The 72,089-nt window shown below is 41.2% G+C and overlaps 2 pseudogenes; both read left to right on the top strand.

Annotated features, from left to right (window-relative positions):
* The first annotated feature begins 13,435 nt into the window (after nucleotides 1–13,435).
* LOC106000538 lies at nucleotides 13,436–32,028 on the top strand (annotated as a pseudogene).
* A 33,757-nt stretch (nucleotides 32,029–65,785) lies between these two features.
* On the top strand, nucleotides 65,786–70,348 carry LOC106000537 (annotated as a pseudogene).
* The last annotated feature ends 1,741 nt before the right edge of the window (nucleotides 70,349–72,089 follow it).

Below are 72,089 nucleotides of genomic sequence, written 5' to 3'. Positions count from 1 at the left end.
AAAAATTCTCAGATATCTATATCTAGAGGGATGAATACTTAAACTAGCCAAATACTTCAACTAGTTGAATTTATTGCTTAAGATGATGGACATTCTGTGCTTAAATTGAGAAGTGGGTGCTGGAAATTAAACCTAGGACCATATCTGGGCCTAGTAATGTTTTAGAAGATATATTTATTTACAAATTATTCTTGTTTAGACTTTTTTGCTTGGACATTTTTCTTTCTTGCACAATTTTTTCCTCATAATCAATAAGTAACAGAGCCTTGATTCAAATGGGTTTTATGCATCTAAACCAGGCTTATACCAGCAGATAAACTTAATTTTTTAACTTAATATTAATATTTTGAGGCTTTCTAGAGGTATATTGTACAGACTCAGCCCAGATATAATTGGATACCTCTTCTGTATAAATTCAATGTTCTCAAAAGGCAAAACTCCACATCCAAGATATTTTAATAAACTAGAGTTTCGCTAAAATCATAAGTTTCTTCTTTTTGATAATCAACTTGAGGCTAAAAAAATCAAAGTCTTAATGAGAGTAGACGAGGGAAAACAGGAGGCATGTCCTGGCTTTTTATAAATCTCTTCTCAGTGTCATACTTTACTTCCATGAATATCTCTAGAAATCCTCTTCAACTTCACAACTCCTGTAAAATATTTGTATTCCAGATATGGCAGATCAAAGAACTGTTTTTCTAAAAGGAATCATATTTTCAAAGAATTGCATGGTAAGTTAACTTTTAGTCTGAGTTACTTCAATGATTTGAGCCTCCTCATTGTTGGAAGAAAGCAGTTTCAAAAGGTCTATAAATGGAGAAATTATGTTATTTATCTCATTTACTACTTTTCCCCAAGAAAGAAAGTGTAAGTCTGGCATGCTGAATTTTAGTGGAATCTACATGGCCAGAGCAGATAAAGGGAGTGTCTCCTTGGGTGCTTATACATCAGCAAAAGGTGCACATGGAGATATAATGGGACTAACAACAACAGGGATGAGAAATTCATCCTAAATGAGTTGTAGAAATAGAAAGACTGATGAAAGGCACACAGATTGTTAGTCTCATTTCTTCCAAGATGCTGATGTAAACCTTGAGTATAAAAGAGCAATGGCATCTCTTCTTAGCCTTTGGCTAAGATCAAGTGTAAAAGATTGTTAGTCTCATTTCTTCCAAGATGCTGATGTAAACCTTGCGTATAAAAGAGCAATGGCATCTCTTCTTAGCCTTTGGCTAAGATCAAGTGTAAAAGAATAGTGGCTTAGCTGGAATCTGGCTTATATGTTAGCTAGAATCCTTCCTTATACCTTTGAGCAGCTAACATAAAATTCTCAAGCTCTGTCTGTCTAGAAGGATGAATACTTCCTATAATGTTTCAGAACCTACCAGTTGGAGTATCATTACTCATTGTATTCAAAGAGCCAAGGAGCCAAGGGAAACCAAGTCAAGGCATAGGCTTATCCCTCAACTTAGCAGTCATTTCCCCTTTTCTTCCGTAGAATTCTTTTCCCAACTAACTATGCTGAAAACCTAAAACTCAAAACAAACACCAACAAGAAAAGCAAGAATGAAGGTAAGGTATTGAGTGTAAAATCATAGGAAGACAAGAAAAGATAATGCAGAAGATAATAATAATAATAAAAAAGATAATAATGGAGAAAAGCATAGGCAGGTATAGTATATTCTTTTGGATGACTTCACCATTCTCTCCACATGATGAACAGTGAACAGGTTACTACAGCGCATGAGCTGAAAAGATATGGAACCTACTCATTAACCCTCCAGCTCTGTGCTACAGTGCATGAGCTGAGAAGATATGGCACCTACTCATTAATCCTCCAGCTCTGTACTGGGAAGGGCTAAGGCTTCCCAAGTGTGCTTGGGAGAATCTCTTGATGTATATTCAGTACATACAGAAAATAGTTGTTAAAGATTCTCCCTTGAGTTTATCCATTTCCCACTAGGATACATTATACACTTACCTTGATTTCAACAATTTGTCCCCAGGGTCAAGTTACCAGGTTTTAGGGAGCTGAAATGATCTTCATAGACCTGGCATAGCAATAAGTTTTAGGAGAAGAAAGGGAAGAAATATTTGGCTAGAGAAGGACCTACTGGTGATGATTTGGATCAAAGACCTTTATGACATGATTTGTAGTAGACACACTAGATTGACTTCTTTCAAGCCAATTACAACAGTATTTATCAGCCTTCCTTGCAGGGTGGGATGACAACTGAATGTAAATGTATTCTCAGAAAACTGTTTTCCTAGAAAATAGGATATATCTCAGTGGTAAAACACATGCATAGTATATGTCAGGCTTTTGGTGTGATTCAACACTATACAACAAACAAATGAAGAATAGAAGATTTTTCCCTAAAGTCATAAGGCCTAGAGGCCAAGGAGTTATCTTTTGGCTGTAAAGACAAAAACTGCTCCGTGTGATCTTTGGTCTTTTATGAGTACCTCTCTATTAAAGAATCAGAAGTGAAGAGCTTCTTTATTGTTTATGATCTGTGCTGAAAGAGCTGGTAGAAATGTAACAGTAAGTTTTTTGAATAAGATAATCTCTAGCTACCCTAGAGTGGCTCATGTCTATAATCCTAACTACCCAAGAGGCTAAGATATGAGGATCATGATTCAAACCCATCCTGAGCAGGAAAATCCAAGAGAGTTATCTCCAATTTACCAACAAAAACTACAAGTGAACTACGGTTCAGTTGTTGGAGCACTAGTCTTGAGGGGGGAAAAGAAAAAAATCTCAGGGACAGTGTATACACAACACTCTAAAAATTTCTAAGTCTCAGCAGAAAAAAGTACCTATGGGGAGCTGTAGTATCTGGGTATAACTGGCTATGTTACAAAAGAGAATATAAGCGTTGTATCTAAATAATGTACCCTTTAGGAATGAATCTGGGACATAACCTTGGCATTTTTAAAGTTCTTTTTTCTACATTTCATTGTCACTGTAAGCAGGAAAAGCCATAACCATATACCCTAGAATAAGCAATATTTCCCTGGGTCAATATTTGATTATTTCTGTTTTGGAAAGCTATCTTAATTTTAAACAAGATTTCCACTTTCTCCCTAACATGTGGTCTCATCTGTTCAAGTTACCTGGCTCTATTAAGACATATCTCAGAGGTTTACTTTCAAACACCATGTCTGGGGAGTGAGTAGAGTGGCCAAAACGCCTAAGTATTTTGGCATGCTCCCTAATTTCCTGGATGATATACTCAGGCTCAGAACTTGGCTTGTCAATAATAATTTCATAAGGAAAAGTATGCACAGGAGGATGGATTTCTTGCTGGACCAGTCTCTTCCAGGACCTGGAGAGCTGCTCCACTGGGTCGATGGATTTAATTAGCAGGCTGTGGTAAAGGACTTCAGTCATAGACTTTGGTGCCACTTCTTTCTTATTTTCTTCTTTTTTCAACATAGTACATGTGAAAACAAGTTGGGAATCTCCTTTTCTTGTCTCAGTTTCATGAATGAGCGAAATGGCAGGTTTTCAGTAAGTAGTTTCTGTGCTTCCTGAAGTGAAATGTCCTGAGTTTTTAGGAGATTTGATTTCTTACTTTCCTTTTTTGAATTCTCTCTCTATATATATCTATATCTATATATATATCTGGCAACTGTAGTGGGAAAACATGAAAAAAGTCATGAAATCCATGAAAATATAATAATCTGTCAGATCCCAAGCCCTGAAACAATTAAGACAACAAATAATCATATAAACAGAAGACCAAGCCAATGCTAGAATGTGGAATTATTTATATTTATTTATATTTATATATGTCATTTAAGTTCTTTGCTATAAAATAACTGGGCTAGTATTGGACTTCAAGGTCTCAGATCTTTGTACCTCTACAATTCTTAGTGACTACCATGAAAGATAGCTCAGTGGAGCTGACTTTACTTCTTTTAAATAAGAATATATATACATATATAATTATATATGTATATATAATATTTAATTATATATGTATATATAATATATGTATACATATATAATTTTTCTGATTGGTTGTGGGGCTTGAACTCAGTGCCTGGGCACTGTGGCTCAAAGTACTAGAATGCTAGCTTTGAGAAAAAAAAGCTCAGGGAAGTGGGGCATTGGTGTAATCCTAGCTACTCAGGACAAGTCTTGGTCTAAGCCTCAGTTATTCAAAGACAACAGATTGTATTTGAAAATAAGGAAATACTTCCAAATCATTTGAAATGTTCTAAGACATTCACAAATATTTATAAAATCATTGCTTTGATCCAGGCACTGTGAGCTTGTTGGGATATACCAATAAGCAAAACAAATACTTCTGATCTTATAGGGGTTATGTACTAAATCATACATATACTAAATAAATAAACCAGTCCAAAAGTCCTAAGTACTCTACAGGTGATAAAATAGATGAGAGCCAAAGGATTTGCTAGGAGAGGGAGAGGCTACAATTTAAATGAGGCGACTGAGACCACCCTACTTGGGAAGGTGACATGTGAGATGAAGCTTAAAAAAGATTAGAGTGAAAAAACCTGTTTTCACTGTACTTGATGTTGCTATAATTTGGGAAGGAGAAGGGAAAAAAACAAATTGTTTAAATAGGGATACAGGTGGACCCATTGCAACAATGAGATGGTGGGGAGTGTAGTCGTGGAGATGGGAGGGCAGCGATGGTAGGGAGAAAATAAAGGAGGAGGCAACAATGCTTGATAAGAATTGCTCATGTAATTGTAACCCTTCTGTGCGGTATTTTCACAATAAAAAAACTTATTTAAAAAAGATTAGAGTGAGGGGCTGGGAAGATGGCTCAGTGGTAGAGTGCGTGCCTTGCATGCCTGAGGCCCTGGGTTCGATTCCTCAGCACCACATAAGCAAAAAGAAAAAAGCCGGAAGTGGCGCTGTGGCTCAAGTGGTAAAGCGCTAGCCTTGAGCTGAAGAGCTGAGGGACAGCGCCCAGGCCCAGAGTTCAGGCCCCACAACCGGACCCCCCCCAAAAAAAAGATTAGAGTGAGCCTTGAGGAAAACCAGAAGACCTGGACAGAGGAATAAGCCAGGGCAAAGCCATGTGCCTGGCTACCAGGAGGAAGAGCAGGAGGAAGAACAGGTTGCCAGAGACTGGAGCAAGATAGAAGGGTTCAAGGGACAAAGGAAGAAGATTTCATCTCTTCATGGTGCTCAGGGCAGGATCATGGTTGTCCCCAGAGAAATGTGGGGTGCTGGCATGCTTAAAGTTAGGCTTTGCCCCCCCCCATCCTCAAGGAGAGCTCTGGCTGCAGGCTTTGTCTCCCATCCTCAAGTGCTCTGGCTGCCATAAGGAGAAATAATCCTAGTTACTCAGGAGGCTGAGAACTGAGGATCTTAGTTTGAAGCTAATCAGGGCAGGAAAGTCCAAGAGACTCTTGTCTCCAATTATACATCTTGTCTCCATTAATACATCAAGAAAATGGGAAGTGACATTGTGGCTCAAAGTGATAAGGAGTTCTAGACTTGAGCAAAAGAGCTCAAGGACTCTGTCCAGACCCTGACCTCAAGCCCCTTGTCTGACCTCCCCCCAAAAGTTAGATCTGTTTCCTATACCAGCCCAGAGTTGGGGAGAAGATGAGGATATATGGCCATGAGAATTCTCCACTGAGCCATGTCCCTATGCTAAGAGCCTGGTCTCATAATAATCACTGGTTCTCATAATTTTGCTAAAACAAAATTTTGGGGGAGTAAGCTGAGTTAGGTGGAGGTAGGGATCAATGATGCTATCAGTGACTTTATAAGCATTATAAACTACTTCTTGGGATGCCTTCTATCATATTTTAAGAGCAAAGGGACTCTCTCTAGATGTGGTTCCTCAACATTGGGACTTGCTATTGTAAGACATTATTTTGAAAATAAATTACCCAATGGCAGGAATTCTCTTGTAGCAGCAAAAACTGGACTAAATCACCACCACCACTTTCACAAAAAAGAATTTGCTTGGTAATTAATTTATCTCATTCATTGGAAGGTACCAACTTTTAAAACTGTACAGTGGGCAAAGTGGCTGGTGCCTGTAATCACACCAAATCCATGGGTGGAGATTAGCAGGATCAGAGTTCCAGGTTACTATGAGAAAAAGGTACCAAGATCCCATCTTAACCAATAATCTAGGAATGGTGGTTTGTGCCTGTCATCCCTATTACAAAATATGCATGGAAGAAGCAAAAGAGCCCAGGATGGTTAGGCAAGAAGGATGAAACTATATGTGAAAAAAAAAAGAATAAAGGACCCTCATTGTGTACACACTTAATCCAGAAATTTATTATTCAATTCAAAACCTTTTAGACTTAAATTCCTTAATAGCAGTACTACTTCTTTATATGTATATATTTTAAGCATTTTTATTTTTAAGTTTTTCATGTCTCTTTTCTATCCCTACCCTTATCTTATCCTATACACATTCTTTTATGAATATTACGTTTTTAAATTTGCATAATTTTTAAGTTTTTAAGTGTTTCACTTTTTAATTTTTAATATTTGTTTTTCTATTTATCTCTTGTCTCTTTTTTTCTGTTTCTATTCTTCTTTGTTTTCTCTCTCTCTACTATCATTCTATCCAACCAATTTCCCTCTTTGAGATTAGGACTTAGTTAATTTAACTCACCCTCTGCCTTTCCACATCCCTCTATTCCTATTTTTACCCACATCTCTCCCTAAACCTAATAATTTCTGGTTTGCCAAATTCTTATTTGCGTTTCATAGCCCATTAATACATAGTTGTTTGATGCTGAATAGGTATATCTGTTGAACTAGAGTGTATCTGCAGACTTTTGACTGTGCAACTACAGACTTCGGTTGTTGCTTAACTTAAGATAGAGTTCTAGCACAGAACTGGTGTTACTTTCATCCCAAATGGGCAGGGCAAGCCGGAAAAACACAAGAAAATGGCAAGTCCAGGTATCTCAACTCCCACTCATGATAATAAGGAGAGAGAACAGATAATGAATAATCCAGAAGATAGTTCCCAAAAAGCTCTACAAACACTACTGGTAAACATGGTAAATGAAAAGATTGAAAACCTGCAAAAGACTCTGTATGAGCATGTTAGGGAGAGAGAGGAGGCAAACCAAAGGTCAGTACAGGAATATCATGAGAGTGAGGAAGCTATTCAAAGATTGATACAGAAATTGCATGAGCAGCTTGAGAACACTCAAAGAAAAATAAAGGAATGGCATGAGCAGGCTGAGATCAGTCAAAGAGATAGACAGGAATTGTGGGAGCTGGCCGAGAACAGACAAAGAGAAAGTCAGGAATGGCGTGAGCAGGCTACAGGAATCACATGAATGTGAGGAAGCTAATCAAAGAGTAATACAGGAATTGAAAAAGCAGGATGAGAATACACAAAGATCACTAAAGGCATTAATGGAATCCAAAAAGAGAGAGCTGAAAGAACTCAGGGAGTCCACCAAGGGAATGCTGAATGGAACCCAACAGAAGGAATGGGAGTCCAAGGAAACCATAGCCAATCAACTAAGTGATTTGAGAATAAACACTGAACACAAAATTAAGGAAGTTCATACAAGATCTAAAACGAAGCTCTTAACAAACAATTTTAAGCCATCAAAGCTGATCAACTTGAAGGAAAAGAAATAAAAAAGAAGAAAGTCTTGATAGTAGGTTAGATCATGAAGAAGATCGAATCTCGGGGATTGAAGACAGTGTAGATATTATAGAGAAAGAACATACAACCATCCAAGACAAATCCAAGAAATATGATAGATCTATTCAACACTTGGAAGACACCATGAGGAGGCCTAATCTGAGGATAATGGGTGTAGAGGAGCACCTAGAAACAGAAGCTAATGATCTAGGAAATTTAACAGGATCCTAGCAGAGAACTTCCTAAACATGCAAAAAGATAGGCCTATTCAGATACAAGAAGCTTTTAGAACTCAAAATAGACCAGACCAGAACAGGACATCCTATCATCATATTATAATCTAGACAGGATCAATTCAGACCAAAGAAAACATCCATAAAGCTGTCAAGGAGAAAAGATCAATCACCTATAAAGGGAAACTAATTAGAATCGCCTCAGATTTCTCAGCAGAGACAATTAAAGCAAGAAGAGCTTGGAATGATGTATGCCATGCCCTAAAGACAAACAACTATCAACCAAGAATACTGTACCCAGCTAAACTCTCCTTCATAGCCGAAGGTCAAATAAAAACCTTTCATAGCGGAGAAAAGTTGAAACAATATATCCCCACCAAACCAGCCCTACAAAAGATTCTGAAAGATGTCTTTCATATAGAAAACCAACAAGATCACAATAAAGGCCAAGAAACTGCACCCAAACTGAGAATCCAAGAACCATAGGAAGAACCCAGTTGCCACAGCCCCCAAGAAGATGGATAACATGGCAGGAACCCCAAAATAACTTTCAGTCCTATCTCTCAACATTAACGGACTGAACTCTCCAATTAAGCAACATAGACTGTCTAGTTGGATTAAAAAGCAAAATCCTTCTATGTGCTGCCTTCAGGAGTCACATCTTGCCCATAAAAACAAACAAATTTACAATGTGAAAGGCTGGAACAAAATGTACCAAGCAAATGGCTGCAAGAAACAGGCTGGAGTTGCAATCCTAATATCAGATAAATAGACTTCAAATTAAAATTAATTAAGGGAGGATATTACAGGAGGTACTAAATATCTATTCACCAAAAAATGGAGCACCCAAATTTATCCATGAAATACTTTCCTTCAAATCCCACATAGATCCAAAGACATTAATTGTTGGGGACTGTAACACACCACTTTCCCCACTAGATAGATCAATTCTGCAAAAACTCAACAGAGAAACCGCAGATCTAAACAACTGCATAGATCAACTGATTTAACAGACATCTACCAAATATTTCACCCAGCAGCATCAGAATACATGTTTTTCTCAGCAGCACAGGGAACATTGTCCAAAATAGACCACATTTTAGGCCACAAAGCAAACTTGTCCAAGTTCAAAAACATTGAACTTACACCTTGCATTCAAATGTTCATGATATTCAACAAAAATGAACATACAACTCCAGCTCCTCTGGGACACAGCAAAGGCAGTACTCAGAGGCAAGTTTATAGCTCTGAGCTCCTACATCAACAAATTGGAGAGATCTGAAACTAACAATATAATGAGGTATCTGAGCCTCCTTCATAAAGAGTAGCAAGATAAGCCCCACTCCAGTAGACAGAAAAAAATAATTAAAATTAAATCAGAATTAAATGAATTAGAATCCCCAAAAAACTTAGAAAGAATCAATAAAACAAAGAGTTGGTTCTCCAAAAAAATTAACAAAATTGACAGACCCTTAGCAAATCTTATCAGAAAAAGAAGAGAGCACACCCAAATAAATAAACTCAGAGATGAGAATGGAAACATCACCACAGAAACAACCAAGATTCAGAACATTATAAGGGAATACTTCTCAAAACTTTATGCTAATAAATTTGAGAACTTGGCAGAAATGGAACTTTTCCTAGCAAATATTGACATGCCGAAACTAAACCAAGATGAGTGAAAGCCAAATTAACAGGCCCATATCAAGTATTCAAATAGAAATAGCAATAAGAGACCTCCCATCTAAGAAAAGCCAAGGACAAGATGGTTTTACAGCGGATTTCTACAAGACCTTCAAAGCAGAGCTCACACAATACTCCTCCAACTCTTCAATGAAATTGAAAGAGAAAGTTCACTACCGAAATCATTCTATGAAGTCATCATAACCCTCATCCCAAAACCAGGCAGGGACTCATCAAAGAAAGAGAACTATAGACTCATTTCCTTGATAAAAATTGGTGCAAAACTTCTCAACAAAATTTTGGCCAATTGACTTCAACAATGCACCCAAAAAGTTATACACCACCACCAAACAGGATTCATTTCAGGGATGCAAGCTGGTTCAATATATGCAAATCAATTAATATAATTCATCACATCAGGAGGAGCAAGGCTTAGAACCACATCGTTATCTCAATAGATGCAGAAAAAGCATTTGACAAGATCCAACATCCCTTTATGGTGAAGGTTCTGGAAAATTAGGAATCCATGGAGCATTCCTCAATACAATAAAGGCTGTATATGACAATCCTACAGCCAGCCTTGTACTTAATGATAAAAAACTAAAGCCATTTCCTCTTAACTCAGGAATGAGACAAGGCTGTCCACTGTCTCCACTGCTCTTCAATGTAGTATTAGAATGCCTAGCTAGAGCAATAAGACCAGATGCAAATATAAAGGGGATCCAAATAGGGAAAGAAGAAGTAAAACTTTCCCTCTTTGCAGACGACATGTTCTTATATTTAAAGAATCCCACAGACTTCACTCCCAGATTACTGAAGCTGATTCAAAACTTTGGCAAAGTAGCAAGGTATAAAATGAACCCTCAAAAATCAATGGCTTTTCTGTATGCCAACAAAGAAAACAGTTTGGCTGAAATTAGGAAGGCAACACCATTCGTAATAGCCCCACAAAAAAAATAAAATACCTAGGAATTAACTTAACCAAAAAGTGAAGGACCTCAATGATGAAAACTTTACAAACCTGAAAAAGGAAATCAAAACAGAACTTAGATAGTGGCAAAAAGTTCCATGCTCCTGGATTGGAAGGATCAACATCGTGAAAATGGCAATACTACAAATTCAATGCAATACCTATAAATATTCCATCCCTATTCTTCAAGGAAATAGAAGAGGCGATCCAAAAATCCATATGGAACAATAAAAGACCCCAAATAGCTAAAACGAACCGCGGCAGAAGGAACAGTGCTGGAGGAATATCAATACCAAATTTCATCTCTACTACAAAGCCATAGTAATCAAAACAACTTGGTTCTGGCAAGAACAGACCTCAGGACCAATGGAATAAAATAGAAAACTCAGAAATGAACCTACAGACCTATAGCCATCTAATCCTTGATAAGGGATCTAAAAAAATAGAATGGAAGAAAGACAGCCTCTTCAATAAATGGTGTTGGCAAAATTGGTTTAACTACTTGCAGAAAACTAAAGCTAGATCCTTATATATTACCCTGCACCAGAATCAACTCCAAATGGATCAAAGACCTCAGAGTCAAAGCAGACACCCTGAAAACATTACAGGATAGAATAGGAGAAACCCTAAGTCTCCTTGGCAGAGGCTGAAATTTCCTTTTTTTATTTTATTTATTTTTATTTTTTGTTGGTCGTGGGGCTTGAACTCCGGGCCTGGGCGCTGTCCTTCAGCTCTTCAGCTCAAGGCGAGTGCTCTACCACTTGAGCTACAGCGCCACTTCCAGTTTTCTGGTGGTTTATTGGAGATAGGAGTCTCACGGTCTCTCCTGCCCGGGCTGGCTTTGAACCGTGATCCTCAGATCTCAGCCTGAGCCACCAGCGCCCGGCTTGAAATTTTCTTAATAGAGACTCAGAAACACACAAAATCAAAAAAAGGTTGGACAAATCAGATTTCATGAAATTGCAGAGCTTATGCATGGCAAAGTCCTAGTTAGCAAGATTAATAAAAAGGCCACAGATTGTGAGAAGATGTTCACTAGCTTTACAACAGAAAAGGGTCTCATATCTAAAATATACTTGGAACTCAAAAAATTAAATCCCCCAACAAAAACTCTTCAAAGAAACAACTGCCCAATAAATAAGTGGGCTAAAGACTTAAAGAGAAACTTCTCTGAAGAGGAAAGAAGGATGGCCAATAGACACATGAAGAAATGCTCAACCTCCCTAGCCATAAAGGAAGTGCAAATCAAAACAACATTGAGATACCACCTCACCCCAGTTAGAATGGCTATAATCAAGAACTCTAATAACAACAGATGCTGGAGAGGATTAGGCAGAAGGGAACCTTACTGCATTGTTTGTGGGAGTGTAAACTTGTTCAACCACTTTGGAAAGCAGTATGGAGGTTCCTCAAAAAGACTCCACATAGAGCTCCCCTATGACCCAGAAATCCCAGTTTTGCGCATTTACCCAAATGTTCACAAACAAGACCGCACTAAAGCTACCAACACGACTATGTTTATTGCAGCATTATTTACTATAGCTAAGATATGGAACCAACCCAGATGCCCCTCAGTAGATGAATGGATCAAGAAAATGTGGTATATATACACAATGGAATTCTATGCCTCCATCAGAAAGAATAACATTGCCCCATTTGTTATGATATGGAAAGTCTTGGGAAAAAATTATATTAAGAGAAGTAAGCCAGGCCCAAAGAAACATAGGTCCCATGGTTTCCCTTATTTGTAATAACTAGTATATGTCTGAGTCAAGCAGAAAAGGTCAGATAAGTTAATGTTAGGGAAATGAACCCTGAGATACGTATTCAAATGCTTTTTTTCCCTTCAGTTGATTGTTTCTAACACATGTATAAGATATTTCTTTGTTGCTTTGTATGTCCCTTCCCCATGGTATAACCCCTGCTTTCACTGTATTTGATGTCGGTATAATTTGTATAGGGAAAGGGAAAAAATTGTTTAAATTGGGATACAGGTGGATCCATTGCAACAAAGAGATGTACAAGTCGTTATGTGGAAAAATGAACTTTACAAGTTTGGTGAGGTGGTGGAGGAGGATTCGGTGAGGGGGCTGGGGAAGGATGAGAAGGGTTGGGAAGGGGAAACAAAGGAGCAGGCTACAATGCTTGATAAGAAATGTACTCATTATCTTGCCCATGTAATTGTAACCCCTCTGTACAGTATTTTCACAACATAAATATAAAAAAAGAGCAAAGGATAAAAGGGTTGGGGTGTTGTGTAAGTGGTAAAGTATTTGCCTTATAAATGTAAGAACCTGTGTGTAACCCAGGATTATCAAAAATAAGTGAGTAAATAAAATAAATGAATAAACACTAAGTTCTTGACAGCCTATTGTGCAATGATCACTACCGGCCCACTCCAGGTCTCTTTTCATCTTACAAACCTGAAACTCAGTAGCCATTAACAATGACACCTGATTTCATCCCTTTTTGCTCAGCACCTTAACCTCTCTTCTATTTGCTGTGCATAGGTACCTCACATAGTATACAATGTAGGCTCATGCAGGATATGTCCTTATCTGACTGGTTTATTACACTAGCATAATGTTCTCAACCTTCATCCATGTTGTAGTTTTATCAGAATTCCATTCCTTCTTCAGCCTCAGTAAGAGTCTATTGAGGAAAGTTTCACATCTTGCTTATCTATTGATTTGCCAATAGACAGTTTGTTTCTACCTTGTAGCTATCATGAATCATGCTCCTAATAACATAAATTTACAAAAAGAAAACAATGAACAGAATTCAACATGCAGAAAATATGGCTTGATATTGGTAACATTCAGTAGGCCAGCTGTTAAATATGGTCACTTCCATGAATGAATGTGACCACTGCTAATAATTCTTAAACATCAGGTATATACAAGAACTATCTGGTTGGTTCCAATATGGCCACGCCCAGGAGCTGGCTGGAAAGCCGCGATCGCCCTGTGGGCCATGGTCTAACCCGCGCATCCGTGGACCCCAGAGCCGAGTTCAGGCGGTGGAAGGTGCAGCGTCTGAACTGAGCCGACCTGAGCCACAAAGGAAGAGTGGAGGAGGACGTGGTGGAGCTCCTGAGCTGCTCAACTCTCAGGAGCAATTTGTCACCACCAGCTCCTGTGCCAGCTGCGTCCTTCTCCTGGCCGGGGGGGTAAACAGATTTGAGGTTCAGAAACAAGCTACTGGTTTCACACAAACCTTGTGTGATGGTAGCTCTGAAGAAAGCGAATGCTGATGCCATCTTAAAATTTGAACCATTAGTCCTTCATGTGCAGTGCTGGCAGTTGGAAGATGCACAGATTCTGCATTCAGTGGCAATTGACTCTGGTTTCAGGAACTCTGGCATCACAGTGGGAAAAAGAGGAAAAACTATGTTGGCTGTCCAGAGTACACATGGCTTAGAGGTTCCATTAAGCCATAAGGGAAATCTGATGGTGACAGAAGAATACATTGACTTCCTATTAAAGATAGCAAATCAAAAAATGGAAGAAAACAAGAACAGAATTGAAAGGTTTTACAACTGCCTACAGCATGCTTTGGAAAAAGAAACAATTATTGATTCACATCCTAAGGTCAAAGAGAAAAACAAGTCATCTTATACTCACAAGAAAAAGAAACCGGAAAAAACAAATGGCCAATGTATTCCTGAGGAAAATGATGAAAAAGTTAAAAGTGACAATGATGATGATGAACCCAAAATCAATTCTACCATTTTCCCTGAAGATTACTTGCATTTACCTTTGAAGTGTTTTGGTAAAATGTTTCCAGTAGATTTTATAAAACTGCTCTTTATGAGTTTTTTGCATATATTGTCTATTTAGAAAAACAATATTTAATTTCTCTATATTCAGAGAAACTCATTTTGATATATACATGACTTTTAAAAATAGTTTTATATCTTTATTCAGTATGTTTTAATGTTTGCTTATTTAATACTCCCTTGTTAAACACAAAGAGAATCTTTGCAGAGTTATCACTTCAATGCCTCTGTTTTGTTACAACTTCCAGTTCTATGAAATAGGAAAACAAAGTACAACATTCTTTGAAGACAACCTTACATCATGGACATTTCATTAAAAATCATAGTAACATGAAACTAACTTTGAAAGTTCCTCCAGCTTTTAGAAGAAAGTTTGAATTTACTCCTGTTTCCATGGAGTACAGTGACAAATTGTTTTCCCCCTTTTGACCTCTTGAATAAACAATTGATACCATTTTTATTCATGACAAAATATCTGAGCCCCTTTTCCTCATTGTTTATTATAAATCAGACCTTAACATTGTACAGACTTTGAAACACATGGGCATAATTTTTCACTAAGGCTGATCAGAAATAACCACTAACACATAAGCATCATACTCAAATAAATGTGCCATAGAGTGTGCATTGAAGCTAGAGCTTCTAGAGCAAACCATTTACTTTCCAGAGCTTCTGTTTCATGCTCTTCTGCATAAAAGTATTTCTGATATCTGCCTTATTTATATTATAGGAGTATTAACAGTATCAAATTTAAAATATTTATGAGTAGATCATTGTAAATGTATATGAGCATTTATCATTATAAAATGGTTATTTTAAACTTTTTAGATTGTACCAAATCATAAAAAATATATTTAAGGGACTGGGAAGGTGACTCTGTGGTAGAGTGCTTGCCTTACATGCATGAGGCCCTGGGTTTGATTCCTCAGTATCACATAAGCAGAAAAAGCCAGAAGTGGTGCTGTGGCTCAAGTGGTAGAGCACTCACCTTGAGTTGAAGAGCCGAGGGACAGTGCCCAGGCCCAGAATTCAGGCCCTACAGCTGACAAAATAAAAAAAAAAATAAAATATATTAAAAAAATTACTAGTTAGTACTAGAACTAGTCAATTATTAAACCCCATTAACTTTAAATTAGCACAAATTAAACAATTGTAATAAAACTTTAGCTATTTTTCATTCTCTCCTAAGCTAAAACAAAAACATTAGGTTTGTTTATAAAATGTTCCTGTGGGAAGAATACCTGAAATAAGTTACAAAAATCTAAAAAATGTAACTATTATGTGTTAATTCACATTCAAAACATTCAAAAACAAATTACATACAAACAAAACAATACAAAGTGGGAAAGAATCTTAAAATTATTATTAGTCTAATAAAATGGCTTATATATCCTTTCCCACTTCTTCCATCCTGGTCACATATAGTTTATATTTCTGTAGAAAAAAATATTCTGTGTTCTAATATGTATCAGATACCACTTTCTCATCAAACTAACTCTTAATTAACATTTGCAGAAAATGTCTCCTTCCTGTTCCACTGTACCAATATATGTTAATTACCTTCTTTTTGTTCAGTGCTAGAGATTGAAGCCAGAACCTTGTGCAGCAAGTAGTTCCCCTTGCACTTACCTTGTTAATTACTTGACAGTATTAAACAACTAGTTTGGAAATAACACCTTTGCATAGAAGAGTTTTAAGTTTTAAAAAAGGAAAAAATTCAGTTTTCCCCCCTTGGGTTTGTTTTTCTCACTAGGTAGTACTAGTCTCAAGCTCTTAATCCTCTCAAGCTTCAAATTCTGAAGTGCTGAGACTATAGCCGTATCTATCCACAATGTCTAGTTGCTTTTGTTTTAAAGCAAAAGAGGAAGTATCTGATGGCAGAAGTATTTTCCTTAGATTTTGGACATTCTTAAAAAATAAGCTTGTTCAGTGAGCTATATCCCTGAAAGTTTCCCTATCACGTGGATCACCAAGATATGATTATACTATCTGCATAAGAAAGTTTTATATGCATAGATCAACTAGATTTAATAGACATCTACCAAATATTTCACCCAGCAGCATCAGAACACATGTTTTTCTCAGCACACAAAACATTGTCCAAAATAGACCACATTTTAGGTCACAAAGAAAACTTGTCCAAATTCAGAAACATTGAAGTTATAACTTACATTCTCTCAGACCATAAGGGAATAAAGTTAGAACTCAACACCAAAAGCCACCAAAGAAAGTCCTGTAACACAGGGAGGCTGAACAACACAATGTTGAATCATGAGTGGGTCATGGAAGAGATTAGAAAGAAAATTCAAATGTTCATGATATTCAACAAAAATGAACACACAAATTACCAGCTCCTCTGGGACACAGCAAAGGCAGTACTCAGAGGCAAGTATATAGCTCTGACTTCCTACAATAATAAATTGGACAGATCTGAAACCAACAATATAATGAGATGTCTGAATCTCCTTGAAAGAGAGCAGCAGGGCTGGGAAGTTGGCTCAGTGGTAGAGCACTTGCCTTGTATGCCTGAGGCCCTGGGTTCAATTCCTCAGCACCACATAAGCAAAAAGAAAAAAGGCCAGAAGTGGCGCTGTGGCTCAAGTGGTAGAGCGCTAGCCTTGAGCTGAAGAGCTGAGGGACAGCGCCCAGGCCCAGAGTTCAGGCCCCACAACCAGACCCCCCCCAAAAAAGAAAGAGAGCAGCAATCTACACCCCAATCCAGTAGATGGAAAGAAATAATTAAAATTAAATAAGAATTAAATGAATTAGAATCCAAAGAAACATAGAAAGACTCAACAAAACAAAGAGTTGGTTCTTCGAAAAAATTAACAAAATTGACATACCCTTAGCAAATCTTATCAGAAAAAGAAGAGAACACACCCAAATAAATAAACTCAGAGATGAGAACGGAAACATCTCCACAGAAACAACAAAGATTCAGAACATTATAAGGGAATACTTTTCAAATTTTTATGCTAATAAGTTTGAGAACCTGGCAGAAATGGAACTTTTCCTAGCAAATATCAACATGCTCAAACTAAACCAAGATGAGTGAAAGCCAAATTAACAGGCCCATATCTATCATTGAAATAGAAACAAACAACAATAAGAGACCTCCCATCTAAGAAAAGCCCAGTACCAGATGGATTTACAGCAGAATTCTAAAAGGCCTTCAAAGCAGAGCTCATACCAATACTCCTCCAACTCTTCAATGAAATTGAAAGTTCACTACCGAAATCATTCTATGAAGCCATCATAACCTGCATCCCAAATCCAGGCAGGGACTCATCAAAGAGAACTATAGACCCATTTCTTTGATGAACATTGATGCAAAACTTCTCAACAAAATTTTGGCCAATCAACTTCAACAATTCATCCAAAAAATCATACATTACGATCAAACAAGATTCATTTCAGGGATGCAAGCTGGTTCAATATATGCATATCAATTAATATAATTCATCACATCAACAAGAGCAAGGATAAGAACCACATGGTTATCTCAATAGATGCAGAAAAAGCATTTGACAAGATCCAACACCCCTTTATGATGAAGGCTCTGGAAAAGCTAGGAATCCATGGAACATTCCTCAATACAATAAAGGCTGTATATGAAAAACCTACAGCAGCATTATACTTAATGGTGAAAAACTAAAGTAATTTCCTTTTAACTCAGGAACGAGACAAGGATGTCCACTCTCTCCAATTTTCTTCAATTTAGTATTAGAATGCCTAGCTAGAGCAATAAGACCAGATGCAAACATAAAAGGGATCCAAATAAGGAAAGATGAAGTAAAACTCTCCCTCTTTGCAGATGACATGATCTTGAATTTAAAGAATCCTACAGACTCCACTCCCAAATTACTTGAGCTGATACACAATTTTGGCAAAATAGCAGGGTATGAAATTAACCCTCAAAAATCAATGGTTTGGAAATGGTGCTGTGGCTGAAGTGGTAGAGCGCTCGCCTTGAGCTGAAGAGCGCAGGGACGGTGCCCAAGCCCAGAGTTCAAGCCCCATGACTGACCCCAAAAAAATTACTCAAAAAAAATCAATGGCTTTTCTGTATGCTAGCAATGAGGAAAGCGTGGCTGAAATAAGGAAAGAAACTCCATTTGTAATAGCCCCCCCCAAATAAAATATTAAGGAAATACCTAGCATTATTTTCTGAGTTTCCAGGTTAGAATGCATCCTGCCATAAAACATCTTATCTTTGATACAAGGAGGTGCCGTGCTATCTGCATTTTGGGTCAGGTGGCTTAAGTTTGGGGAAGCATTTTTCTCAGGAAGGCATACATAAGTGGATCCCTCAGTAATGAATGCATCCTATTGTCTCTCTTTGAAGTAAAGATAGCATTTCTAAGTTTCTAAATACCATATTTCTGTGTTGCCTTCACTGGGCCTTAGTTTTCATAAATTATCCTGCTTCATTTACTCTAAAATGACTTTTGTTCTCTTTATCTTAAGGCATATGAAATAATATCTCATGTATTTGCTTTAAGTGGACCAGTCCCCATTTTCCCTGGTTTATCTGGCTTCAGGCAGACTGTAAGTAATTCCAGAAGTTGGCTTGTCTGCACCAATGCAGATCACACTCTGGAGTCCCTCCTTTTCCCAGACACACCACCTGTTTCCTGGGCTTTTCCATGCTCTGGGAATGTGCAGATGCTGGCTATCCTCAGGGGCAATGTGGTGCTTTGTGATTCTCTCATTTCCTATAGCCTTGTGTCTATTAGAACTTCATATCTTCATCTCCTGAATAGCTAGGATTTCAGGTGTGAGCCACTGTACCTGTTTCAGTTATGGTTTAATGAGTGAATCAAGGCTGGGGCAGCAACTATCATCCATCTCGGAGCAAGTCATAATATATATAGTATCTTTAAAATGTAGTTTTGCTTTTTCATTTTGGAGGATTTGCAGAGGAAGAAGAGGGATGTGTGTGTGTGTGTGTGTGTGTGTGTGTGTGTGTGTATGTTTGTGTACTGTGATTTGAACTCAGCATTGTGTTGTTAGGCAGGCTCTAAGTCAGGCACTTCAGTGTCCAGCCCTGTTGCTGGCTTTGTGCCCTCCAAAGGCAGTGGGAGTCACTACCTGTCCTGCATTGCTTGTCTCCTTTCAGCCTATCACTTAGCTTCCCATGTTTGGGAGTTCTAATAATGCATGTAGGGCATCTTCTTGTTGAATTAACCTGCTCATGTTTATGCCCCCCTTTTTAGTGGTAATGAGCTAATTATTTGATCTATTTTATCTGGTGCTTTTCCTTTTCTTTTTTTCTTCTCTTCTTGTTTCTTTTCTTTTTATTTCCTTTGATTTTTTTATTGTGAAAATACCATACAGAGAGGTTACAATTACATGGGCAAGGTAATGAGTACATTTTTTATCAAGCATTATTGCCTCTCCTTTGTTTCCCCTTACCATCCCTTCCTATCCCCCGCCCCTGCGCCAAAGATGTAAAGTTTGACATAACGTCTTGTACATCTCATTGTTGCAATGGGTCCAACACTTTACTGCTTTCATGGCTTCTTAGGAACAGTTCCAGATTCTTGCAGCCAGTCTGCCCACAGGTGTTCTGGGTTAATATCTGCTTGTAAGCCCTACATGGTTTCTTCTATGCACCGGAAGTTTGGCAAGGTTACTCAGTTTTCATTGCTGCACAATTGCACCTTCAGAGCTCTGCTGTGGTTGCAAGCATTTCAATGTGGCATTCAGTTTTGCTTGTCCCCACAGACTATACCAGCTGCACTGGGAATATCTTCTTGATCCTCCAGCCAGACTCCTGCTGATTAGAGCTTTTACCCCTTCACTCATGACAACCTGAGGAGTAAATTGAACCTCTATTTTTGGCTCTGTGCTCTAGATTTGAGAACAAGACTTCCATTTTCTTGTTTGTGACCTATGTCCATCCATTGCTAGGAAGGCGACAGGAAATATTAGACTCTAAATACTCCATGGTTGTGGTTAGTTGGATGACCGTTGCCAGGCACACTCACCATGAGGTTCTGAGCCATTTCCACATAAGTCTATCTAACTACTTTCAAGTTTTCTTAGGAAGAGTTCAAGATTCTTGCAGCTCAAAGGCCCACATGTGTTCCGGGTTAATATTTGCTTTTAAATCTTCCATGGTTTCTTCCAGACACCTGAAGTTTGGCAAAGTTACTCAGTTTGCATTACTGCACAAAGGAACATGCAGAGCTCTGCAGATCTTGCAAGCATTCAAATGTGGTATTCAGTTTTGCTTGTCCCCTTAGGTGATACCAGCTGAGTGGGAATAATCTCCTTCTTCCCACCCAGGACCTACTGATTAGAGCTTTTACCCCTTCACTCACATCAACCTGATGAGTAAATTGAACTTGTACTTTAGGCACTCTGTGGAAGATTTAGAACCAGACTTTCATTTTTTTAGACATGACCTTCGTCGATCTATTGCTATGGATGGAGACTGGAAATATCAGCCACTAAATAATCCACGGTTGTGGTTAGCCAAAGGTACTCTGCCGGGCACACTGGGAATGAGGTTCTTAGCCATTGCAACATAAGAGCCTATCCCTGCTTTCAAGGCTTCTTAAGAAGAATTGCAGATTCTTGCAGCCAATCAGCCCACAGGTGTTCCAGGTTAATATCTTCTTCTAACTCCTAAGTGGTTTCTTGTACTCACCTGTAGTTTGCATTGCTGCACAAAAGCACCTGCACAGCTCTGCAGCGGTTGCAAGCATTCAGAAGTGGCATTAATTTTGCTTGTCCCGTAGGATGATATCAGCTGACCGGGAATATCCCCTTCTTGTTCTCTCACCTGATTCCTTCTGATTAGAGCTTTTACCCCTTAACTCATGTCAACCAGAAGAGTAACTTGAACCTTTACTCATGGCACTGTGTTGAAGCTTTGAGAACCAGACTTCCGTTCTCTTGGATGTGACCTATGGCAATCCATTGCTATGGACAGTGACTGGAAATGTCAGCCTCAAAATACTCCACAGTTGTTGTTAGCCGAAATACCTCTGCCAGGGGCACTCAGAATGAGGTTCTGAGGAATGGAAACATAAGAGCATTTCACTGCTTTCAAGGCTTCTTAGGAAGAATTCCAGATTCTTGCAGCATGTAGGCCCACAGCTATTCTTGTTAATATCAGCATCTACATCTACATGGTTTCTTCTACACACCTGAAGTTTGGCAAAGCTATTCAGTTTGAATTGCTGCACAATTGCACCTGCAGAGCTCTGCAGCAGATGCAAGCATTCAGATGTGGCATTCAGTTTTGCTTGTCTTCATAAGACTATACCAGCAGAGTGGACATATCCACTTCTCTTTCCTCCCACCTGACTACTGTTGATTAGAGCTTTTACCTCTTCACTCATGTCAACCTGAGGAGTAAGTTGATCCTCTACTTTTGGCACTGTGTTGAAGATTTGAGGACCAGACTTCCGTTTTCTTGGACGTATCCTATGTCTATCCATTGCTATGGAGGGAAACTGGAACTATCAGCATGTAAATACTCCATGGTTGATTTTGGCAGAATGAAATCTGCTGTGCACACTCAGAATGAGGTTCTGAGCCTTGGCAATAAACCAGCATTTTACTGCTTTCAAGGCTTCTTAGGAAGAATTCCAGATTCTTGCAGCCAGTAGGCTCACAGAGGTTCCAGGTTCATATCTGTTACTAAATCCTACTTGGTTTCTTCTACACACCTGAAGTTTGGCAAAGGTACTCAGTTTGCATTGCCTCACAATTGCACCTGCAGAGCTCTGCAAAGGTTGCAAGCATTCAGACGAGGCATTCTGTTTTGCTTGTCTCCCTAGGTTGATACCAGCTGACTGGAAATATCCGCTTCACATTCCTCCTACCTGACTCCTGCCGATTAGACCTTTTACCTCTGCACTCAGGTCAACCTAAGGAGTAAGTGGAACCTCTACTTATGGCACTGTGTTGAAGATTTCAGAACCAGACTTCCGATTTCTTGGATGTAACTTATGACAATCCATTGCTATAGATGGTGACTGGATATATCAGCCTTTAAATACTCCCCAGTTGTTGTTAGCAGAAATACCTCTGCTGGGCACACTCAGAATGAGGTCCTGAGCCATGGCAACATAAGAGCATTTCACTGCTTTCAAGGCTTCTTAGGAAGAATTCCAGATTTTTGCAGCCGGTAGGCCCACAGATGTTCTGGGTTAATATCTGCTTCTAAATCCTACATGGTTTCTTCTATACACCTGATGTTTGCAAAGTTACTCCATTTGCATTTCTGCATAATTGCACCAGCAGAGTTCTGCAGCAGTTGCAAGCATTCAGAAGGGGTATTCAATTTTGCTTGTCCTCGTAGGACGATTCCAGCTGACTGGGAATATCTGCTTCCTGTTCGCCCAACTGACTCCTTCTGATAAGGGCTTTTACCCCTTCACTCATCTCATCCTGACGAGTAAGTTGAACCTCTACTTATGGCACTGTGTTGAAGCTTTGAGAATCACACTTCCATTTTTTGGGACCCTACCTATATCCATTTATTGCTTTGGCCGGCGACTGGAAATATCAGCCTCAAATACTCCACGGTTGTTGTTAGCTGAAATACCTCTGCGGGGAGCACTCAGAATGAGCTTTTGAGGAATGGCAACATAAGAGCATTTCACTGCATTCAAGGCTTCTTAGGAATAATTCCAGATTCTTGCAGCAGGTAGGACCACAGGTATTCTTGTGGATATCAGCATCTACATCCTACATGTTTTCTTCTACATACCTGCAGTTTGGCAAAGTTATTCAGTTTGCATTGCTGCACAACTGCACCTGCAGAGCTCTGCAGTGGATGCAAGCATTCTGATGTGGCATTCAGTTTGGATTGTTCCCATAGGCCTACAAGCTGACTGAGAGTAATCTGATCTGGTTCCTCCTGTGTGACTCCTGCTGATTATCGCTTTACTTTTCACTCACTTCAACCTGAGGAGTAAGTAGAACCTCTACTTTTGGCACAGTGTTGCAGATTTGAGAACCAGACTACCATTTTCTTAGAGACTAAGTATATCTATCCTTTGCTTTGGATGGCAACTGGAAATATCAGCCTCTACATATTCCACAGTTGTTGTTAGCTGAATGACATCTGCTGGGCACAATTAGAATGAGTTTCTGAGCCATTGCAACATAAGAGCTTTTCTCTGCTTTCAAGGCTTCTTAGGAAGAATTTCAGAATCTTGCACCCAGTCAGCCCACAGCCGTTCTGGGTTAATATCTGCTTCTAAATCCTACGTGGTTTCATCTACACACCTGAAGTTTGGCAAAGTTACTCAGTTTGAATTGTTGCACAACTGCACCTGAAGAGCTCTGCAGTGGTTGCAAGCATTTAGATGTGGCATTCAGTTTTGCCTGTACCTGTAGGATAATACCAGCTGACTGAGAATATCTGCTTCTTGTTCCTCCCAACTGACTCCTGCTGATTAGAGCTTTTAAGCCTTCACTCACGTTAACCTGAGGAGTAAGTTGAACCTCTACTTACGGCACTGAGTTGATGATTCGAGGAAAAGACTTCCGTGTTTTGGACGCGAACTATATGCATCCATTGCTATGGACAGCTACTAGAAATATCAGTGTGTGAATACTCCTTGGCTGTTGATAGCCAAATAACCTTTGCTGGGCACACTCAGAATGAAGATCTGAGACATGGCAATATAAAAGCTTTTCACTGCTTTCAAGGCTTCTTAGGAAGAATTCCAGATTCTTGCAGCCGGTAGACCCACAGGTGTGCCGGGTTAATATCTGCTTCTAAATCCTACGTGGTTTGGTCTACACACCTGAAGGTTTGAAAAGTTACTCAGTTTGCATTCCTCACAATTATACCTGCAGAGCTCTGCAGCGGTTGCAAGCATCGAGTAGTGGCATTCAGTTTTGCCTGTCCCTGTAGAACAATACCAGCTGAGGGGAAATATCCCCTTCTCGTTCCTCCCACCTGACTTCTGCTGATTAGAGCTTTTACTCCTTCACTCATGTCAACATGAGGAGTAATTTGAACCTGTACTTATAGAACTATATTGAAGAGTTGAGAACCAGACTTCCATTTTTTTGGACGCGATCTATGGCAATTCATTGCTTTGTATGGCAAATGAAAATATCAGCCTCTAAATATTCCACGGTTGTTGTTAGCCAAATGACCTTTCCAGGCACACTCAGATGAGATTCTGAGCAATGGCAAAATAACAGCATTTTGCTACTTTTAAGGATTTTTAAGAATTCCATTCAGCCAGTAGGCCTACGGTTGTTCCGGGTAAATATCTGCTTCTAAATCCTTCGTGTTTTTTTTTACACACTTGAAGTTTGGCAAATTTACTCAATTTGCATTGTTGCACAATTGTCCCTGCAGAGCTCTGCAGTGGTTTCAAGCATTCAGACATGGCATTCATTTTTGCTTGTCCCCGTAGGAAGATTCCAGCTGACTGGGAATATCTGCTTTTTGTTTCTCCCACCTGAAGCCTGCTGGTTAGAGCTTTTGCCCTTTCATTCTCGTCAACCAGGGGAAAAAGTTGAACCTCTACTTATGGCACTGTGTTGAAAATTTGAAAACCAGAATTCCGTTCTTTTGGACGCGACCTACGTCCATCCATTGGTTTGCATGGCGGCTGAAAATATCAGCCTCTAAATATTCCACGATTGTGGTTAACAGAATGACTTCTGCAGGGCACACTCAGAATGAAGTTTTGAGCTATGGAAACATTAGTTCATTTCACTGCTTTCATGGATTCTTACAAAGAATTCCAGATTCTTGCAACTGGTAGGCCCACAGGTGGTATGGGTTAATATCTCCTTCTAAATCCTATGTGCTTTCTTCTACACACCTGAAGTTTGGAAAGGTTGCTCCGTTTGCGTTGCTGCACAATTGCACCTGCAGAGCTCTGCAGCAGTTGCAAGCATTCAGACATTGCATTTAGTTTTGCTTGTCCCCGTAGGATGATACCAGCAGCCTGGAAATAACTTCATCTCATTACTCAGACCTGAAATCTGCTGATTAGAGATGTTACCTCTTCACTCATGTCAACCTGAGGAATAAGGTGAACTTCTACATATGACACTGTGTTGAAGATTTGAGAACCAGTCTTCCGTTATTTTGACTTGACCTATGTCCATCCATTGCTATGGAAGGCAACTGGAAATATCAGCCTCTAAATTCTCCATGGTTGTAGGCAGCCAAATGACATCTACTGGGCACATTCAGAATGAGGTTCTGATCCATTGTTACATAAGAGCATTTCACTGCTTTCAAGGATTCTTTGGAAGAATTCCAGATTCTTGCAACCTGTCGGCACATATGTGTTTCAAGGTAATATCTGCTTCTAAATCTTACTTGGTTTCTCTACACTCCTGATGTTTTTAAAAGTTACTCAGTTTGTATTGCTGCAGAATTGCACCTTCAGATCTCAGCAACGGTTGCAAGCATTCAGACTTGGCATTCAGTTATGCTTGTCCATGTAGGACAATACTCGATGACATCCGCTTCTCGTGCCTCCCACATGAATGCTGCTGATGAGAATTTTAACCATTCACTCACGTAAAACTGAGGGGTAAGTTGAACCTCTGCTTATGTCACTGTGTTGTAGATTTCATAACCAGACTTCCTTTTTCTTGGACACCACATATGTCCTTCCATTGCTATGGACGGTGACCTGAAATATCAGGCTCTAAATACTCCATGATTGGGGTTAGCCAAATGACCTCTGCGGGCACACTCAGAATGAGGTTCTGAGCCATTGAAACATAAGAGCATTTCACTGCTTTCAAGGCTTCCTAGGAAGAATTCCAAATTCTTGCACCCAGTTGGCCCACAGGTTTTCTGGGTTAATATCTGCTTCTAAATCTTACGTGGTTTCTTCTACTCACCTGAAGTTTGGAAAAGTTACTTAAATTCCATAGCAGAAAAATTGGACCTGCACAGCTCTGCAGCAGTTGCAAGCATTCAGAGGTGACATTCAGTTTTGCTTGTCCCCGTAGGCTGATACCAGCTGACAGGGAATATCTACTTCTCATTCCTACTGCCTGACTCCTGCTGATTAGAGCTTTTACCCCTTCACTCCCTCAACCAGAGGAGTGAATTGAACCACTATTTATGGCACTGTGTTGAAGATTTGAGAACCAGATTTCCATTTTCTTGCACTCAAGCAATGGCCCATCCTCTGCTATGGACGGTGACTGGAAATATTAGCCTCTAAATACTCCACGGTTGTAGTTAGCAGAAGGACCTCTGCCGGGCACACTCAGAATGAGGTTCAGAGCCATTGCAAAAAAAGAGCCTTTCACTACATTCAAGGCTTCTTAGGAAGAATTCCAGATTCTTGCAACTGGTCAGCTCAAAGGGGTTCCATGATAATATCTGCTTCTAAGTTGTACCTGGTTTCTTCTACACACCTAAAGTTTGGAAAAAGTTACTCAGTTTGAATTGCTGCACAATTGCAACTGCAGAGGTCTGCGATGGTTGCAATCATTCGTATATGGCATTTCGTTTGGCTTCTCTCAGTAGGATGATACCAGCTGACTGAGAATAACTGCATCTGGTTCCTCCCACTTGATGCCTGCTGATTAGAGCCTTTATCCCTTCACTCTCATCAACTTGAGGAGTAAGTTGAACCTCTATTTATGGCACTGTGTTGAAGATTTAAAACCAGACTTCCTTTTTTTTAGACTTGATCTATGTCCATCCATTGTTATGGAGAGCGACTGGAAATATCCACGGTTGTTGGTAGGCGATTGACCTCTGCCAGGCACACTCAGAATGAGGTTCTGAACCATTGGAACATGAGTGTATTTCACTGCTTTCAAGGATTCACTGGAAGAATTCCAGATTCTTGCAGCTGGCAGGCCCACAGGTGTTCTGGGTTAATATCTGCTTCTAAATCCTATGTGACTTATTCTACACACAGGAAGTTTGATAAAGTTACTCAATTCACATTGCTGAACAATTGTACCTGCACAGATCTGCAGCAGTTGCAATCATTCAGATGTGGTATTCAGTTTTGCTTGTCCCCGAAGGCGATTCCTGTAGACTGGGAATATCTGCTTCTCATTACTCCCATTGGAATGCTGCTGATTAGAGCTTTTACACCTTCACTCATGTCAACCTGAGGAATAAGTTGAACCTCTACTTACGGTGCTGTGTTGAAGATTGGGGAAGCAGACTTCTGTTTTCTTGGACGTGACCTATGTCCTTCCATTGCTATGGACAGCAACTGGAAATATCGTGTAAATACTTGTGGTGAGCCGAATGACCTCTGCCAAGAAAATTCAGAATGAGGTTCTGAGTTATTGCAACATAGGAGCATTTCACTGCTTTCAAAGCTTCTTTGGAAGAATTCTCTATTCTTGCAGCCAGTTAGCCCACAAGTGTTCCCAGTAAATATCTGTTTCTAAACCCTGCCTGGTTTCTTCTGTGTAGAAGTTTGGCAAAGTTAACCAGTTTGCATTGCTGCAAAATTACCTCTGTAGAGCTCTGCAGTGGTTGCAAGTATTCAGGCATGACATTCAATTGTGCATGTGCCCTTAGGATGATACCTGGTATCATCAGGTGACTAGGAATATCCACCTCTCCTGCCTCCCACACGAATGCTGCTGATTAGAGCTTTTACGCCTTCTCTCACATCAACCTGAGAAGTAAGGTGAACTTCTACTTATGGGACTGTGTTGAAGATTTGAGAATCAGACTTCCATTTTCTTGGATGTGACCTCTGGCCATACATTGCTATGGATGGTGGCTGTAAGTATCAACTTCTAAATACTCCATGGTTGTGGTTAGCCAAATGACCTCTGTCAGGCACACTCAGAATGAGGTTTCCTGAGCCATTTAAACATAAGAGTATTTCACTACTTTCAAGGCTTCTTAGGAAGAATTCCAAATTCTTGCCCTTGTTCTGCCCACAGATGTTCCAGTTTAATATCTGTTTCTAAACCCTGCCTGGTTTCTTCTACTCATCTAAATTTTTTCAAAGTTACTCAAATCACATTGCAGAACAATTGGACCTGCACAGCTCTACAACAGTTGCAAGCATTCAGATGTGGTATTCAGTTTTGCTTGTCTCCTTAGGATGATACCAGCTGACTGGGAATATCTGCTTCTCCTTCCTCCCGCCTGACTCCTGCTGATTAGAGCTTTTACGCCATCACTCATATCGACCTGAGAATAAGTTGAATCTGTATTTATGTCACTGTGTTGAAGATTTGACAACCAGACTTCCGTGTTTTGGACTTGACCTATTGCCATCCATTGCTATGGACGGCAAATGGAAATATCAGCCTCTAAATACTCCACAATTGTGATTAGCCCAATGAACTCTGCTGGGCACACTAAGAATAAGGTTCTGGGCCATTGCAACGTAAGAGCATTTCACTGTTTTCAATGGTTCTTAGGTAGAATTCCTTGTAGCTGGTTGGCCCACAGTTGTTCAGGGTTAATATCTGCTTCTAAATCCCCCATGGTTTCTCTACACACCTGAAGTTTGTAAAAGTTACTCAGTTTGCATAGGTGCAGAATTGCAACTGCAGAGCTCTGCAGCGCTTGCAAGCATTCAGATGTAGTATTCAGTTTTGCTTGTCCCCTTATGACGATACCAGCCCCTCCTTCTTCCCACCCAAGACCTTCTAAGTAGAGCATTTACCCCTTCACTCATGTCAAACCGAGGAGTAAGTTGAACCTCTATTTAAGGCAATGTGTTGAAGATTTGAGAACCAGACTTCCTTTTTTTTAGAGTTGTCCAACCACTGCTAAGGAAGGCGACTGTAAGTATCAACCTCTAAATACTCCACAGTTGTGTATAGCCAAATGTCCTCTGTTGGGCACACTCAGAATGAGGTTCTGAACCATTGCAACATAAGAGCATATCACTGCTTTCAAGGCTTCTTAAGAAGAATTCCAGAAACTTTCAGTCATTTGGCACACAGGTGTTCCTGGTTAATATCTGCTTCTAAATCCACCGTGGTTTCTTGTACTCACCTGAAGTTTGGCAAAGTTACTCAGTTTGTATTATTAAACAATTCCACATACAGAACTCTGCAGCGGGTGCAAGCATTCAGACCTGGCTTTCAGATTTGCTTGTCCCTGTAGTATGATACCAGCTGCCTGGGAATAACCACTTCACGTTCCTCCCTCACGAATGTGGGTTATTAGATCGTTTAGCCTTTCACTCAAGTCAACCTGACTAGTAAGTTGAACCTCTACTTATGGCACTGTGTTGAACATTTGAGAACCAGACTTCCTTTTTATTGGTCTTGACTTAGGTCCATCCATTCCTATAGATGCTGACTGGTAATATCAGCCACTAAATACTCCACAGTTATGGTTAGCTGAATGACCTCTGCCGGACATACTCAGAATAAAGTTCTGAGTCATTGAAACGTAAGAGCATTTCACTGCTTTCAAGGTTTCTTAGGAAGAATTCCAGATTCTTGCAGCCGGTCGGCCCACAGGTATTCCGGGTTAATATCTGCTTCTAAATCATCTGTGGTTTCTTTTATACACCTGAAGTTTTGCAAAGTTACTCAGTTTGCATTTCTGCAAAACTGAACCTGTAGAGTTCTGCAGAGGTTGCAATCATTCATACATGGCATTCAGTTTTGCTTGTCCCTGTAGGACGATACAAGCTGACTGGGAATATCCGCATCTCTTTCCTCCCACCTGAGACCTGCTGATTGGAGCTTTTACCCCTTCATTCAAGTCAACCTGAGGAGAAGTTGAACCTCTACTCATGACACTGTGTTAAAGATTTGAGAATCACACGTCCATTTTTTAGACTTGACCTATATCCATCCATTGCTACGGATGGCGACTGCAAATGTCAGCCTCTAAATACTCCATGGTTGTGGTTAGCTAACTGACTTCTGGCGAGCACACTCAAAATGAGGTTCTGAGCCATTGCAACATAAGAGCATTTCACTGCATTCAAGGCTTCTTAGGAAGAATTCCAGATTCTTGCAGCTGGTCAGCCCACAGGTGTTCCAGGTTAATTTTCTGCTTCTAAATCCTACCTAGTTTCTTCTACACACCTGAAGTTCAGCAAAGTTACTCAGTTTACATTGCTTCACAATTGCACCTGAACAGCTCTGAGCAGTTGCAAGCATTCAGACGAGGCATTGACTTTTTCTTTTCTCCATAGGACCATACCTGCTGACTGGGAATATCCACTTCTCGTCCCTCACACACGAAAGCTGCTGATTAGAGTTTTTATCCCTTCACTCATGTCAACCTGAGGAGTAAGTTCAACCTCTACTTATGGCACTGTGTTGAAGACTTCAGAACCAGACTTCCTTTTTATAAAAATTGACCAATGTCCATCCATTGCTATGGACAGCGACAGGAAATACCAGCCTCTAAATACCCCATGGTTGTGGTTAGCAGAATGACCTCTTCCTGGCACACTCAGATTGAGGTTCTGAGCCATTACAACATAGCAGCATTTCACTGCTTTCAAGGCTTCTTATGAAGAATTCCAGATTCTTGCAGCCAGTTGGCCCACAGGTGTTCTGGGTTCATATCTGATTCTAAATCCTATGTGTTTTCTTTTATACATCTGAAGTTTGGCAAAGTCAATCAGTTTGCATTGCTGCACAATTGCATCGGCAGAACTCTGCAGCAGTTGCAAGCATTGAGAGGTGGCATTCAGTTTTTCTTGTCCCCATAGGATGATACAAGCTGACTGGGAATATCCACTTCCTGTTCCTCCCACACGAAAGCTGCTGATTAGAGCTTTTACCTCTTCACTCATGACAACCTGGGGAGTAAGTTGAACCTCTACTTATGGCACTGTGTTGAAGATTTGAGAACCAGACCTCCTTTTTATACACTTGACCTATGTCCATCCATTGCTATGGAAGATGACAGGCAATATCAGCCCCTAAATACTCCACTGTTGTGGATAGCCCAATGTCCTCTGCTGGGCACATTCTGAATGAAGTTCTAAGCCACTGCAACATATGAACATTTCATTGCTTTCAAGACTTCTTAGTAAGAATTCCAGATTCTTACAGCCGGTCGGCCGAGAGGTGTTCTGGGTTAATTTTCTGGTTCTAAATCCGATGTAGGTTCTTCTACACACCTGAAGTTTGGCAAAGTTCCTCAGTATGAATTGTTGCACAATTACACCTGCACAGCTCTGCTGCGCTTGAAAGCATTCAGATGTGGCATTCAGTTTTTCTTGTCCCCATAGGACCATACCAGCTGACTAGGAATATCCAGTTCTCATTCCTCCCACATGAATGCTCCTTATTAGAGCTTTTACCCCTTCACTCACATCAGTCTATGGAGTATGTTGAACCTCTACTTATGACACTGTATTGAAGATTTGAGCACCAGACTTCCTTTATATACACTTGACCTATGTCCATTCATTGCTATGGAAGGCGACTGGAAATATTGGCCTCTAAACACTCCACGTTTGTTGTTAGCCAAATGTCCTCTGCAGGCCCACTCAGAATGATATTCTGAGCTATTGCATCATAAAAGCATTTCACTGCTTTCATGGCTTCTTGGGAAGAATTCCAGATTCTCGCAACCAGTCTGCCCACAGGAGTTCCACGTTAATTTCTGCTTCTAAATCCTACGTGGTTTCTTCTAAACACCTGAAGTTTGGCAGTTACTCAGTTTGCATTGTGGCACAATTGCACCTGCACAGTTTTGCAGTGGTTGCAAGCATTCAGATGTGGCATTCAGTTTTTCTTGTCCCCGTAGGACGATACCAGCTGACTGGGGATAACCTCATCTTGTTCCTCCCGCCTGACTACTGCTGATTATAGCTTCTACCCCTTCACTCAAGTCAACCTTAGTAGTAAGTTGAACCTCTACCCATGGCACCGTGTTGAAGATTTGAGAACCAGACTTCCTTTTTTTTAGACTTGACCTATGTCCATCCAATGCTATGGACGGCAAATGAAAATTTCAGCCTCTAAATACTCCACGGTGGTGGTTAGCCTAATGAGCTCAGCCGAAGCACACTCAGAATGAGGTTCTGAGCCATTGCAACATAATAACATTTCACTGTTTTCAAGGCTTCTGAGGAAGAATTCCTGATTCTTGCAGCCAGTAGTTGTTCTCGGTTAATATCTGCTTCTAAATCCCTCAAGTGTTCTTGGTTAATATCTGCTTCTAAATCCCTCATGGTTTCTTCTACACATTGAAATTTTGCAAAGTTACTCAGTTTGTATTGCTGCACAAATGCACCTGCAGAGCTCTGCAGCAGTTACAAGCATTAAGAGGTGGCATCCAGTTTTGCTTGTCCCTGTAGGATGATACTAGCTGACTGGCAATATCAGCTTCTCGTTCCCCCCCCTCCACCTGGCTCCTGCTAATTAAAACTTTTACCCCGTCACTAACATCACCCTGAGGAGAATAGGGAACCTCTATTTATTGCAGAGTGTTGAAGATTTGAGATCGAGATTTCTGTTTTCTTTTACACGACCTAATGTCATCCATTCCTATGGATGGCAACTGGAAATATTAACCTCTAAATACTCCACGGTTGTGGTTACCCGAATGACCTCTGCCAGCACACTCAGAGTGAGATTCTGAGCCATTTAAACATAAGAGAATTTCACTGCTTTCAAGACTTCCTAGGGGGCATTCCAGATTCTTGCAGCCTGTCGGCCCACAGGTGTTTTTGGTAAATATCTTCTAAATCCTACTTGGATTTTTCCACCCACCTAAAGTTTGGCAAAGTTACTCAGTTTGCATTGCTGCACAATTTCCATTTACAGCTCTGTGGCGGTTGCAAGCATTCAGACATGGCATTCAGTTTTGCTTGTCCCCTTAGGATGATACCAAGTGACTGGGAATAGCCCCTTCTCATGTCTTCCACATGAATGCTGCTGATTAGAGCTTTTACTCTTTCACTCAGATCAAACTGAGGAGTACATTGAACCTCTGTTTACGGTACTGTGTTGAAGATTTGAGAACCAGAATTGTGTTTTCTTGGATGTGACATATGGCCATCCATTTCTACAGATGGCAACTGGAATTATCAGCCTCTAAACACTCCACAGTTGTGGTTAGCCAAATGACCTTTGCCTGGCACAGTCAGAATGAGGTTCTGAGCAATTGTAACATAACAGTGTTTCACTGCTTTCAAGGCTTTTTAGGAAGAATTCCAGGATCTTGCAGCCAGTCAGCCCACAGATATTCTGGGTACATATCTGCTTCTAAATCCTATGTGTTTTCTTCTACACACCTGAAGTTTGGCAAAGTTACTCAGTTTGCATTGCTGTACAATTGCACTTACATAGCTCTGCAATGGTTGCAAGCATTCAGACGTGACATTCAGTTTTTCTTGTCCCCGTAGGTCTATACCAGTTGCCTGGGAATAATCTCATCTCATTCCTCCCACCTAAGACCTGGTGAGTAGAGGTTTTACCCCTTCATTCACGTAAACCTGAAGAGTAAGTTAAACATCTATTTATGTGTTGAAGATTTGAGAACTACTCTTCCATTTTGTTAGACTTGAACTATGTCAATCCATTGCAATGGATGGTGACTGGAAATATCAGCCTCTAAGTACTCCACTGTTGTGGTTTGCCAAATGTCCTCTGCCGGGCACTCAGAATGACGTTCTGAACCTTTGCAACATGAGAGCATTTCACTGTTTTCAAGGCTTCTTAGGAGAATTCTAGATTCTTGCAAATGGTTGGCCCACTTATGTCCCGGGTTAATATCTGCTTTTATATCCTAGGATGTTTCTTCTACATACCTAAAGTTTGGCAAAGTTATTCAGTTTGCATTGCTGCACAAATACCCCTGCACAGCTCTGCAGCCATTGCAAGCATTCAAAAGCGGCATTCAGTTTTGCTTGTCTAGGTAGGATGATACCAGCAGTCTGGGAGTAATCGCTTCTTGTTCCTCCCACCTGAGTTCTGCTGATTAGAGCTTTTACCTCTTCTCATGTCAACCTGTGGAGTATGTTGATCCTCTAATCATGGCACTGTATTGAGGATTTTACAATCAGACGTCCTTTTTTTTTTTTTAACTTGGCCTATGTACCTCCAATGCTACAGAGAGTGACTGGAAATATCAACCTCTAAATACTCCAGGGCTGTGGTTAGCCGAATGACCTCTGCCCGGCACACTCAGAATGAGGTTCTGAGCCATTGTAACAAAAGAGCATTTCACTGCTTTCAAGGCTTCTTAGGAAGAATTCCAGATTCTTGCAGCTGGTTGGCCCACAGGTGTTCCAGGTTAATATCTGCTTCTAAATCCTACATGGTTTCTTCTGCAAACCTGATGTTCTGGAAACTTACTCAGTTTGCATTGCTGCACAATTGTACCTGCAGAGCTCTGCAGCAGTTGCAAGAATTCAGAGGTGGCATTCAGTATTGTTTGTCCAGGTAGAACAATACAGCTGATTTGGAATATCCCTTTTTCATGCCTCCCACATGAATGCTGCAGATTAGAGCTTTTACACATTCATTCATGGCAACCTGAGGATTAAGAGGAACCTCTATGTATAGCGATGTGTTGAAGAATTGTGAACCAGACTTCCATTTTTTTGGACGTGAACTATGTTCAACCTTTGATATAAATGGTGGATGGAACTATCACCGTGTAAATACTCCATGATTGTGTTTATCCAAATGACCTCTGCCGGGCACACTCAGAATGAGGTTCTGAGCCATTACAACATAAGAACATTTCATTGTTTTCAAGGCTTTTTATGAAGAATTCCAGATTCTTGAAGTTGGTATACCCACAAGTGTCCCAGGTTAATATCTGCTTCTAAATCCTATCCGCTTTCTTCTACACACCTGTAGTTTGGCAAAGTTACTTAAGTATGCATTGCTGCACCATCGCACCTGCATAGCTCTGCAGTGGTAGCAAGCATTCATACGTGGCATTCAGTTTTGCTTGTCCCTGTAAGACATTTGCAGCTACCTGGGTAAAACCACTTCTAGTACCCCCACCTGACTTCTGCTGTTTAGAGCTTTTACCCCTTCACTCAAGTCAATCTGAGGAGAATATGGAACCTCTATTTTTAAAGAGTGTTGAAGATTTGAGAACCAGACTTAATTTTTCTTGGACTCAACATATGGCCATCCATTGCTATGGACGGCGACTGGAAATATCAACCTCCAAATAATCCATGGTTGTGGTTAGCAAAATAACCTCTGCCGGGCATACTCAGATTGAGGTTCTGAACCACTGAAACATAAGAGCATTTCACTGCTTTCAAGACTTCTTAGGAAGAACTCCAGATTCTTGCAGCTGGTCGGCCCACAGGTATTCCGGGTTAATATCTGCTTCTAAATCATCCGTGGTTTCTTTTACACACCTGAAGTTTGGCAAAGTTACTCACTTTGCATTGCTGCACAATTGAACCTGCAGAGCTCTGCAGAGGTTGCAAGCATTCAGACGTGGCATTCAATTTTGCTTTTCCTCCTAGGATGATACCAGCTGACTGTGAATAACCACATCTCCTTCCTCCCACCTGAGACCAGCTGATTAGAGCTTTTACCCATTCACACACATCAACCTGAGGAGTAGTTGAGCCTCTACTTATGACACTGTGTTGAAGATTTGAGAAACAGTTGATTTTTGTTTAGAGTTGACCAATGTCCATCCATTATGATGGTTGGGGACAGGAAATATCAGACTCTATATACTCCACGGTTGTGGTTAGCTGAATGACCTCTTCCCAGCACACTCAGAATGAGGTTCTGAGCCATTGCAACAAAACAGCGTTTCACTGCTTTCAAGGCTTCTTAGAAAGAATTCTAGACTCTTGAAGCCGATAGACAAACAGTTGTTCCGTGTTAATATCTGCTTCTAAATCCTATGTGGTTTCTTCTACAACCCTGAAGTTTGGCAAAGTTAATCAGTTTGCATTGCTGCAAAATTGGACCCCCAGTGCTCTGCAGCAGTTGCAAGCATACAGATGTGGCATTCAGTTTTTCTTGTCCCAGTAGGACCATACCAGCTGACTGGGAATGTCCACTTCTAGTTCCTCCCACATGAATTCTGCTGGTTAGAGCTTTTTTCCCTTCATTCACGTTAATCTATGGAGTATGTTGAACCTCTACTTATGGCACTGTGTTTACGATTTGAGCACCAGACTTCCTTTATATACACTTGACCTATGTCCATCCATTGCTATGGAAGACGACTGGAAATATTAGCCTCTAAATACTCCATGGTTGTTGTTGGCAGAATGTCCTCTGCCGGCCCACTCAGAATGATATTCTGAACCATTGCATCATAAGAGAATTTCACTGCTTTCATGGCTTCTTAGGAAGAATTCCGGATTCTTGTAGCCCATCTGCCCATAGGAGTTTTGCGTTAATTTCTGCTTCTAAATCTTACCTGTTTTCTTGCACTGACCTGAAGTTTGGCAAATTTATTCAATTTGCATTGCTGCACAATTGCACCTGCACAGCTCTGCAGCAGGTACAAGCATTCAGATGTGGCACTCAGTTTTGCTTTTCCCCATAGGACCATACCAGCAGACTGAAAATAACTACACCTCCTTGCTCAGACCTACACTCTGCTGATTAAAGTTTCCACACCTTCACTCACTTCAACCTAAGTAGTAAGTTGAACCTCTACATATGCCAATCTATTGAAGAATTGAGAACCAGACTTCCATTTTTTTGGACTTCACCAGTACCATAGATGCCAACTGGATATGTCGGCCTCTAAATATTCCACAGTCGTGGTTAGCCAAAGGACTTTTGCTGGGCACACTCAGAATGAGGATCTGAGCCACTGCAATATAAGAGCATTTCACTGCTTTCAAGACTTGCTAGGCAGAATTCTAGATTATTGCAGCCAGTCGGCCCACAGGTGTTTTGGGTAAATATTTGCTTCTAAATCCTACTTGGTTTTTTCCATCCACCTGAAGTTTGACAAAGTTATTCAGTTTGCATTGCTGCACAATTTCACTTGCACAGCCCTGAGGTGGTTGCAAGCATTCAGACATGACATTCAATTTTGCTTGTCCCCATAGAACGATGCCAACTGACTGGGAATAACTGCATCTCTTTACTCCCAATTGAGACCAGATGATTAGAGCTTTTATCACTTCACTCACATCAAACTAAGGAGAAAGGTGAACCTCTAATTATGGCACTGTCTTGAAGATTTGGGAACCAGACTTCCTTTTTTTAGACTTGACCTATGTCCATCCATTGCTATGAGGAAATATCATCCTCTAAATACTCCAGTGTTGTGGTTAGCCAAATGACCTATGCCAGGCACATGCAGAATGAGGTTCTAAGCCATTGCAACATAAGATCATTTCACTGTTTTCAAGGATTCTTAGGAAGAATTCCAGATTCTTGCATTTGGTAGGCCCCCCGTTGTTCCCTGCTAATATCTGCTTCTAAATCCTATGTGTAGGCTGGGAAGGTGGCTCAGTGGTAGAGTGCTTGCCTTGAATGCCTGAGACCCTGGGTTCAATTCTTCAGCACCACATAAGCAAAAAGAAAAAGCCGGATGTGGTGCTGTGGCTCAAGGGGTAGAGTGCTAGCCTTGATCTGAAGAGCTGAGGGACAGCGCCCAGGCCCAGAGTTCAGGCCCCACGACTGGACACCCCCCCAAAAAAATAAATCCTATGTGGTTTCTTCTACACCCCTGAAGTTTGTGCCTTGCTGCACAATTGCACCTGCTCAGCTCTGCAGCGGTTGCAAGCATTCAGACGTGGAATAGAGTTTTGCTTGTCCTCATAGGACGATACCAGCTGACTGTGAATAACTGCATCTCATTCATCCCACCTGAGACCAGCTGAATAGAGCTTTTACCAATTCACACACATCAACCTGAAAAGTAAGTTGAGCCTCTACTTATGGCACTGTGTTGAAAATTTGAGAACCAGAGTTGGTTTATTTTTTAGAGTTGAACAATGTCCATCCATTGCTATGGAAGCGGACTGGATATACCAGCCTCTAAATACTACATGGTTGTGGTTCGCCAAAAATCCTCTGCCACCCACACTCCGAATGTGGTTCTGAGTTATTGCAACATAGGAGCGTTTCACTGCTTTCAAGGCTTCTTAGGAAGAATTCCAGATTTTTGAACCACTAAGCCACAGTTGTTCCGGGTTCATTTCTGCTTCAAAATCCTACTTTGTTTCTTCTACATAACTGAAGTTTGGCAAAGTTACTCAGTTTGCATTTCTGCACAATTACACCTGCAGAGTTCTGCAGTGGTTTCGTGCATTCAGATGTGGCATTCAGTTTTGCTTGTCACCATAAGACAATGCCAGGAGACTGGGAATATTCACTTCTCATGTCTTCCACATGAATGCTGCTGATTAGAGCTTTTACCCCTTCACTCAGGTCAACCTGAGGAGTAAGTTGCACCTCTACTTATGGTACTGTGTTGAAGATTTGAGAGTCAGAATAGCATTTTCTTGGACTTGACCTATGGCCATCTGTTGCTATGGATGGAGACTGTAAATACCAACCTCTAAATTCCTCACAGTTGTGGTTAGCCGAATGACCTCTGCCCAGCACACTCAGAATGAGTTTCTGAGCCATTGCAACTTAACCGCATTTCACTGCTTTCAAGGCTTCTTAGGAATAATTCCAGACAATTGCATCTGGTTGGCCCACAGGTGTTCCGAAGTAATATCTGCTTGTAAATCCTACCTGGTTTCTTATACACACTTGAAGTTTGGCAAAGTTAATCAGTTTGCGTTGGTGCACCTGCAGAGCTCTGCATGAATTCAGATGTGGCCATTCAGTTTAGCTTCACCCCTTAGGACGATACCACTTCACTCTCATCAACCTGAGGAGTAATTTGAACCTCTAATTATGGCACTGTGTTGAAGATTTGAGCATCAGACTAGCATTTTTTGGACTTGACCTATGTACATCCATTGCTATGGCCATCTACTGGAAATGCCAGCCTCTAAATACTCCATGGTTGTGGTTAGCCGAATGACCTCTGCTGGACCCACTCAGAATGAGGTTCTGAGCCATTGCAACATAAGAACATTTCCCTGCTTTCAAGGCTTCTTAGGAAGAATTCCAGATTCTTGCAGTCTGTTGGCCCACAGGTGTTTTGGGCTAATATCTGCTCCTAAATCCTACATGGTTTCTTCTACATACCTGATGTTTGGCACAGTTACTCAGATTACATTACTGCACAATTGCACCTGCAGAGCTTGGCAGTGGTTGCAAGCATTCAGACATGGCATTCAGTTATGCTTGTAACTTAGGACAATACCAGCTGCCTGGGAATAGCCACTTCTCCTTCCTCCCATCTGAGTCCTGCTGATTAGAGATTTTAACCCTTCACTCATGTCAACCTGAGTAGTAAGTTGAACCTCTGTCACACAGTGTTGAAGATTTGAGTATAAGACTTCCATTTTTTTGGACTTGACATATGACTATCCATTGCTATAGAAGGCGATTGGAAATATCAGCCTCTAAATACTCCACAACTGTGGTTAGCCGAATGACCTCTGTGAGAAAACACTCAGAATGAGGGTCTGAGCCATTGCAACATAAGGCACTTCACTGCTTTCATGGCTTCTTAGGAAGAATTCCTGATTCTTGCAACCTGTAGTCCCAAAGGAGTTCCAGGTAAATAACTGCTGGAAAATCCTCCTACCTGCTTCCTTCTACACACCTGAAGTTTGGCAAAGTTACTCAGTTTGCACTGCTGCACACTTGCCCCTGCACAGCTCTGCAGCGGATGCAAGCATTCAGATGTGGCATTCAGTTTTGCTTGTCCAGGTAGGACGATACCTGCTGACTGGGAATAACCACTTCTTGTTCCTCCCACACCATTGCTGCGGAATAGAGGTTTTACACCTTCACTCATGCCAACCTGAGGAGAAAGATGAACCTCTACTTATGGCGCTGTGTTGAAGATTTGCGAACCAGACTTCCGTTTGTTGTATGCGACCTATGTCCATCCATTGATATGGAGGGCGACTAGAAATATCTGCCTCTATACACTCCACGGTTGTGGTTACCGAATGACCTCTGCCTGGCACACTCATAATCAGGTTCTGAGCCATTGCAACATAAGAGCATTTCACTGCTTTCAAGACTTCTTAGAAAGAATTCCAGATTCTTGCATCCAGTCGGCCCACAGGTGTTCCGGGTTAATATCTGTTTCTAAATCCTATGTGATTTCTTCTACACACCTGAAGTTTGGCAAAGTTACTCAGTTTGCATTTCTGCACAATTACACCTGCACATCTCGGCAGCAGTTGCAAGCATTCAGAAGTGGCATTCAGTTATGTTTGTCCTCGTAGGATGATACCAGCTGACTGTGAATGTCTGCTGCTTGTGCTTCCCACATGAATGCTACTGATTAGAGCTTTTACCCCTTCACTCAATCTGTGCAGTAAGTTGAACCTCTAGTTATGTAACTGTGTTGAAGATTTGAGAACCAGAATGCTGTTTTTTTGGAATTCACCTACATATATCCAATGCTATGGACGGCAACTGGAAATATCAGCCTCGAAATAGTCCACGATTGTGGTTTCCCAAATGACCTCTGCCAGGCACACTCAGAATGAGGTTCTGAGCCATTGCAACATAAGGGCATTTCAATGCTTTCAAGGCTTGTTAGGAAGAAATCCAGATTCTTGCAGTTGTTCAGCCCACAGGTGTTCCTGGATAATATCTACTTCTAAATCCTACGTGGTTTCTTCAACACACCTGAAGTTTTGCAAAGTTACTCACTTTGAATTGCTGCACAATTGCCCATGCAGAATTCTGCAGCAGTTGCAAGCATTCATCAGTAGCATTCAGTTTTGCGTGTCCTGTAGGATGATACCAGCTGACTGGGAATAACTGCATCTGGTTCTTCCCGCCTGACACCTGCTGATTAGAGCTTCTACCCCTTCACTCATGTCAACCAGAGGATTAAGTTGAACCTCTATTTATGGCACTGTGTTGAAGATTTGAGAACCAGACTTCCTTTCATTTAGACTTGATATATGTCCATCCATTGCTATGGAGGCAACTGGATATATCAGCCTCTAAATACTCCACGGTTGTTGTTAGGCAATTGCCCTTTGGTGGGCACACTCAGAATGAGGGTTTGAGCCCTGAGCCATTTCAACATAAGAGCATTTCATTTCCTTCAAGGCTTCTGTGTAAGAATCCCAGATTCATGCAGCCGGTCGGCCCACAGGTGTTCTGTGTTAATATCTGCTTCTAAGTCCTATGTAGTTTCCTCTACACACCTGAAGTTTGGTAAAGTTACTCAATTTGCATTGCTGAACAATTGAACCTACACAGCTCTGCAATGTTTGCAAGCATTCAGATGTGGCATTCAGTTTTGCTTGTTCCCATATAACAATACAAGCTGCCTGGGAATAACCGCATCTCGTTCCTCTCACCTGATACCTGCTGATTAGAGATTTCATCCCTTCACTCAGGACAACCTAAGGAGCAAGTTGAACCTATACTTATGGCACTGTGTTGAAAATCTGAGAACCAGACTTCCTTTTTTTAGACTTGACCTATGTCCATCCATTGCTATGGACGGAAAATCAAAATTTCAGCCTCTAAAGATATGTATTGAAATGCTATTTTTTCTTTCATGTGATTGTTTCTAACACATTTATAGGATTATTTTTGTTGCTTTGTATGTTTCTCCCCCACTGTATAATCCCTGTTTTCACTGTATTTGATGTTGGTATAAATTGTGGAGGGGAAGAGAAAAAACAAATTATTTAAGTAGGGATACAGGCTGACCCATTGGAGCAATAAGATGTACAAGTCATTATGTAGAAAATGAACTTTACAACTTTGGTGGGGAGGGGAGGAGGATTGGGTGGGAGAATGTGGGGAAGATGAGAAGGGATGGGAAGGGAAGGAGGCTAAAATACTTGATAAGAAATATACTCATTATCTTGCCTATGTATTGTAACCCCTCTGTACAGTATTTTCACAGTAAAAAATAAAATAAAATACCTTATGGTTGAGATTAGCTGAATGACCTCTACCAGGAACACTCAGAATGTGGTTCTGAGTCATTGCAACATAACAGCATTTCATTAGTTTCTAGGCTTCTTAGAAAGAATTCCAAGCTGGGTGCCGGTGGCTCACACCTGTAATCCTAGCTACTCAAGAGGCTGAGATCTGAGGATCGTGGTTCAAAGCCAGCCTGGGCAGGAGAGAATGTGAGACTCCTATCTCCAATAAACCACTAGAAAACCGGAAGTGGTGCTATAGCTCAAGTGGTAGAGCACTTGCCTTGAGCTGAAGAGCTGAGAGACAGTGCCCAGGCCCAGAGTTCAAACCTCACAACCGCCAAAAAAAAAAAAAAAAAAAGAATTCCAGATTCTTGCAGCTGGTAGGCCCAAAGGTGATCTGGGTTAATATATCCTTCTAAATCCTACTTGTTTTCTTCTTCACACTTGAAGTATGGCAAGGTTACTGGGTTGAAGTACTGAAAAATTGCACCTACACAGCTCTGCAGTGGTGGTGAGCATTCACACGTGGCATTCAGTTTGCTTATCCCGGTAGGATGATACAAACTAACTGGGAATATCTGCTTCTCATGCCTCCCACACAAATGCTGCTGAATAGAACTTTTACCCTTTAAATCATGTCAACCTGAGGAGTAAATTCAAATTCTACTTATGGCCCTTTGATGAAGATTTGAGAATCAGCCATCAGTTATCTTGGATGCGACCTATGGCTATCCATTGCTATGGATGGGGACAGGAAATATTAGCCTCCAAATATTCCACGGTTGTGGTTAGCCAAATGACCTCTGCCGGGCACACTCAGAATGGGGATCTGAGCCATTGCAACATAACAGCATTTAACTGCTTTCAAGGCTTCTTAGGAAGAATTCCAGATTCTTAAAGCTTGTATTCCACAGGTGTTCCGGGTGTTCCGGGTTTATATCTATTTCTACATCCTACATGATTTCTTCTACACAACTGAAGTTTGCCAAAGTTACTCAGTTTTGATTGCTGCAGAATTGCACCTGCAGAGCTCTGCAGTGGTTGCAAGTTTTCAGACATGGCATTCAGTTAGGCTTTTCCCCATAGGACAATACCAGCTTACTGGGAATATCCATTTCTCCTTCATCCCACCTGAATCCTGCTGATTAGAACTTTTACCCCTTCACTCATTTCAACCTGAGGAGTAAGTTGAACATCTACTTATAGCACTGCGTTGAAGATTTGAGAACCAGACTTCTGTTTTCTTAGATGCGACATATGGCCATCCAGCCCTATGGACGAGGACTGAAAATATGAGGCTTTATATACTCCGCCACTGTGGTGAGTGGAATGACCTCTTCTAGGAACACTCAGAATGAGGATCTGAGCCATTGCAACATTTCACTGATTTCAAAGCTTATTAGGAAGCATTCCAGAAACTTGCAGCCGGTAGGCCCACAGGTGTTCCGGGTTAATATCTCCTTCTAAATCCTACATGGTATCTTCTACACAACTGAACTTTGGCAAAGTTACTCAGTATGCATTGCTGAACAATTGCACCTGTAGAGGTCTGAAGTAATTGCAATCATTCAGAAATGGCATTCAGTTTTGCTTGTCCCCATAGGTTGATACCACCTGACTGGAAATATTTGCTTCTCATTCCTCCAACATGACTCCTGCTGGTTAGAACTTTTACCCCTTTACCACATAAACCTGAGGAGTAACATGAACCTCTACTTATGGCACTGTGTTGATGATTTGAGAACTAGATTTCCATTTTCTTGGACATGCCCCATAGCCATCCATTGCTATGGATGAAGACTTGAACTATCAACCAATAAATACTCCACCATTGTGCTAAGCCAATTGATGGGTAAACTCAGAATAGGGTTCTAATCAATGGTAAGATAACAGCACTTCACTGCTTTCAAGGCTCCTTAGGAAGAATTTGAAATTCTTGCAGCCCTTCATTCACAAATGTTCAGGTAAATATCTGCTTCAAAATCTTACGTGGTTTCTTCTACATTCCTGAAGTTTGGCAAAGTAACTCAGATTGAATTGCTTAACAATTGCACCTGCAGAGCTCTGCAGCAGATGTAAGCATTCAGACTTGGCATTCAGTTTTTCTGGAAACTCAGGATGCAAACGACAAGATAGAGCACTCTGAACTTGGGGGCCTTATAACATAATTGTTTTACGGCACCCAAGTTCTGAATGCTCTACATATTCCCCAAAGAAGGGACAAGCCACAAAAGAGAAATAGACATCATCATTCACTCTCTAGCAGCTCCTGTGTACATCTTGGCAGGGTTAAAAGCCCCAGTCGATGTCAACAGACACAGGTCAAAATTTTTTCCTTGTAATTTTGGTAGAGCTGAGGAGGGTTTGGGAGTGCAGGATGCAAACAACAAGAAAGAACAGTCAGAACTTCAGGACCTTAAAACAAAATTGTACTCTACACCTTTTGAAAGGAGATACAAGGTGCTAAAGAGACAGACAGCATTTCTCTATCCAAAGCAACTCCGGTCTGCATCCTAGCAGGGCTTAAAACCCCTTACACTGTCCAAAGTAACCAGTCCAAATTTTTTTTTTCAAATTCTGGGAAAGGTGACCAGTGTTACCGAGCTCAGTATTCAAACGACAAGATAGAGCACTCAAAACTTGGGGATCTTAAAACAGTTTTAAGCTCCCAAGTACAGAGGACTCTACTCCTTCCCCAAAGGAGAGACACGCTTCCAAAGAGAAATTCACAGCACCAATCTTTCCCAAGAAGCTCTGCTCTGCATCCTAGCAAGACTGAAAGTGCCTCATAATGTCAGCAATAACTGGTCCAATTTTTTCCTTGCAATTCTGGGAGAGATGAAAAGTGTTTGGGAGCTCAGGATACAAATGACAAGATAGAGCACTCAGAACTTTGCCGTCTTAAAATGTAATCATTTTACGGCGCCCAGGTTCTGAATGCTCTATATCTATCCAAATGGAGAGACAAGCCACTAAGGAGAAATAGACACCATCGTTCTATCCCAAGCAACTGCAGTCTTAATCCTAGCAGGGTTTAAAGCAACTTACACTGTCCACAGTAACCAGTCCCAATTTTTTCCTTGAAATTCTGGGAGAGCTGACCAGTGTTAGGGAGCTCAGGAAGCAAATGACAAGATAGAGTCCTCAGAACTTGGGGGCCATAAAACAGAATTGGTTTATGGCGCCCAAGTTCTGAATGCTCTATACCTTCCAAAAAGGAGAAATAAGCCACCAAAGAGAAATAGACAACATCTTTCGGGCTCTAGCAATTCCTGTATGCATCCTGACAGGGTTCAAAGCACCTCTCAGTGTCACCAGCCAAAGTCAAATTTTTTTCCTTGAAGTTTTGGGAGAGCTGTGGAGGGTCCTGGGAGACCAGGATGCAAACAACAAGAAAGAGCACTCATAAGTGGGGGACCTTAAAACAAAATTGTTTTAACGTCCCCAAGTTCTGTGTACTCTACACTTTCCCAAAAGGAGAGACAAGCCACTAAAGAGAAATAGACAGTATCTTTCTAGCCCAGACAACTCCGGTCTCCATAATAGCAGGGCTTAAAGCCCCTTACACTGTCCACAGTAACCAATCCAATTTTTTTCTCCCTATTCTGGGAGAGGTGACCAGTGTTAGTGAGCTCAGGATGCAAATGACAAGATACAGCACTCAGAACTTGGGGACCTTAAAATAGTTTTAAAACCCCCAAGTATGGAGGGCTCTATCCTTTACCCAAAGAAGAGAAAAGCCTCCAAAGAGAAATTGACAGCACTGATATTTCCCAAGAAACTCTGCTCTGCATCTGAGCAAGACTGAAAGTGCCTCATACTGTCTACAATAACAGGTCCAATTTTTTCCTTGCAATTCTGGGAGAGCTGAAAACTGTTTGGGAGCTCAGGATGCAAACAACAAGAAAGAGCACTGAGAACTCTGGGGTCTTAAAACAGAATTGTTTTTGGGCACCCCAGTTCTGAATGCTCTACACCTTCCCCAAAGGAGAGACAAGCCACTAAAAAGATATAGACAGCATTGTTCTACTCCAGGCAACTGCTGTCTGTCCATAGTAACCAGTCCCAATTTTATCTCGCAATTCTGGGAGAGTAATGACCAGTTTAAGCAGCTCAGGATGCAAACGACAAGATAGAGCACTCAGAACTTTGGAGCCTTAAAGCAGAATTGTTTTATGGCATCCAAGTTCTGAATGCTGTACAATTTCCAAAAAGGAGAGAAAAGCCACCAAAGAGAAATAGATAACATCTTTCTGTCTCTAGCAACTCCTGGGTGCATCCTAATAGGGTTCAAAGCCCCTTTCAGTGTCACCAGCCACAGGTCAAAATTTTTTCCTAGAAATTTTGGGAGAGTGGGGGGAGGGTTTGGGAGCCCAGGATGCAAACAACAAGAAAGAGCACTCAGAACTTGGGGGACTTAAACAAAATTGTTTTAAGGTCCTCAAGTTCTGAGTGCTCTACACCTTTTCCGAAGGATAGACAAGCCGCTAATGAGAAAAAAAACAACAGAATCTTTCTAGCCCAGACAACTCTGGACTGCATCTTAGCAAGGCTTAAAGCCCCTTACATGGTCCACAGTAACCAGTGCAAATTTTTATCACCCAATTCTGGGAGAGATGACCAGTGTTAGTGAGCTCAGGATGCAAATGACAAGATAGAGCACTCATAACCTGGGGACTTTAAAACAGTTTTAATGCCCCCATGTAAAGAGGGCTCTGCTCTTTCCCCAAAGGAGAGACAAGGATCCAAAGAGATATTGACAGAACCGATCTTCCCCAAGAAGCTCTGAATGTGCCTCACACTGTCTACAATAACAGGTCCAATTTTCTTTCCTTGCAATTCTGGGAAAGCTGAAAACTGTTTGGGAGCTCAGGATGCAAACGACAAGATAGAGCACTGAGAACTTCGGAGCCTTACAAGAGAATTGTTTTATGATGCCCCAGTTCTGAATACTCTACAACTTTCCCAAAGGAGAGACAACTCACTAAAGAGAAATAAACATCATTATTTTATCCCAGGCAACTCCAGTCTGAAACATAGCAGGGCTTAATACCCTTACAAAGTCCACAGTAACCAGTCCCAATTTTTTCCTTGCAATTCTGAGAGAGCTGATCAGTTATAGGAAGCTCAGGATGCAAACGACAAGATAAAGTACTCAGGACTTGGGGGAATTAACGCAGAATTGTTTTATGGTGCCCAAGTTCTGAAAACTCTACACCTTCCAAAAAGGAGAGACAAACCACCAAAGAGAAATAGACATCATTTTTAGGTCTCTATCAGCTCCTGTGTGCATCCTGTCAGGGTTCAAAGCCCCTCTTGGTGTCACCAGCCACAGGACAAAATTTTGGTAGAGCTGAGGAGGGTTTGGGAGCACCAGATGTAAACAACAAGAAAGACTACTCAGAATTTGGGGACCTTGCAATTTTGGTAGAGTTGAGGAGGGTTTGGGAGCACCAGATGTAAACAACAAGAAAGACTACTCAGAATTTGGGGACCTTAAAACAATTTGGTTTTAAAGTCCCCAAGTTCTGAGTGCTCTACACCTCTCCCAAAGGAGAGACAAGCCGCTAAATAGAAATAGACAGCATCTTTCTTTCCCTGGCAACTCCAGTCTGCATCCTAGCAGGGCTTACAGCCCCTTACACTGTCCACAGTAACCAATCCAAATTTTTTTCTTCCAATTCTGGGAGAGCTGACCAGTATTAGCAAGCTCAGGATGCAAAAGAGAGAGTACTCAGAACTTGGGGATCTTATAACGGTGTTAAAACCCACAAGTAAGGAGGCCTCTACTCCTTCAAAGGAGAGACAAGGCAGACCCAGCCCAGGCAGAGCAGGAGTGGCTTTCTTCACTGGGTAAACAGAACCAGAGGCTGCCCCTCCCCTAAAGCAGCTTTTACAATCAATTGAAATTTAGTAAACATATACCCTGAGAATGGCTCCAGACTGGGCTCTGTGAGTGTCTCAGAAGCTAGCCCCTCAGGGAAAAGCTACTGTTTGCTGAAAGGACTCAACTCTACCCAGAACCTAGCCTCATCACAACATCTCCAAACTAGAGGAAATAACCATCTCCCTCTTTTGTGACACTCAAAGCAGATCTCCCACCCATTGAACTAGCCTGGAAGGAGGATCACTAAAGCCTAGGTAAAGCAGAGCATTTTTCTGCCTGTTCAAATAAACTGACAAGAAACCAATTAAGCAACAGTAAAATCAAACACCACAAGCAGACCAGACTCCAAAAAGAGACTGGTTATGTCCACAAGGGAGATACAGGATCTTCCCATCCCCCCCCCAAAAAAATCAAAGAACATTTTTTTTGTACCTTTTAAAAATTTATAACTTTTTATAAGTTGTCATGTCCAAAACGAGTTTTACAACGTCGGTCCGGGGGGGGGAAGGGGGGGAGGAGAAGGGTTGGGATTGGGGGGAGGGGGGAGGCTGGGAAGGGATGTGAAAGGTAAACCAAAGGAGGAGGCTGCAATGCTTGGTAAGAAATGTACGCATTATCCTGCCCATGTAATTGTAATCCCTCTGTACAGTATGTTCACAAATAATAAATAAATAAATAAAAAATTATAACTTTTAACTTTTTAAAAAATTATTTTATATTAACCTTTTTTTTTCTTCCTCTTACAATTTTTATTTTAGGGGTATATGTGTGTGTGTTTTTTTTTTGTTTTGTTTTAGCTCTACTGACTTTTTGGTCCTTTTTCTTTCTTTCTCATTCTTTTCACTTCCTCTTCTCTTTTGTTCCTTTTTGCGTGTCCTAATTGCTGTTCTGCTCTTCCTCATATATACCCGTAGTTGATTATTAGACCTTATCCCCCATTGTGTACACATAGAAACCAGAAATTTATTACTCAATCCAAAATCTCTTAGACTGAAATCCCATAATAGCAGTACTACCTCTATATATAGGTATATAATATTTTAAGCATTTTTATTTTTTACTTTTTCACCCCTCCTTTCTATCTCTCCCATTCTCTCAGCCTATCCCCATTCTTCTCTGAATATTATGTTTTTAAATTTGCATAATTTTTAAGTGTTTCATTTTTCATTTTTGTTTTTCTATTTTTTCTTGTTTTTTCTTCTTCTTTTTTCTCTCTCTACTATCATTCTATCCAATCTATATCCTCTTTGAGGTTAGGACTTAGTTAACTTAACTCTTTACATTTCCACATCCCTCTATTCCTATTTTTACCCACATCTCTCCCTAAACCTTATAATTTCTGTTTTACCAAATTCTCATTTGTAGTTTGTAGCCCATTAGTACATAGTTGTTTGACATTGACTAGATATATCTGTTGAACTAGATTGTATCTGCAGACTTTTGACTGTGCAACTACAGATTTTGGTTGATGCTTGCCTTAAGATAGTGTTCTAGCACAAAACTCATATTACTTTCATCCCAAATGGGCAGAACTAGCAGGAAAACACAAGAAAAATGGCAAGTCTGGGTATATCAACTCCCACTCATGATAATCAGGGGACAGAACAGATAATGAATAATCCAGAGGAGAGCTCCCAAAAACCTCTACAAACACTACTGGTAAATATGATAGATGAAAAGATTGAAAACCTGTAAAGGACTCTGTGTGAGCGTGATAGGGAGAGAGAGGAGGCAAACCAAAGGTCAATACAGGAATATCATGAGTGTGAGCAAGCCGCTCAAAGATTGATACAGGAATTGCATGAGCAGTTTGAGAACACTCAAAGAGAGTTTTCAAAGAGCTTGAGCAGGCTGAGATCAGTCAAAGGGAGAGACAGGAATTGTGGGAGTTGGATGAGAAAGTCAGCAATGCCATGAGCAGGCTGAGAACACTCAAAGAGAACTACAGGAATTGTATGAACGTGAGGAAGCTAATCAAAGAGTAATACAGGAATTGAGAGGGCAGGATGAGAATACACAAAGATCACTAAAGGCATTCATGGAATCCATAAACAGAGAACTGAAAAAAGTCAGGGAGACCACAAAGGGAATGCTGAATGGAACCCAACAGAAGGAATGGGAGTGCAAGGAAACCATAATCAATCAACTTAGTGATTTGAGGATAAACACTGAACACCAAATTAAGGAAATAAAGAAGTTCATGCAAGATCTAAAACAAAGCTCCAACAAAGAATTCGAAGCCATCAAAGCCAACCAACTAGAAGGAAAAGAAATTTTAAAAAAGCAGAAATCCTTGATAGTAGTTTAGACCATACAGAAGATCAAATCTCGGGGATTGAAGACAGCCTAGACATTATAGAGAAAAAAAATACAACCATCCAAGACAAATCCAAGAAATATGATAGATCTATTCAAAATTTGGAACACACCATCAGCAGGCCTAATCTGAGGATAATAGGTATAGAGGAGTACCTAGAAACAGAAGTTAATGGTCTAGGAAATTTGTTTAACAGGATCCTAGCAGAGAACTTCCCAAACATTCAAAAAGATAGGCTTATTCAGATACAAGAAGCTTTTAAAACTCCAAATAGACCACACCAGAACAGGACATCCCAGTGTCACATTATAATCCACACAGGATCAATTCAGACCAAGGAAAAGATCCTTAAAGCTGTCAAGGAGAAAAGATCAATCACCTATAAAGGGAATTCAATTACAATCACTTCAGGTTTCTCAGCAGAGACAATGAAAGCAATTAGAGCCTGGAATGATGTATGCCATGCCCTAAAGACAAACAACTATCAACCAAGAATACTGTCCTTCATGACCAAAAGTCAAATAAAAACCCTCCATAATAAAGAAAAATTGAAACAATATATCTGCACCAAACCAGCCCTACAAAAGATTCTCAGGGTTATCCTACTCATAGAACACCAACAAGACCACAATAAATGCCATGAAACTGCACCAAAACTGAGAGTCCAAGAACCATAGGAAGAACCCAGTTGCCACAGCCCCCAAGAAGGTGGATAAACTGGTAGGAATTCCCAAATACCTCTCATTCTTATCTCTCAACATTAATGGGCTTACCTCTCCAATTAAGTGATATAGACCGTCTAGTTGGATTAAAAAGTAAGATCTTTCTATCTGTTGCCTTCAGGAGTCACATCTTGCCCATAAAAACAAACACATTTTCAATGTGAAAGGCTGGAACAAAATCTACCAAGCAAACGGCCCCCATAAACAGACGGGAGTTGCAATCCTAATATCAGATAAATAGACTTCAAATTAAAATTCATGAGAAGAGATGAAGAAGGTCGCTACATACTAATTAAGGGATCTCTCTATCAGGAGGATATTACAATTCTAAATATCTACTAACGAAACAACTGAGCACCCAAAGTTAAACAAGCAACACTTCTTTCCCTCAAATCCCACATAGATCCAAAGACAGTAATTGTTGGAGACTTTAACAGGCCACTCTCCCCACTAGATAGATCACCTCATCAAAAACTCAATAGAGAAACCACAGATCGAAACAACTGCATAGATCAACTAGATTTAACAGTCATCTACCGAATATTTCACCCAGCAGCATCAGAATACACATTTTTCTCAGCAGCACATGGAACATTTTCCAAAATAAACCACATTTTAGGTCACAAAGCAAACTTGTCCAAATTCAGAAACATTGAAGTTATACCTTGCATTCTCTCAGACCACAAGGGAATAAAATTACAACTCTACACCAGAAGCCACCAAAGAAAGTCTCGTAACACATGGAGGATGAACAACACACTGCTGAATCATGAGTGGATCATGGAAGAGATTAGAAAGGAAATTCAAATGTTCATGCTATTCAACAAAAATGAACACACAAATCACCAGCTCCTCTGGGACACAGCAAAGGCAGTACTCAGAGGCAAGTTTATAGCTCTGAGCTCCTACATCAAGAAATTGAAGATAGCTGAATCCAACTATTTAATGAGAGATTGGAGCCTCCTTGAAAAAGAGCAGCAAGATAAACCTAATACAGTAGATTGAAAGAAATAATTAAAATTAAATCAGAATTAAATGAATTACAATCCAAAAAAACCATAGAAAGAATCAACAAAACAAAGATTTGGTTCTTCGAAAAAATTAACAAAATTGACAAACCCTTAGCAAATTTTATCAGAAAAAGAAGAGAACACACCCAAATAAATAAACTCAGAAATGAGAAAGGAAACATCACCACAAAAACATCCAAGATTCAGAACATTATAAGGGAATACTTCTCCAAACTTTATGCTAATAATTTTGAGAACTTGGCAGAAGTGGACTTTTTCCTAGCAAATATTGACATACCAAAATTAAAACAAGATAAGTTAACCCATCTTAACAGGCCCATGTCAAGGATTGAAACAGAAACAGCCATAAGAAACCTCGCATCTAAGAAAAGCCCAGGACCAGATGGTTTTGCAGCGAAATTCTACAAGGCCTTCAAAGCAGAGCTCACACCAATACTCCTCCAACTCTTCAATGAAATTGAGAGAAAGTTCACTACCAAACTCATTCTATGAAGCCATCATAACCCTCATCCCAAAACCAGGCAGGGACTCATCAAAGAAAGAGAACTATAGACCCATTCCTTTGATGAACATTGATGCAAAACTTCTCAACAAAATTTTGGCCAATCAACTTCAACAATTCATCCAAAAAATCATACACCACGATCAAACAGGATTCATTTCAGGGATGCAAACCTGGTTCAATATACGCAAATCAATTAATATAATTCATCACATCAACAAGAGCAAGGATAAGAACCATATGGTTATCTCAATAGATGCAGAAAAAGTATTTGCCAAGATCCAAAACCCCTTTATGATGAAGGTTCTGGAAAAATTAGGAATCCATGGAACATTCCTCAACACAATAAAGGCTATATATGACAAACCTACAGCCAGCATTATACTGAATGGTGAAAAACTAAAGCCATTTCCTCTTAACTCAGGAACGAGACAAGTATGTCCACTCTTTCCACTGCTCTTCAATCTAGTATTAGAATGTCTAGCTACAGCAATAAGACAAGATGCAAACATAAAGGGGATCCAAATAGGGAAAGAAGAAATAAAACTCTCCTTCTTTGTAGATGACATGATCTTGCATTTAAAGAATCCCACGGACTCTACTCCCAAATGACTCAAGCTGATTCAAAACTTTGGCAAAGTAGCAGGGTATAAAATTAACCTTCAAAAATCTGTGGCCTTCTGTATGCCAACAGTGAGAAAAGTGTGGCTGAAATTAGGAAAGCAACTCCATTCGTATTAGCCCCACAAAAAATAAAATACCTAGAAATAAACCTAACCAAAGAATTGAAGGACTTCTATGATGAAAACTTTAAAATCCTCAAAAAGGAAATCAAAACAGAACTTAGAAAGTGGCAAAAACTCCCATGGTCTTGGATTGAAAAGATCAACATCCTGAAAATTGCAATACTTCCCAAGGCTATCTACAAATTCAAGGGGATATCAATCTTCCAACCTCATTCTTCAAGGAAATAGAAGAGGCAATCCAAAAATTCATTTTGAACAATAAAAGAACCCAAATAGCAAAATGATCCTCTGCAGAAAGAACAGTGCTGGATGAATATCAACACCAAATTTCAAACTCTACTACAAAGCCATAGTAATCAAAACAGCTTGGTACTGGCACAAGAACAGATCTCAGGACCAATGGAAAAGAATTGAAAGCCTAGAAATGAACCTATAGACCTATAGCCATCTAATCTTTGATAAGGGATGTAAAAATTAGAATGGAAGAAAGATATAGCCTCTTCAATAAATGATGCTGGGAAAACTGGCTAATCACTTGTAGAAAACTAAAGCTAAATCCTTATATATCACCCTGAACCAGAATCAACTCTAAATGGATCAAAGACCACGGAGTCAAAGCAGACACTCTGAACTCATTACAGGATGGAACAGGAGAAAATTAGGTCTCCTTGGAACAGGCCAAAATTTTCTTAATAGAGACCCAGAAACAAAACAAATGAAAGGAAGGGTGGACAAATGGGACTGAGTAAAATTGCAGAACTCATTCATGGCAAAGGACATAGCTAGCAAGATCAATAGAAAGTCCACGGATTGGGAGAAGATCTTCACTAGCCATAGGGTCTCATATCTAAACTATACTTGAGTCAATGGTCTCATATCTAAAATATACCTGGAACTCAAAAAATTAAATCCCCCAACAGCAAATCTTTAAAGAAACATCTTCCCAATAAATACATGGGCTAAAGATTACTTCAAGAGAAACTTCTCTGAAGAAGAAAGAAGCATGGCCAATAGACACAAGAAGAAATGCTCAACCTCTCTAGCCATAAAAGAAATATGCAGCTCAAAACAACATTGTGATAGCACCTCACCCCAGTTAGAATGTCTAAAGTCAAGAGCTCTAGTAACAACAGATGTTGGAGGGGATGTGGACAGAAGGAAACCTTACTTCATTGTTGGTGGGAGTGTAAACTTGTTCAAGCACTTTGGAAAGCAGTATGAAGGCTCCTCAAAAGACTTCAGATAGAGCTCCCCTAAGACCCAGCAATCCTACTTTTGGGCATTTACCCAAATGATCACAAACAAGACCAGCTACCAGCACAACCATATTTATTGCAGGATGATTTACTAGAGCCAAGGTATGGAACCAACCCAGATGTCCCTCAGTAAATGAATGGATCAAGAAAATGTGGTATATATACACAATGCAAGTCTATGCCTCCATCAGAAAAGAATGACATTGCCCCATTTGTTAGGAAATGGAAAGACTTGGAAAAAATTATATTAAGTGAAGTAAGCCAAGCCCAAAGAAACATAGGTCCCATGTTTGTAACGACTAGTATATGTCTGAGTCAAGCAGAAAAGGTCAGATAAGTTGATGTTAGGGAAATGAACCCTAAGATATGTATTCATGTGTTTTTTTCTTTCATGCGATGTTTCTAACATATTTATAAGAATATTTCTTTGTTGTTCTGTATGTCCCTCCCCCACGATATAACACCTGCTTTCACTGTATATGATGTTGGTATTATTTGCAGAGGGAAAGGAAACAAGAATTCGTTAAAACAGTGACACAGGTGAAACCATTGCAACAATGAGATATACAAGAGGTTATGTCGGAAAATGAACTTTATAAATTTGGTGGTAGGTGGAGGGGGGAGGAGGATATGGTTGTGGGGGGCATACGGGGGAAAGATGGGAAGGGGTGGAAGGGGAAACAAAGGTGGAGGCTACAAGGCTTCATGTACTCATTATTAAGGCCATGTAATTGTAACCCCTCTATACAGTATTATCTCAATATAAATAAAAATAAAAAAAGAACTGCAGCTCCTTAAAACATAATTGCTTTACAGCATACAAGTTCTGAATGCTCTACACTCTCCTCAAAGGAGAGACAAGCCACTAAAGAGAAACGGAGAGAATCATTCTATCTCCGGCAAGTGAGGTCTGCATCCTAGCTGGGCTTAAAGCCCTGTACACTGTCCACACTAACCAGTCCAATTTTTTTTTTCTTCCAATTCTGGGAGAGCTGCCCAGTGTTAGCGAGCTCAGGATGCAAACATGAAGATAGAGTACTCAGAATTTGGGGACCTTAAGGTTGGACAAATGGGATTGCATGAAGTTGCAGAGCTTCTGCATGGCAAGATCAATAGAAAGCCCACGGATTGAGAGAAGATCTTCACTAGCCATACAACAAACAAGGGTCTCACATCTAAAATATACTTGGAACTCAAAAAATTAAATACCCCAACAACAAATCCTCAAAGAAACAACAGCCCAATAAATAAGTGGGCTAAAGACTTAAAGAGAAACTTCTCTGAAGAGGAACGAAGGATGGCCAATAGACACATGAAGAAATATTCAACCTCTCTAATCATAAAAGAAAGGAAAATCAAAACAACATTGAGATACCACCTCACCCCAGTTAGAATGGCAAAAATCAAGAACTCTAATAGCAACAGATGCTGGAGGGGATGTGGACAGAAGGGAATATTACTTCATTGTTGGTGGGAGTGTAAACTTGTTCAATCACTTTGGAAAGCAGTATGGAGGTTCCTCAAAAGACTCCACATAGAGCTCCCCTATAACCCAGCAATCCCACTTTTGGGCATTTACCCAAATGTTTACATACAAGACCACACTAAAGCTACCAGCACAACTATGTTTATTGCAGCATTACTTACCATAGCTAAGATATGGAACCAACCCAGATGCCCCTCAGTAGATGAATGGATCAAGGAAATGTAGTATATATACGCAATGGAATTCTATGCCTCCATCAGAAAGAATGACATTGCCCCATTTGTTAGGAAATGGAAAGGCTTGGAAAAATTATATTAAATGAAGTAAGCCAAGCCCAAAGAAACATAGGTCCCATGGTTTCCCTTATTTGCAATAACCAGTGTATATCTGAGTCAAGCAGAAATGGTCAGATAAGTTTTTAGGGAAACGAACCCTAAGATATGTATTTAAATGTTTTTTTTCTTTCATGCATTTGTTTCTAATGCATTTATAAGACTATCTCTTTGTTGCTTTGTATGTCCCTCCCCTACAGTATAACCCCTGTTTTCACTATATTTGATGTCGGTACAATTTGTGGAGGAGAAGGGGAAAAACAAGTCATTTAAGGGTAACTGTGGGCCCGTTACAACAATGAGAAGTACAAGTTGTCATGTTGAAAATGAACTTTACAATTTTGGTGGTGGTGGGGAATATTGGGTGGGAGGGCGAGGGGAGGCTGGAAAGGGATGTGAAGGGTAAACAAAGGAGGAGGCTGCAATGCTTGATAAGAAATGTACTCATTATCTTGCCCATGTAATTGTAACCCCTCTGTACAGTATGTTCACAATAAAAAATAAAAATTAAAAAAAAGAATTTGGGGACCTTAAAACAGTTTTAAGACCCCCAAATAAGGAAGGCTCTACTCCTTCCCCAAAGAAGAGACAAACCTCAAAAGAGAAATTGACAGCCAAGAAGCTCTTCTCTGAATCCTAGCAAAACTGAAAGTGCCTCATACTGCCTACAATAACAGGTCCATATTATTTTCCTTGCAATTCTGGGAGAGCTGGAAAGTGTTTGAGAGCTCAGGATGCAAACGACAAGATAGAAAACTTTAAAACATACTTGTTTATGGCTCCCAAGTTCTGAATACTCTCCATCTTCCCCAACGGAGAGACCAGGCACTAAAAAGAAATATACAGCATCATTCTATCCCAGGCAACTGTGGTCTGAATCCTAGCAGGGCTTAAAGTCCCTTACACTGTCCATAGTAACCAGTCCCAATATTATCTTGCAATACTTGGAGAGCTGACCAGTGGTACGGAGCTCAGGATGCAATCGACAAGATAGAGCACTCAGAACTTGTGAGTCTTAAAACAGAATTGTTTTATGGTGCCCAAGTTCTGAATGCTCTACACCTTCCAAATAGGAGAGACATGCCACCAAAGAGAAATAGACAACATCTTTTGGTCTCTAGCACCTCCTGTGTGCAGCCTGACAGGGTTCAAAGCCCCTGTTGGCATTACCATGCACAGGTCAAAATTTTTTCCTTGTAATTTTGGGAGAGCTGAGGAGGGTTTAGGAGCACATGAGGCAAACAATTAGAAAGACTACTCAGAACTTGAGGACGTTAAAACAAAATTGTTTTAAGATCCCCACTTTCTGAGTGCTCTACACCTTTCCAAAAGGAGAGAGAAGCTGCTAAAGAGAAATAGACAGCATCTTTCTATGCCAGGTAACTCCATTTTGCATCCTAACCGTGCTTAAAGCCCCTTACACTGTGCACAGTAACTAGTCCAAATTTTTTTCTTCCAATTTTGGGAGAGCTGCCCAGTGTTATCAAGTTCAGGATGCAAACAACAAGATAGAGTACTGAAAACCTGGGGACCTTAAAACAGTTTTAAGGCTCCCCAGTAAGGAAGGCTCTACTCCTTCCCCAAAGGAGGGACAAACCTCCCAAGAGAAATTGACAGCATCATTCTTTCCCAAACAGCTGTGCTCTGAATCCTATCAAGACTGAATGCTCTTCATACTCTACAGTAACAGTTCCAATTTTTTCCTTTGCAATTCTTGGAAAGCTGATGCTCCTGATGCAAATGACAAAATAGAACACTCAGGACTTGGGGACCTTAATACTATTTTTCTTTTAAGGCCCCCATGTCCTGAGTACTCTACACCTTCCCCTATGGAGAGCTAAGTGAAATTGATACCATCTTTCTCTCCCCATCAGCTCCTATGTGCATTTTAGTAGTTCAGAAAGCCCCTAACACTCTCCTCTGGAATATGTCCAGTTATTTTCCTCACAATTCAGGGAGATCTGAGGAATGTTTGGATCTCAGGATGTAAATGGCAAGATAGAGCACTCAGAACTTGGGGGCCTGAAAACAAGTTCTGGGTGCTCTACACCTTCCCCTAAGGAGACAGGAGCAACTAAATAGAAATACAGAGCATGTTTATGTCCCTAACAGCTTCTGTGTACATCCTAGGAATGCTCAAACACCCTTTCACTGTCCATAGCCTCAGGTCTAATTTTTTTCCTTGCAATTCTGGAATATCTGAGGAGAGTTTGGGGGTGCAGGATGCAAATGACAAGGTAGAGCACTCAGAATTTGGGGGTCTTAAAACAGAATTGTTTTATGGTGCCCAAAACAGACACAAGACACCAATAAGAAATTGACAGACCATTCTGTTCCCAGCTGCTCCTGTTTGCATCCTAACAGGGATCAAAGGCCTCTTGCTGTCCACACCCATATGTTGAAATTTATTCCCTGCAATTTTGGTAGAGCTGAACGGTATTTGGGAACTCAGGATTCAAACAACAAGATAGAGCACTCAGGATTTGGGGGCCTTAAGACAAGTTCTTAATGCTCTAAACATTCCCCAAAGAAGAGATAAGAAACAAAAGAGAAATAGACAGCATTCGTGTGTCCTCAGCAGCTGCTGTGTGCATCCTAGCAGGGCTCAAACACCTTCTCACTGTCCTCAGCCACAGGTAGAAATTTTTTCCTTGCAATTCTGGGAGCGCTGAAAAGTGTTTGGGAGGTCAGGATGCAAACGACAAGATAGAGCATTCAGAACTTGGATGCCTGAAAATAAAATTGTTTAAAGGCCCAGAGTTCTGAGTGCTCTACTCCTTTCTCAAAGGAGAGACAAGCTTCCAAAGAGAAATTGACATGTCTTTCTGTCCCCAGCAGCTCCTGAGTGCATTGCAGCAGGACTGAAATCCCCTCACACTATCCTCTGTAACATGTCCAAATATGTTTCTCCCAATTCGCAAGAGCTGACAAATGTTTAGGAGCTCAGCATGCAAACAACAAGATAGAGCACTCAGACCTTGGGGGAAGTTAAAACAATTCTCTGTTAAGGCCTCCAAGTCCAGAGTGCTCTACATCTTCTCCAAGTAGAGCCAAGCTTCCAAAGTGGAATTGTGACCATCTTTCTCTTCCTAGCAGTTCCTATGAGCATTGTAGTAGTATGGAAAGCCCCTAACACTCTCCTCTGAAATACAATTATTTTCCTCGCAATTCAGGGATAGCTGAAGAATGTTTGGACCTCAGGATGTAAACGTCAGAATAAAGCATTCAGAACTTGGGGGCCTGAAACAAGTTCTGCATGCTCTACACCTTCCCCAAAGGAGACTCAAGCAAACAAAGAGAAATAGACAGCATCTTTCTGTTCCCAGCAGATCCTGTGGGCACCCTAGTAGGGGGCAAACACCCTTACACTGTCCACAGCCACAGGTCCAATTTTTTTCCTGGCAATTCTGGAAGAGCTAAGGAGGGTTTGGGAGCTCAGGATGCAAACAACAAGATAGAGCATTCAGAACTAGTGTGTCTTAAAATCCCCCAAGTTCTGAGTCCTCTAAAGTTTCCCCAAAGGAGAGACAAGCCACCAAAGAGAAATAGACATCTTTCTATCCCAAGAAACTCCAGTCTGAATCCTAGTATGGTGGAAAGTCCCTCACATTGTCCACAGTAACAGGGCTAGATTTTTTCCTTGAAATTCTGGGAAAGCTGAGGAGTGTTTGGGAGCTCAGGATGCAAACGACAAGATAGAGCACTCAGAACTTAAAAACAGAATTGTTTTAATGGCCACAAGTTCTGAGTGCTGTAAAACTTCCCCAAAGGAGAGAGAAGCCACAAGAGAAATAGACAGCATATTTATGGCTCCAGCAGCTCCTCTGTGCATCCTAGTAGGGGTCAAAGTCCCCCTTGCTGTCACCAGCTACAGGTCGAAATTTTTCCTCACAATTTTGGGAGAGCTGAGGAGGGTTTGGGACCTCATAATGCAAACAACAAATAGAACACTCAGAACTTGGGGGGCTTAAAACAAAGTTGTTTTAAGGACTCCATGTCTGAATGCTCTACAACTTTCTGTAAGGAGAGACAGCCATCAAAGAAATAGACAGCATCCTTCTGTCCTAGGCCACTCTGGTCAGCATCCAAGGGGGGCTGAAAGCCCCTCACACTGTCCACAGTAACAGGATCCATTTTATTCCTTGCAAATTCTGGGAGACCTGACCAGTGTTAAGGAGCTCATTTTGCAAATGACAAGATATAGCTGAGTGCTCTACACCTTCCCCAAAAGAGAGACAAGACACTAAAGAGAAACACATCATCTATCAATCCCAAGAAACTCCATTCTGCAAAGCCCCTCATACTCTCCACTCTAACAGTCCGAATTTTTTTCCTTGCAATTCTAAGGAGTGTTTGGGAGCTCAGGATGCAAAGGACAAGATAGAGCACTCGGAACTTGAGTGCCTTAAAATAAAATTGTTTAAAGGCCAAGATTTCTGAGTGCTTTACTCCTTCCTCAAAGAAGAGACAAGCTTCCAAAGAGAAATTGACAGTGTATTTCTGTCCCCAGCAGCTCTGGTGTACATTATAGCAGGACCGAAATCCCCTCACACTATTCACTGTAACATGTCAATGTTCTACTTGCAATTCTACTTGCAAAATTGTTTTAAGGCCCCCAAGTTTTGTGTGGCTCTACACTTTCCCCAAAGCAGAGACAAGCCACCAAAGAGAAATAGACAGCATCTTTCCATCCCAAGAAACTCCGGTCTGCATCATAGCAGGGATGAAAGCAGCTGACACAGTCTACAGTAACAGGTCCACATTTATTCCTTGCAATTGTGGGAGAGCTGATGAGTGTTTGATAGGTCAGGATGCAAACGACAAGAGAGAGCACTCAGAACTTGGGTGCCGTAAAAAATTCTATTTTAAAGCCCCCAAGTTCGAAGTCCTCTAAAACTTGACCAATGAAGAAATAAGCCCCCAAAGAGAAATAGACAGCATCTACTATCCCAAGAAACTGAAAGTCTGCCTCCTAGCAGGGCTGAAAGCCTCTCACACTCTCCACAGTAACAGGTCCCAATTTTTTCCTTCCAATTCTGGGAGACTTGACCAGTGTTTGTGAGCTCAGGATGCAAATGAGAAGAGAGAGCATTCAGAACTGGAGGCCTTAAAACAATTCTGTTTTAAGGCTCCCAAGTCCTGACTGCTCTACACTTTCCCGAGAGGAGAGACAAGCCTCCAAAGTGAAATTGATACCATCTTTCTGTCCCCAGAAGGTTTTATGTGCATTGTAGTTGTACGGAAAGCCCAAAAAACTCTTGACTGTAATATGCCCAATTATTTTCCTCACAATTCAGGGAGGGCTTACAAATTTTGGACCTCAGGATGTAAACAACAAGATAGAACACTAAGAACATGGGGGCCTTGATGCAAGTTCTGAGTGGTCTACACCTTCCCCAAAGGAGACACAAGCATCCAAAGAGAAATAGACAGCATCTTTCTGACCCCAGCACGAACTGTGTGCATCCTAGCAGGGCGGAAAGCCTCTTACACTGTCCAACTTATCAGGTCCCAAATTTTTCTAGCAATTCTAGGAGACCTGATCAGTGTTAGGGAGCTCAGAATGCAAATGACAAGATAGAGCACTCAGAACTTGGGGACCTTAACAAAACTGTTTTAAGGCCCCCAAGTTCTGAGTGCCCTACTTCTTTCCCAAAGGAGAGACAAGCAGCCAAAAAGAAATTGTTCTTTCCCAAACAGCTCAGGTCTGCATCTTAGTAGGACTGAAAGGACCTCATACTGTCTACAGTAACAGGTCCAAATTTTTAACTTGCAATTCTGGGAGAGCTGATGAGTGCTTGGTAGCTCTGGATGCCAACGACAAGATAGAGAACAAGCAACTTGGGGGCCTACAAAGATTGTTTTACAGCCCCCAATTTCTGAGTGCTCTACTCCTTCCCTAAAAGATAGACAAGCCACCAAAGAGAAATAGACAGCATCTTTCCATCACAACCATCTCCTGTGTGCACAGGTCCAATTTTATTTCTGTCCAATTCTGGGAGAGCTGGATGGAAATGATGAGATAGAACACTAGTTACTTGGGAGCCTTAAAAATTTTTGTTTGAAGGCCCCCAAGTTCTGAGTGCTCTATTACTTCCCCTTAGGACAGAGAAGCCACCAAAAAGAAATAGACAAATCTTTCTGTCACAATCAGATACTATGTGCATCCTAATACCCACAAAAGGCACTTTCACATAGGTGAAAGCATGCTGTGATAAGGATGGAGGCCTAAGTTGGGCCTCAGTGTGCCAAAGTACATGTTAGGCTGTAGACCCAGATTCTACATACATAATCCTGAAACTGGTACATTTTCTTCTCAAAGTGTTTACAGGCAGAGGCAGGCAATAAGGCAAGAAATACTAGGTATCCAGTGCCTAGTCATAGACAAGTTGGACCTGATATGTCTGACAGGGAAAGAAAAGTTTAAGTATTGCTTTCTTCTTCTCTCCAAAGATCCATATGAGAATGTTGACAGGACTCCAGTCTAAAGGAACTGATTGGCTTCTGAGGATGCGTAGTGTGGAGTTGCTTCCCTAGCCTATGTAGAGCTCTGAACACAATACCACTGGAATTCACCAAAGGAAACTGAAATACATTGAATGCCTGATAAAATGTCTGGAAGGTGTATATAATGAACATATAAACATGTGTCACACATCCCCTCACCCCCTAAGCACCACATCCTATGTGGGAGATAACTGAAGGCTCAGTAAAGACTCAGTGCTGAGGATACAGGCCTAGGATGGGCCTAGTGTTGCCAAGGTTGTGCTGAGAGGTACCAAGTTACCTAGCAGGAATGCATAGGCTACTCTTCCTCACACAGTCCATTCCCCTCTCCTGTCTCTGGGATGAACATAACTGAAAATACAGATACAAACTTGGTACAGCCAGACGCTGGTTGTTCATGCCTGTAATCCTAGACAACCATAAGACTGAGATGTGAGGATCACAGTTCAAAGCCAGCCTAGGAAGGAAAGTCTGTAAGACTCTTATCTACAATTAACCACCAGAAAACCGGAAGTGGTGTTGTAGATCAAGTGGTACTTTAACTGAAGAGCTCAGGGACAGTTCCCAGGCCCAGAGTTCAAGCCGTATGACTGACCAAAAAACAACAAAATAACTTGGTATAGATTTATATATGAAGCTGGAGATGTAAGTTGGAAATGAGTCCATGAAAGCAACTTTGGGGGAGGGAGTGTCAGTCAAGCCATTTCTATATTGGGCCATATACCCAAATGCACCACTAACAATTCCAAATGTATGGACTCTACAGGTTATCGCCTGATACTCTGCACATTTTGCCCTCAAAGTCAGAGGAAATCAACACACAACAAAGGACAGGCATGCTGGAATTGCTCCATAGGTGTGGGATCCTGTATAGCTGACAGTCAAAGGACAAAACACAAAGTCACACTGAAGCTCCTTTCTAGAAAACTGACATAATGTCAGTCTAAAGGAATTGATTGAATTAAGAGACATACATGTGTGACGCTCAGTGTTGAGGTGCTTGCCTAGGTTATGGGAAACCCTGAAACACAATAGACTTTTATGTCACCAAAAATAATTTAAACACAAACATAACTGCTGGGCACAAGTGGCTCACACCTGTAATCCTAGCTAACCAGGAGGCTGAGCTCAGAGGATCATGGTTCAAAGCCCACCCAAGCAGGAAAGTCTATGACATTCTTATTTCCAATGAACCACCAAAATACTAGAAGTGGCACTGTAGAGTGCTAGTACTGAGTGAAACAGCTCTGAGACAGCGCTCAAGCCCTAAGTTCAAGCCCCAGGACTGACAAATTAATTACCAACTTTTTCCACACATCCCTCAGCCCCCTACCCCACAGGCACTGAAAAGCCCATGACCAAAAGTGGAGCTGAAAGTGCAGGGAATACTCAGAGGCTGGGGTAGGGGCCTAGGGTCACTAAAGTTGTTCTAACAGGCACCAACTTACCAAGCAGGAAGGGATAGGCTGCACTTCCTCACTTGCCTTCACCCCCTTCTCCAGGCCCCAGGACTAACATGACAGTATAGCTAAAAACTCAATGCAGACTTGAAGAAACACCAGCGGCCTGGGCAAGGTATGAGTTCATGAGAGCAAGCTCTGATGTGGTCCATGCCACATGGGTCCATACACCATAAACTTATATTCACGTTTCCAGGCTCTCCACATTTTATTATGACATTGTGTGTTTTCTTCTCAAAGTACCCACAGTGAGAGGAAAACAACATGCATCAAAGTCTGGATAAAAAGGGCCAGTGCTAAGAGTTGAAGTGCTTGCCTAGCTTGTGGGAGGCCATGGAGCACAATACCACTAGAATTCACCAAAAAGAAACAGAATACTTTTGTATGCCTAATAAAATGCGTATCATACCTGTATGATGCGAACAAAACTTTTTTTGTGCTGGTCCTGGGGCTTGGACTCAGGGCCTATTATTAGGGACAAAGAGCCTCAAGGATATTTCAATCTGGGATGGGTTCAAACTGCAATCCTCAGATCTCCACCTCCTGAGTAGCTGGGAAATCAGGCTGGAACCACTGGGACCTGGCGAACCACTGGGACCTGGCAAACACATTTTCCACAGACCCCTCACACCCTAATCCTCTATATTCTCCAAAGCCAGATCCAGAACTTGCCATTCCAAGCTTCTGAACTCGTCCCATTTTCTCATTACAGCACCTGAAGTCAATGGAAGTCTCTATAGAACAAAGGATCAGCATCCTGCAGCCTCTCCGCTGCTGAGTGGGATCTAGAGTACGGCTGAGAAGAAAAAGGAAAAGCCATCTATACCAGCTGTCTGCTCCCACCTTCTGCTACCCTCCCCCCAGTCCTAATGAGACAGATCTCAGGCCAGGCCTGAGGCAGTGATGGTTTACTTGTAATAATGCTACAAGTGAGAGATTCCTCCAGGCACAAAGATAACAAAGGATTTTTATTGGTGGGTCTGCAACTGCCCTGTCCTGAGCTCTGTTAGAACTAGGAGCAACTGCAACCTGCAAGGGGCAGACTTTCGTTTTTTTTTCTTTTCCCATCTTTCCAACGGGTGTCAGCTTTCTGCAGGCCCCTCAGCTCCCCACCACCCTCTTCAGCTGTCTGCTGGCCTCTCTGGTTCTCAATTGCCATGCTGGTTTCAGAAGCCCCTTCCCATGCCCATCAGCCTAGCCCCTCAGGCTTCAGAAGCCCCTTTGCCACCTGGTCCTCAGCTGAGTTCTGCCAGCCTCTGCACCTGCCCCCCATCAAGACATAGCTTTCTGGGTCTAAGTCTCCTTTCTGGCGCCTCTCCCTGTGCTTTTTCTTCTCTCTACACCCAGAATTAGGCCCTGCTATATGGTGGACCAACCCACTATGAGGCAGCCACACCCCTTATCCCCCTATGCACAAGCGGTACCACTTTTCCGGTGGCCTGCCCACCACTTTATCCGCAGCCACAGCCCAACCTCCTGTCCGGTAGCCTGCCGTCTACCCGGGGGTATGTCCCCTTATCCAGAAGCCCTGCTGGCCTATTCAGTGACCCTCCCTCTGTGCAGGTGGCACCACCCCCCTATGTGGTAACCCTGTGCCCATCTCGAGGCCCAGTCCCCTATCCAGTGGCCTGCCCCAAAGCCACCCACTGCCTCACCCCTGTGACACCTCCCTGCCCACAGGGTAGAGAGGTGGGGCATGGCTGTGACATCAGCTCAGTGGGTCCTGTGGTTCTCACCAACTGTGACCTGCCTTGGAAATGGCACAGTGTAAAGACGCCTGCCCAATTTGAGGGAGACCCAGGGTCGCACCACCCCTTCACATCCTCACTCCAGACAGAATTCCTTCTGGATAAGACATAGAGGCTGGATAGTGAACATCCCACAGTTCCCCACCCCAGGCCTCCCTGAGGACATGGCAGAGCACACTGAACACTGAACAGACTGCGAGCAGACTCGGATCTGAGCCATCCAGGACCGGGAACGTGAGATCTGCCCTAGACTCGGATCCCGAGTCTGCCTGGACTGGAAACTGGCCTGGACATGAAGCAGGCCTGAACAGTGAGCATGGTCCCACTCGAAGCAGAACCCAAGCAGGATCAGAGAAGGCATGGGCCTCAAAGGGGACTCAGACTCAAATGGGGCCCAGGAACAGGTCTGGACCTGGAGCAGGTGCAGACTTGGAGCAGGCCCAACTCAAGCAGGCCCAAACTGGTCCGTGGATGCCGGTCCATAGAGGCTGGTCAGGGAAGACTGTTCTGGGGAGGCCTGTCCCGGGGGGAGCCAGTCGGGAGAGGCCAGTCCCAGGGAGGCCAGTCTGGGGAGGCCGGTCGGGGAGACCAGACAGGGACTGGAACTGGTGCCCTGGTGCAGGGCCATCGCCTACAGAGGCCCATCACAAAAGGGAGGTGAGGCAGTTGGGACAGTTGGCCTTGCCAGGCTCTGCCCTTTGAGGGAGGCAGGAGATTGGACAGAAGAGGCCTGGGAGGAGCTGGAGCTGGGCCAGGAGTGACCAGGGAGCTGTGCCTGGGGCTGGGGCCCTTTAAGGGGGGCAGGTCGGTGGTGGTGCATACCTTGGGGGTTATGGGGCTCTGCAGGACTCAGGACCATCCCAGATTGCACCCATCACCAGCCACACTGCAGCAGTCCAGACCCCAGGACCATGGACTGCTGGTGCCCCACCCCCAGCTAGCTCCCACCCCCCACACCTTCCCTACTCCTGCCCCCCCTCCCTGCAGAGCTCCTTTCCTCCTCCTAGCCTGTAGCTGCAAGTACTTCCTTTTGCCCAGGACACAGAAAAACTTGAAGCCCCGAGGAAGTGTTCTAATGCCTCAGCGCCCTGAGACAGACTGGCCTCTGTCTGGGCCTGCTCCAAACTTCAGTGCCATGAACCCCAGAGCAGTCTCGTCAGTGTCAGCTCAAGCCAGCAGTCAGGGCCAGCAATGATCTGCTGGATGCAAAGAAGGAGATGGGACCTCAGAGGAGCCACAAGGTCAACAGGGAGATAGAGGCTGCTGACAGAGGCAGGGACATTGTAACGGGTTGTGTTTCCAAAGTTCATATATGGATGTTCTCATCACCTGGTACCTATGAATGTGGAAATGAGCTCTTGGTAGATCAACTCCAGTTCCTGTTGTTACTGTGCCCAAAAAAGAGGGAAATTGGGTCCCAAAATGCACACAGGAATGATCCTCTGTAGAGAATTTCCTCTGCTCTCACAGGATCAGAAGCTGAGAGAAGACCTAGAACACATCTTGCCTTGTACCTCCTGAGGGAATGTGGCCCAGAAGACACTGATTCCATACTGCTGGACTGCAGAGCTGTGAACACAGATCTCTAAACCACAAAGAATGCAGTGGTGTATCGGAGCCACACTAGGAAAATAACACACAAATGTTCTGCTCTTTCCTATACACACACACACACACACACACACACACACACACACACACACACACACACACACATACATGAATTTTTTTCGGTCATGGTGCCTGAACTCTGGGCCTGGGCACTGCAACTCAGCTCTGCATCTCAAGGTTGGCACTCTACCATGTGGACCACAGCATCACTTCCAGATTTTCTGCTTATGTGATGCTGAGGAATCGAACCCAGTGCCTCATGCATGCAAGGCAATCACTCTACCACTAAGCCACCTTCCCTGCCCTCAAACATCATTCTTAACATAAAACCATCATATGTAAACCAATAATAGTTTAAAAATAACATAAAAAGAGCTGGATCACAAGGATCATACATACTTTCCACTATCATTTGCAATATTTAATGACTATCATGACAAAACCACCAGAATTTAGATACTCTGTATGTGCAAGATTGTTATATACTCTGAAGATCAAGCCTCTATTACCAGTTTGCTAAAAAAGAAATTTGTGTTTTCTGATTAAAAAATGAAGCAGACGTAATTCATCTCTAGAAGTCTACCTTAGCTTATAAAATGTTTTTTATTTAGAATAGTAAAAATGGAAAAAGAGAAAATAAATCATCATGAAAATAAACAGATGCAGAAAATTCACTGGACTTCTCCGACCACTTTAACCAACTTGAACAGTTAAAAACACATGTACCCCTCATTCTCACTGGTATTCAAAATCTCTGGTTAGGCATTTCTGAAGATGAGGAACAAGCTGAAAAGAGCAAAGAGTGGTATCAATTGCAAAAAAAAAATGGTTCCAAGCAAATTGCTTCTTTGGGCTGCTGAAAATAAGTACATTTTTTTTTTTACTTTAAGAAGGCACAGACAATTATATAGTAGGAGAGCCATCGGTTTTATAGCTAGCAGATCTTTTCCCCAACCCATCCCCAACCCCCATTTGAACCATGTGTTTAGGCTTACACAATTTTTAAACCTCTAGTTTCTTGTCCTTGAAGTTGCCATCACAATATTTGCCTGTTTATTCAGGTTAATGAGAATCAAATGAAGCAAAGTACAAAAAAAGCACATTTTAGGGTATCTTAATATTATTTAAGGTTAATTAAAAACCTCATAATCAGTTGTCTTATCATGTATTTTTAAATCCTTTATATTTCATATCAGTTATAGCTAATTATTATCTTCTAGTTAAGTATCATTTAAGATAGGGAGGATGTTAACACTAAATACCAGTCCTCATATATCCCTACAAGGAAAATAAAAGCATTTTACATTTTGTAGACCTTTTGAATGTGCACTGCAATGTACTAGAAGGTCATAGATCAAGCTAAAAACCACTTCCTAAAACATGTTTATAAAGTTGAATTTCAAAGGAACTGAGTCCTTTAATCCCTGAATTTTCTTGTTCTTATTTTATTCTTCTGCTAAGAGAAGTGCCATGTATACTGGTATAATAATCCTTTCATAAAACATGAATCACTTTTTTGTAGAAGAAATGATTAAATATAGTTATACTCTGATTATTTCTCCCTGGACAAAATTTTGGGAAATAGGCCCTAATTGAACCTTAAATAAATATATGGGTTGATATTAGATAATCACATTCAAAAATAACCAACACATGTTCATTATGAAATTACTTGTCCTCTTCTCCAAATACAGAAGTCATAAATTGTTTTTATTTTAAAGCCATCTGGTAACCAATTTGGGGGGTTTGGTTTGTTTATTTTTACTTGACTCTAAAGCCCCAAGTCGGGCTAGGAAAGTAGCTCAGTGGTAGACTGCTTGCCTTGCATGCTTGAGGCCCTGGGTTCAATTCCTCAGCACCACAGAAGCAGAAAAAGCTGGAAGTGGCACTGTGGCTCAAGTGGTAGAGTGCTAGCCTTGAGATGAAGAGCTGAGGGACATCACCCAGGCCCAGAGTTCAGGCCCCATAACCAGAAAAAATAGACACAGGTCAGTTTAATTTTCTTTTTTGCTTGGAGTTCAATTATAAACATGCATATATATATGTGTGTGTGTGTGTGTGTGTGTGTGTGTGTGTGTGTGTGTGTATGTGTGTATGTATATATGTATCTTTCTTTCTCAGCTTACTATAGTGCAGAGACTACTTTCTGAAAAGCCCACTCATGTGAATACTAGGTATGATGATGAGTATACCCCTCTTCATCAGGAAGCTTAGAGTAGACACTTAGACATTATTGGTGAGTTGGTGGCTCTAGTGGCAGATATTCATTCAATAACCGTGGATGGCTGGACGGCCCTGCAGAGTGCTTATAAGTGGAATAACACCAGAGTGGCTTCTTTCTTACTTCATCATGATGCAGATATCAATGCCCAAACAAAAGGCTTCTTGACCCCCTTGCATCTTGCTGCTGGGAATAAAGATAGCAGAGATACTCTGGATCTCCTTCTGATGAACCATATTATATCAAACCAGGTCTGAAGAACAACTTGGAAGAAACTGCATTTAATATTGCCAGAAGGACAAGCATGTATCACTATCTCTTTGAAGTTGTGGAAAGCAGTGCAAATTCTTCTCTGAAGTCTTAATGGTTTGGTTAATGTTCTTAAATTTCAAAAATGCTACTCCATCCTTTGTGTCGCATACAAAATATTTTCACAATACAAAGTAGACATCAGTGTCTTACTGTAAAAATTCATGGGTTCTCATAGTATTCTTCCAAGTGATTTGCCTGACTTTGATGTCAAAATGTATTCAAGAGTTGTTTGGAAACATCTTCAATTATTTCTATAGTGTTTTTGATTTTTTTGATTAGAAATAATTTTAACTTGTCTGTTGAACTGAGTATTACAGGAACTAATGATATTTCTGGTGTTGATCTGAAAAAAGTTTATTTTAAAATAATATTCCTTGTTTTTAATTATTGTGAAGATACCATACAGAGGGGTTCCAATTACATGGACAAGATAATGAGTACAATTATTTTATTTTTATTATTTTTTATTGTGAAAATACTGTACAGAGGGGTTATAATTACATGGGCAAGGTAATGAGTACACTTCTTTTTTTTTGTTGTTGTTTTTAATGTACTAAATGAATTTTTTTTAAATTTTATTTTATTTTATTTGTGAACATACTGTACAGAGGGGTTACAATTGCATGGGCAGGATAATGCGTACATTTCTTACCAAGCATTGCAGCCTCCTCCTTTGTTTACCCTTCCCATCCCTTCCCAGCCTCCCCCCTCCCCGCATCCCAATCCTTCTCCTCCCCCCCTCCCCCCCACCCCCCCACCCCCACCCCCTTCCCGCACCGACGTTGTAAAACTCGTTTTGGACATGACAACTTGTACTTCTCATTGTTGCATCAGATCCACCTGTATCCTTAAATAACTGGTTTTTCCCCATCTCCTCCACAAGTTATACTGACATCAAATATAGTGAAAGCAGGGGTTATACTGTGGGGGAGGGACATACAAAGCAACAAAGAGATAATCTTATAAATGCGTTAGGAACACATGTATGAAAGAAAAAACATTAAAATACATATCTAAGGGTTCATTTTCCTGACATCACATTATCTGACCTTTTCCGCTTGATGAGTACACTTCTTATCAAGCATCATAGCCTCCTCCTTTGTTTCCCTTTCCCATCCCTTCCCATCCTCCCCCCCACACCAAAGTTGTAAAGTTCGTTTTTCCACATAACGACATGTACATCTCATTGTTGCAAGGGATCCACCTGTATCCCTATTTAAACGATTTGTTTTTTTCCTTCCCCTCCACGAATTATACCAACCTCAAATACAGTGAAAGCAGGGGTTATACCATGTGAAATCAAGGGTTATACCATGGTAAAATTTTTATCAAGCATTGTTGCCTCCTGTTTGTTTCCCCTTCCCATCCCTTCCCATACCCTCCCACAGCTGCCCTACCAGATCCTCCTCCCCCATCAAAGTTGTAAATTCGTTTTTCAACATAAGGACTTGTACATCTCATTGTTGCAATGGATCCACCTGTATCCCTATTTGAATGATTTGTTTTTTTCATACCCCTCCACAAATTATACCAACATATATACAATGAAAGCAGAGACTATACCGTGGGGAGTGACATAAAAGCAACATAGAAACCATCTTATAAATATGTTAGAAACTATTGCATAAAAAAACCATTTGAATACTTACCTTGAGATTCATTTCCCTAACATCAACTTATCTGACCTTTTCTGTTTCACTCAGACATATACTAGTTATTGCAAATAATGGAAACCATGGGACCTTTGTTTCTTTTTTTTATTGTGAAAATACTTTACAGAGGTTACAATTACA

The sequence above is a fragment of the Dipodomys ordii genome, unplaced genomic scaffold (genome assembly GCF_000151885.1).
Source record: "Dipodomys ordii isolate 6190 unplaced genomic scaffold, Dord_2.0 Scaffold222, whole genome shotgun sequence".
Lineage (NCBI taxonomy): Eukaryota > Metazoa > Chordata > Mammalia > Rodentia > Heteromyidae > Dipodomys > Dipodomys ordii.
Note: the sequence above shows the minus strand (reverse complement) of the source record. Positions and strands in the feature narration are given on the sequence as shown.